The 72089-nt window shown below is 38.3% G+C and overlaps 1 protein-coding gene and 1 pseudogene across 1 annotated transcript; one reads left to right on the forward strand and one right to left on the reverse strand.

Moving 5' to 3' along the window:
* The first annotated feature begins 26014 nt into the window (after positions 1 to 26014).
* On the forward strand, positions 26015 to 27052 carry LOC149165845 (uncharacterized). The gene has a single exon (XM_089429951.1). The coding sequence runs from the start codon at positions 26015 to 26017 to the stop codon at positions 27050 to 27052; it is 1038 nt and encodes a 345-aa protein (XP_089286077.1).
* A 9375-nt stretch (positions 27053 to 36427) lies between these two features.
* LOC149165846 (plant cysteine oxidase 3 pseudogene) lies at positions 36428 to 38805 on the reverse strand (annotated as a pseudogene).
* Between the last annotated feature and the right edge of the window lie 33284 nt (positions 38806 to 72089).

A 72089-nucleotide genomic window follows, 5' to 3' on the forward strand; every position in this document is an offset into this window, starting at 1 on the left:
TTTGGACGAGCCAAATCCAATTTCAAAAGTGAATCTAATGGTGGGAATCTGTTGATTAGGCCTACAAGCACTTGTGTGTCCATCCCTTGCCTTCATTCATCATTTTTTCACCTCCTTGTGCTTCTACAGGATCTTCCTGTAGAAATTATGGGAAACTAGGCATGCATTTCAAAAAATGGTTTGGCGAGCATGGTAGCTTTCTCAAAGGTTCAGAAGTCCTCCTGCAATCTCCCAACTCCTCCTCCATCATCTCCATACCTGCATCACAACCAAAATTCATTTTGTCATCCCATGCAAGCACATGCAAAATGCCTTGAAGCCAAAAACACATAGAGCAGAATTTGTTTTTGCCATAACTTGAGAACCATGCATCCATTTGAAAAACCTTTCTATGGGGGATTGTACAAGGTCGGTGACAACATGCCTGAGCAGTTTCATGCAATTCCGGTGCACGGTTTCCAAGAAATCAACCTCCATCGCCATCAGCCATTTTTGCATTTCCTCCATAACCGTGCATCCGTTTCAAAACTTGTTTCATGGGGAGATGCACGTGGGTGATAGTAGCCTACCCAAGCAGTTTTAGCCAATTCCGATGCACGGTTTCCGAGAAATCGACCTCTGAATTCTTCAGCCATTTTCCATTTTTCTCGAAATCCGTGCATCCATTGATCACGAATTTGATATGGGAGATGCATAATGATGGTAGAAACATGCTCAGCAAGTTTCAGCTCGATCCGCTTTGGCGTTTGGGAGAAATGTCGAAAACAAGTTCTGGTTTGGTGAAGATGCAGCAACAGCAGCTTGGACGTGCAGGTTTGAACATGGAAACGATTGTCTGGAGCTCAGATCCGGCCAGAGGACACCTGCACACGGAACAACAATCAAAAATCATCAGCCACGCCCTCATGCAACCAAGGAATCCAAGCATGCATCAGCAAAGAGCTTCACAGCAGCCAGTCGACTTGCAGGTACGTGACTAAACTAATTCCTCTGTTGCATGAATGTAATTCGAAATCTGCGTGAACAATGAGATGGTTGGATTTAGACAAATCGGTGGCCAGCTAACTGGCCACCCTCATCCAGTTCAACAGCACTTGGTGGGTGAATGAGACACGTGCACTCAGCCATCTCAGGGAGGAAATTAAGAACGGGCAGTAATGAACAGTTAAACTTCAGCGTGTTTGATGGTAAGAGATTAACAGCAGAGAACCAATAGTTAAAACTGCAGTGGAGACAACAGTTGCATGGGCCAGCACACGTCTCTGCCACCTCACTCCAAAAATCACGCAGACATCACTGAGCGCTCGGCTGAAATCCAAAGACCGTTAGTCAACTTGCACTTGCATCGTGTTCACTCAAAGAATACATCCTCTGCTTCCACCATCGGCTTAATCTATCTTCCTCCGCTGAGTTTCCTACCTCTTTTCAAAATTCTCTAGTGCAGCGGGCTCACTCAAAAGCCGAATCACACTCTACAGGCGTTTTTCTACAGGAAGCTGTTTTACAAGAAACCCAGCCTACGAAGAGCTTGCACTATTCATGTCAGGGGTGGCGATTCTTAATGAGGTAGGCCTGAACATAATTCTCCCACGCAATTGATTAAAAAGCCGGTGGAGTTGACGTGTTGAAGGGGTAGGAAATTGTGAATAAAAGTCTGTTCATGAAATTACAAGTCATTTTCTTATCGCTGCATGAGAATTATTGTTGTATGCGGGATTTTCTCCAGGGGTTGATTCATAATTGAGCCACTGTTAAGGCTCACTTGCAGAAAATCGTGAATTTTATATACTGTGTGCCACAGAGGCCGGATTGATCTCTGCACTCTCATTCACTCAACCTAAACTTCCAGGGTTCATCTCAGTTTTTGTGCATCAAAGAACATACTGATTACATGTATTGGTGGCTGTCTTTCTGATTAGAAAAAGGGTTGTTCTGTTCTGCATCTCAGACTTATTTATGTGCCAAGGACATGCTGGTTATTTGGAATGATGGCAAATTATTATTTAAATGGTGGTGACACCCGTGGTGACACCCGTGTCTACAGGAAGACAGAAAAAGCCACTACAGGACTTTCCTGTAGAAGCCAGCGAACAGTTTCTACAGGAAAGTTTGAAAAAAGGGCAGCAAAAGGAGAAATCGGCCGAGATTTTAGCTAAGGAGGTAGCACCTGTGTTGGCCACCCCAAGCACATCCATCCCCTCTATGAACACTCATTTCTTTCAAGGTTCGGGCACAATTTAGTCACGGTTCAACCTTCTACAGGAAGCTACAGGACTTTCCTGTAGAAGCCTTTTGGCAGGCCAGAGTCAATTTTGGAGAGGGATTCGAAGCATGAAGTCTGTTGAGGAGGCATGCAACCACTCTTTTCTTCCATCCTCCACTGGTTTCATCTCCTTTCGCCACCCTTGCTACCATCAGATTGAATATGCTTGCACACTCATACCAAGGCTGAGAATTCACTAGGAAAAGGAGCAAGTAGTGGGAAGAAGCAAAGAAGCATGGTTTCATGACAGAGAAGAGGACATCACTTCAGAAGCTTGGCATGACAAGGAGTCCATCAGGGCCATCAGATGAGGAGAGAGATTGGTTGCTCAGAGGATGAGCAACACTTTCAGTAGGGGGGTGATGATGAGCCCCAAAAATGTACAATTATTTGGGCTCATTCAACTTCCTAATTTGGCTTAGTCCACCATTCTCATTTGTTTATTGCATGTTTTTGATTATTTTTATGTTAATAGAGTGAATTTGGTTAGTCATTATGCCAACAAGTCTAATGGGTGCTTTGTGTAGCCTTGTTGGTCAACTTGGAGACAAATTTGAAGGTCTTAATGAGCACTTGGCAGCCAAATTCGTGGGAGAACAAGCTAGAGGATTTGTAGGAAGGTTTCCCCCTCATTTATGGGCCCTTACCTCGAATTCTCCACCATCAGCTCGGAGTTCAAGAGCCACCGAATCAATCAGCTCAAGGGCAGCCAAGCAAGTCAAGTTGGACTGCTGTTAACTCCAAGTCTTGGGCAGCCAAGTCCCTAACTTTTAGGAGGACTATTGGGTCCTCAAATTGTATAAATAAGAGGGCTTGGGGCCTCATTTTGGTTAGCTAGTTGGTTGGTCATTTTTTGGTAGCTAGTTGGTAGTCAATTCGTTTAGCTAGTTAGTCATTTTGTTTTAGCCATTAGTTAGCTAGCTTGTAGTTCGATTTTTAGGCCATGGATTAGCTTTGCTTTCAGCTCATTCTCAAGCTCTCCTTATGGACAATTTTGATGTACTTTTCATTTCTTGATTAATAAAGATGGATCCAGCTTTGCACCAGCTCTAAATATTTCTTGGGAGGCTGTAGTTCTTGGGGTTGGGCCCATCTCAAGCGCCCAGTACCTCCCTTGTTCATCCTTATGTGACTTTGCTGCATTCTCATAATAAAATCTGCTCTTTAGATCTTGCTTTGTTATGGTAGTTGGTTTTGATGGGTAACATAGTTTTTATGCTTAGAATCGATTGGTAGGAGTTTGTTATGCATTTAGATCTTTTGGAATGCTCTTTCTCACGTGAAGTACATGGTTCTCTTTCCAAACAAAGCTGCTGTTCATTTATTTCATTGACAATTAGATTAAGTTAGCTAGGACTTGGTTTGTTTGCAAGAATTCATTGATTCGTTTAAATGAGCATTGTGCAGGGCATCTCTATCATCTTCATCACCTCCTCAAGTTCTATTTAACCTCTGTCTCACTCATTTACCCTCCAGCTCTCTCATTTCCCACATAGCTCCATCTCCTTCAACTTTCGTTGGTTCCATCCTTCCAATCATCAAACCATTGCATACACTCTTCCCTCATCTGATTTTCCAGCTTCTACAGCCATCACCAGCCTCATTCCTACCTTACACATCTCCCCCTACCATTCCATTACTCCTCCATCACTCCAAACAGTCACGGTAGGTCATCCTGTAGCCATTTGTAGACATCCTGTAGAAAACAGAGTATCCTGTAGGATCCTCTGCAGGCTTCCTGTAGGAGGCCACTCACTCGGTTGCTGAGCTTCTGAATGTGAGGGACCTCTGTGGATGGATGCTAAGGATCCCTAGGAACCTCTCCTAGCCTCCCTAACCTGTCCCACGCTTTCCTTCCTTCTCCATCCCATCCGCACAACCAAACCCTAGTTAGCACAAGATCACAATCATTCCACACACTTAAAGGAAAAATACAAAAACATAACTTTCATGATGCAAGTAGTTTAGATCCATGCATTTTCATTTATTAGAGGTAATGACAGCATTGGTAGAAGTTGCATTTACATTCCTTGCATTGTAGAGGTCGGACTAGTTAAATTAGGGTTTCCTAGGTTTACATGCTTTGATTTGCTTTCAGTTCATTTTTGTCAAGTAAAGTAGCTTTCCTTTGAGATTAGCTTTCATCCATCAATTAGCAAGCTTCTTCTGAGAGCCTATAGAAGTTGGCTTGAGCCCTAGCGGACTTGTGCCAGCTGACCAAGTGACAACTGCGACAAGAGCTAGTACTTGTGCATATAGCACCGCCGCTTCCAAGTTTGTACGAACTACCGGGTTGATAAAATTGAGAGACAGGAAGCCCCAGGAGTTGTAGCATTATTGCTACAATACTGGAGCTCACCAATTATAAGGAGGTGATCCCCTCCAATCTCAAAAACCAAAAATATTATTTTGCCTTGACTAGTGTTGGAGGGGCTAGTTGACTATCCCAGTCAAATCGACTTAGAAGAATTGTATTATCAGTCGATCGACTCCCAAGTCGAGTTGATTGACCATGTTGATAAATGCTTGTACTTGATTATATGTATTAGTCATGATTGGATATTGAGGATATCTAATATAAGTATTGATTTGTTTGTTCTCCGCTACTTTGTGTCTCTTCTCTTTTCCTTATATTGCATATGATTATGTAGTTTCTTGATGTTCCTTCCTACTGGAAACTAATGCATACTTTCTGCTAGATTACAACATTGGTTCCATTGCTAATAGTGTTGGACTTGAATACTCACAATATGCATGCATAAATGCTAACTTTGGAAGAGATACAAGCATGGTGGTAGACGAAAATTAATAATTACCTAAAGAATTATGCCAGAATAAATAGATTGTTTGTTGTAGAAGCTAGAGCACACTTCTTCACGGAAGCGCACGAAAGATTTATCTAAACAACCCCTCTGAGATCAATAAATTCCTTGACCATGTAACTAATGCAACATATAGAACCTGACGGTCGAATAACGCTAAAGTTAACAAATAGAGGAAGAACAAACTTGCATGAGTGGGTTGAAAATATCTTAGATGACTTCTACAAGGAGTAGACAATAGAAGAGAGAAATTATATTGAAAGAATCAAAGCATAGTCTTTCGACGATTTCCACGATAATTTCTTTTGCAACTACTTTGTTACACAAGTTTCTCCTAAAAAAAGGAGCTGGACACATAGTTGAATATCGACCACCCATGAAAGCACCAATAAAATCTGATCAAACTAAGAGGTAGGCTAACTAGGAGAATTTCTTGAAGCTCAATGTAAAAGCACAAAGGAAGTGTGGGACTGCCTTTTAAGCAAATAAAAATGTTTGTCAGATTCACCCTCGTCGACCGATAGAGTAACATCCCTGGGTTAAAAATTCATTTAATAAAGGATAATAAAGGAAAAATAAGACCAAGGTAAAGGGACACATATTCCAAGCTGAATTTTGGGGAAAACATCCTAATGGGTGTCACTTTCAATTTATTATGGCTAAGGAAATTGGCAAAGGAATTGGAAAAGGTAAAGAGGCATTATTTGGAATTTTATTTATGAAAATAAAGAAAAATAGGAGAAAAGGGATATGAAGGGTCACAGATTTTCATGTGAGGGAAATTGAAGGAAAGCTTAAAGAAAATGAAGAAATTAGAGGCATCAATAATAAAAAGGCATCAGAGGATCACTTGGGGGCCTTTTGTTAGTTTTTCTTTGGAAGTAGTTTCAGAGAGAGAGAGAGAGAAGAGCATCAATAGGAGAACACAAGTAAGCAAAGGAAAGACAAGGAAAGGAAAGGAAGGAAAAGGACAAGCAAGGAAAAGCAAAGGAAAGCAAAGAGAAAGTTGGATTAGTAGCTTTAGAAGGAATATTTTGCAGGTAACAGGTTGCATGTGTGATTTCCTAGCTGATGTATGAACGCATGGTACATTCATTTGTTTATTTAGTTCATTTGTTGTCATTGTCATGGGTTTTGTTGGGTTTGACAATGGTTTCAACCTTGCCTTGCCATTTGTTGGATAGCCATGGTGTGATGGGATTCTTTTGTGTTTGAGCTTTGGATTTCCAAAAGTTTTTGGAACTAGGTGAGGTGGTCTTAGGAAAATTCCCAAGGCTTGGGGGTGGAGGTGGTTTAATCTATGGGAAGCCCTCAATAGGTTGGTGGTGTCAGGAAAATTCCTCAAGGTAATGATTAAGAAACTTTGAGGCATCTAAGCTTGTTCAAGCTTCGTGATCTCTTGACCGATTTTGTGAGATCACAGTAGCTTGAGGGTGGAGGTGGCTTAATCTTTGGATCCCTAGTTGTTTATGTCTTGAGATCCCACATTCATGATTAGAATATGGCACGGGGAATATTGGTTGAAAGAAAGATTTGGTTCAACCTAATCTATGGTTGGGTGGTATGTGGAAGTCCCTGACTTGGTTGGTTTTTGCATAAGTTAATAAGAGCTATTTGCCTATTGTGTTTTAAGAGAATTTATATATGTTATTATGGTGATTTGATGGTTGTTTTTTCATGGTTAATAATCTGGTTTTATGTTGGTTATAAACATGGATTTGTAATGTGCTCTGGCTATGACTTGTTTAGGATTTGATAAGTAATTGTTGGTTAATGAATGCATGGGATAACGAGTGTTATTGTAGCTATTATGAGAGGGCATTAGAGCTTCTTGGGGATTCTCAGATAAGTTTCAGACTTCTATGATCAAATATGCATTCATGACCTGTAGTTTACATGTCCACCATATGCTTGATAGAATGACTGTCATGGTTAGGCCTGGTTAGGTCAAGTTCTTGTTCAATTTTTGTATGTTTAGCATCATACTTATGTAATTCATCATTCTGAGAAGTACCAAGCAGTTCTGGGAAGGGCTCTAGAGGCTGGCCTATAATTGTGGCTCAGATCTCAGGACCATAGGCACTGAACTGATCAATTTAGGTCACAACCACATGGAGAAAGGCTTGCGAGAGCGATTGGAGGCCTTCAACCACATGTAGGTAGTGTCAAGGGTGTGGCTGGGAGTCTACATCACTGAAACAAAATTCCATCTTAGGGATTGACCACCTGGGGTGTTTCTTCAGCTCTTAGGTGGTCTGTAGTTCTTGTAGGAAGTTAAGTTGCGGTCAGTAAGTATTAGTTGTAGGCCCCACTTCCTTAACTGGAGCTAGTAGGTCGGGTCATGTCACAGTGGCACTCTATTTCACATTTACATAGAGGGCTTGTAAAAGTGGTGAAATGTGGGAGGGGGCTTTACAAGGTGGTATCAGATTTTCCAGGTTCAAACACTTGGATTGGATGGGCTAGATGCATGTTGTTATACACGCATTGTTTTGGCTATGGTTATGCATGCATAGTAGGTCAAACATGCATCGTGGTGGTTATTATGTAGTTTGTGTCATCATGATGCTATTGGTAAGTTATGATGTTGATGTGTTGGCTAAGATGGAACAGGAGATGCATATCATCAGAGCGAGGTTGCAACACTAGACCTCGGGGCAGGAGAAAATCATCATACAAGTTTGTATGTTGGGCATGCAGGTATGATGGTTAATAGTCATTATATGCATTATGGTTATATGCATTCTGTTCATTCTATTATTGTTATGGTTACATTCATGATAGATGTTAGTTAATCAATGTGGTCATATACACATGCGTCGTATAGTCATGAATGATAATAATTTGTTTTTATATGCATTGCGGTTATACACATGATGAGTATGGTCATTGTAGCTAGGATATTGATGATCGTGCTAATCTATATTGGCCTATGCAGATGTTATGGTTATGATATTTAGGTATGAGTTGATATACTTGTGATATTGTGTCGCACTAGTCTGGATTGACTTGGGTAGATGTGATAACCTCTCATGAGATACATTGAGGTATGATTTTTGTCTATTTGGTTTATCTAACATGGTATTTTTATAGGTTTTTTAAATGTTTGATCAATTGCATGATATGAGTGTGTGTCTATAAGATTGAATGAAGGAATGATCTTGTTTTAAGATAGTTGTACTAACACAATATGTGCTGAGACAATCGAAATGCATTTGAGTACAAGTGGCGATAGTTGTAGTATTACGACTGATTATTGTGATTTGATTATGATATGGTTTTAGTCTTGGTAAAGGTTGATTTCAAGTTAATAGACAGTCTTGATCTTTGGAACATGTGACTGACATGTGTGAACATTTGCATGGCAACATGCTTGGTATTAGCATGACAAGGTAACAATTGATTTGTTTATAGAACTAATAGTTGGGTGGTGTTATAACACATAACAAGACTCAATTGTAACAAGGTAAAACGTAAAATACAGGATTTGGGTGAGAATTCCTTTGGCTATGTTTGGAAACCACAATTCCAAACGAATGAGTACTTTGCATGAATTACATGAAGTGTTCTTAACCTTCATTTTGTCTGATGTTATGTGGATATGTGCTATATTCATGAATATGTATTTGATAGGTATAATAGTTGGTTTCTAGTTATGGTAGGATCCGTCAAGGAATTAGAGTCCCTTGAGAGATGATATATGTATGTGTTCAGTTACAAGGAAGTGTGCTTTGCACAACAAGGTAAGGTAACTAGTATATTCTTATGTTTATTTATGCACTGAAAATTGTGTGTTTATGGAAAGATGATGCAGGGCATTACATGGTAAAAGAGACTCCCATGAAATGTTGAAGAAGGCCCAGGTTGATCTTTCCCTTGGAAGTATTGGGAACCTGTTAGAGCCTAGATTTGTCTCAGGCTGAAAAGACAAGGTTCTAGGTCCACATCAAACCACGCTCAGCCTCGTAGCTAGCCCTACGAGGACAGGAGAGGGCTCTCTCTAGGTCGATCTCGGCAAAGATAATTGATGGGGCTAGAGATGACTGTAATAAAAGCTAATTTTAGGCTAGGTATGAAGTACAAATGTTTGATTTGATTTTTTGGGGGTTTTGTGTTGGAAACAGGGAAAGGCAAATTGGGCTCAGGGATGAGGCACAGTTTCTGCAGAGTTCTGATTGGGGCAAGGAAGGCAATCGTTTTGATGCTTTCAAGTGAGTGAATGGATAGATCAGACTGGTGAGGAGCTAAGAAGAGCAAGAGAGTCTCAAGAATTCTCCTTAAACAGATGAAAACATGGAAATTTAAACAAATTCAAAGGCAGAGCATAACAGTTAATGGATTCTACCTTAATCACTCATTTGTTCAAATTCAGAAGAAGAGAGAGGAAAATGATACACATAACACTAATGAACTTACAATTAATTAGAGAAGAACACCATCAAAACATAAAGCCACATGGATCCCAAACAGTGCTGCAAAACCCTGGTCTTTCCTTAGCCAAAAATGTAGAGATAGAATGTACAATGATATGCCAAAGCAATCCCTAGTGTCCAACCCTGAAAATGACTTAGGAATTACATGATATAGACTAGCGCAACCCATTCCCTTGCCTCTAGGGGTTGAGCTCATCATTCTAGGAGCTGTTTGAACTAATTCTAAATAAGGAACTGAAAACTAGGTAGTCAAACAACTTACCCCTATATGCTAGGAAACTGATTCATTCACTCACATTTCACCTTTTGGTGAATGAATCTTCTAGAACAAGTAAAAATGTGCCAATATTACATCATGGTTGTCAAATTACATCATGAAAAGTCAATAATAACTTCAAGAAGCAAAACTGGTCAAAACTGGGCGAATTGCTGAGCTGAACAGTGAAAAACAAGCCAAAATTCTCTATGCGTCGCGCCAAAATCTATATGTGTCACGCCACTTTGGAGCTGATTTTGAGGCACTTCCTGAAGTCCCAATTGAGCCCAAGATAGCTCATTATAAAGCCCCGCCTGTCTACTTTCCAACCCAAGTGGAATATTTCAATTTGGATGTCATTTTCCCCTCCAAAACTGCAATCTCCCAGGACTGCGTCCTGTGTGTCAAAATAAGGGAAGAGAGGTCATTTTGTGAGTGTTTTTGACCTCTTGAGGACTCAAAACTTGCCCAAACTTCTTGGCCATGCACCAACAGTCATGATTTTTCATGCAAAATCCAGAAATGCAAAATTTTTGTAATTTGGAGCTCCCTAGCAAAAGCGTGCGCCACGTGGCACGGCGCATAGGGAGAAAAACCCTGTTTTTGTGCCAAAATTTGTCAAAATGCCAAAAATGCCCCAAATTTCTTGAAATTTGGGCTGGAGCTTCTCTATAAAATGTCATGCTAGGCTAAAGAGGCTTTGGCCAATATCCAAAGACAATCATGCTCCTTTTTGCCTCTTTTGTCTTAATCCTGGACCTGTGGTGCTGATGTGTCAAAGTGTGTTGGACTGTCTTTAATGATTGTGAAACCTCTGCCATCAAGGAAAAATAATGAAATAAGTAAGGGGAGGGAAAAATAGTGAGGGATTAGGGACTGTTGGGATAGATTTAGTTAGGGAAATGTAGGAGGGTTTTGAGGGATTTGATGTAGGATTTGATGTATAGGGTTAGGAATTGTTGTGTAGGGTTTGAGGTGTGAGATTGGAGAATTTGGGACAGAGCATTTAGGAGAAGGAATTAATGAGCTTAGGGGGGTAGGAAATTATGGAATGATGAAAAAAAGGGAGGAATGGGAAGGAGGAGTGACTTTGGTAGCAAAACACTGATTTTGAAACCCACAACAATTTTCCTTTGAGGTACGTTGAAGTAGGGTTTGGATTTTTGTTTCAATTATTAGCATTCATAAACCACCATCACTCAACACAAAAATGGATGAAAGATTAAGATGTCGACCCTACCTGGCAAATCCACACAAATAAATGGAAATTTGGAAAAATTTCAAACATTTTCGGGCTTTCAGGTGTATGCGCCGCGCCGCATACGCAACGCGCCGCGCCTGAGGAAATTTACACTGGGTTTCTCCTCCCAGTGCGCCGCGCCAGCCAGGCTTCTTCTAAATTCACCTAAATTGCGCACTAACTCACCAAAATCGTTTTTTCTTGCTTCTCTTTGCTCTTGGAATATGCATGAGCCTCAAACACTTGGATAGATGTTTTATACATGAAGCCTTTAAATTCATTTTGCCTAAACCCACTTTCATAATGTTGTAGACTTTGGCACTTTCACATCACTTTGTTTTTTACTTCCACTTTGATTTCTAGCTGAATGATGAACCTCTGTCTATTTTTGCAGGGATAGCTGGCATTGGACTTGGCAAAGGCGACCAGGGTTGTGCCTGAAGGACTTTACAACTGAAACAACTTTGAAAATCACATGATATTTATTACAAAAGACGAAATTTGACGATTTTTCTTCAAAACAGAGTTTTGAAGAAAAGTCATGATCGAGCATCATTACGATGAAAATTCTGAAATGAAAACTTTTGGAGACATCCTCATGGCCTGCTGGCATTATTTGACATTCTGAAGACCAAACCCTAGACCTAATGACTGAAATGACTCTTTGCTAACCACGAGACCAAACAAGACTGTACATGACTTTAAAATTGACTTTGATGAGCAGACACGGACCAGCAGGTACATGACATGAGGGAGATGAGTGACAAGACCCTTCCATCAGAAGATCGATGCTCCTAATGGAATGCAAATGATCGAGCTGAATGAGACACCTAAAATGAAACGCAACAAAATAGGTTTTGATCTCTGATGGAGGGCTGAACAGACCGACTCTAACATTGGCTCCAATGGGGATGGTAGCTCCTAGGAGGTGCCAAGAACTACAAATCTTTGGGTGAGCAGACAGTGCCTTCGTCCATTGGGCTATGGAGTCAAAACACAAAAACTGACATTATGCAGACTGACCCTGACTCAAGACTAAAACTGAAATAAAACCAAACATGGCTAAATCATAACTAACAAACTTGAAAGATGCTCGTTTGAGCTTATTTATCAAACCTACTCTAATTGTTCGTTCACCACCTGATCAAGTGAAATGGAACAACCAATGCAACCATGTAAGCATCCTGGCTGGTATTTGATTTCTTCCCAAATGCTTTCTGATGCACAGGAAAAGGGAAGAATCGAAAGGCAACTCCCATGGAAACTCATAATCAAGTTGACTGCTGATAAACTTGCAAAGCATGAATTGACTGGATGACTTCAAGAATACTGCAAAAGTATCTTCATAATTGATTTCCATTAACACATTACCGCTCTGGTCCAAGTAATCTTCATAGCTGAATATTGAGATTTTCCTCACATCTGTGCTGTCTTTCTTTGGTGATAGCAACAGACTGTCAAAAGGATCCCGAATTTCGTGAATAACCAAACTCTGTTGCTGATTCCAAACAGAACAAAAGTCTCCTTTATCAATCTCCTCATCTGACTGCAAACCTTGGTATGGGGTATGCAATGAACAATCTGTTAAACAAGACAATGAAGGCGACTTTTGAATCAGATTATTATCAACATTCTCTTCTGTCACATGGTTAGCCGATGGGGAAGAACTTTTACAACAAACACCATCCAACACACGAGTAATAGGATCATCAAAAATTTGTGAAGACTTCTGCGATGTATCTATTGAAACTGTATGACATCCTACTGGCTGTTCATTTGAAGATTTACTATGCAATTTATCCTTCAAAAACTGAAATGATTCAAAACAGAAAGGTAGGCACCCTTCTTGTATCATTTGATCGTATGTGCCAGCTTCCATGTCTTCATCTGCAACTTGAAAATCAATGGAATTTGGGGACCGCAAATCTGAATATGAGAAGTCTTGAACAAGGTTTTCATTTCCCGCAAGATGGTCCAGATCAAGACTTGTCAACAGCTGATTTCTGATTGCATGAATGTTGTCTCTGATGAACTGAAATGAATCAAAGCAAAAAGGTAAAGATCCTTCACTTACTTCCCAATTTGTTGTACTTTCCTTGTCACTGTCATAGCTGATATGCATCGGCTGATCACTGTACTCAAGTTGTTGAAAGTGTACTTCTTCCTCCCACAAACTAGCTGCTGATTTGTCTGCAAGATTAGCCTCTGTTTGGAGAACATAATCATCATCATCCTGATCAAACTAAGGCAACTCATAAGTATTAAACACATCATCAAGCATACATGTCAAATCAACAAATCTCTCTTCTCCAAGATGATCTATAAAACAATCACTATGACAACTGGGATAAGAAACAAAATGTTTTGGATCAACAACTTTTTCTTCTTCAATCAGTGAGCCATGGGCTTGAACATTATTCTCATTCCTTGCGGTGATCTTTTGCATCATCTCTTCCACTGCACTTACCAAAAGGTCAAGCTTTACTTCTAGAGGTGTCGATTTCTCCAGATCTACGTTTTTATTTCTTCTTCTTTCAACCTTGCCCTTCGGATCAACAAGTGAGCCTCTACATTTACTACATTTTTCTGCATCTCTTCAAGTGTTGCAAGATTCCTTTCTCTCAGCTGAAACTCCATTTCCGGATCAAAGGCACCCAGATAGTGCAAGAGAGCAGATCTAGGAGGAGGTCTTATATCAACTTGCATCAAATAATAAACTTGGTTAAATTTGGCTGAAAACTGTTGTACTGTCTCCCTTGGCAATCTTTTCAGTTGGTTATACTCTTCTACAATAAGGAAAAGGTTTTGTCCGATCATCCACCTGTCGAGAAAAATTTGATGAACTACTGGAAATACGAGATGCTTGCATCAGGTAGGGTTTTGAACCAACTCTTGACTTTGCCTTGCAAAGAAAGAGCAAAAAGCCTTATACTGACATCTTCATTATCAACTTCAAAAAGGTCTAGAAAAGCCTCAAAATTCTGCACATGTTGCTCAACATTGACATTGTTACATTGGAGTAGCATGATCCGGATTATCCACAGTGTCATGTTCATTCTGTCGACGTTTCAAACCCCAAAGTGGGTCCATCATCAGGACTAATCTTTAGAATATGATTGATAGTTCTTTGAGAGAAGAATCATGTGACCAGAGTATAAATAAACCTAAATCTTGATAAATTTTATAAAGAAGCCGACCCTCATATATACCGCTGAATATTATAATAATTTTAGTTTAATTAATAAATTTTATAAAGAAGCCGACCCTCATATATACCTATGAATATTATAATAATTTTAGTTTGATTAATTTAATTTTTATTTTTATTTTAATTGTTTTACTTAATTGATTTTAATATGTAGATTAATAATCCTTTTAATTCTCTTGATTATAGGTTAATTTTATTGTCCTTTCTATTAATTTTCTTATTTTTATTTTTATTTTTGTTTTATTTAACCTAAGAATCTAAAAATATCTTTTAATTAATATAATTAATTCATAAATTATTTTAATCAACTAATTAATTATACTTTATTTACATTCACCATCAAACCTTGGCAAGTATAGATCATAGTTTTTGGGGAAGCATGAAGAACAGAAGGTAAAACAAGAGGTTTATACCTATCTGGGATTATAAAAAGTGTAGGAGTACATACAAGAGCGACGGGATCAGGTTTGTGTTCTTTAGGCTTATCACGCTGAAGAGAGTCATCATGAGATGTGGGAAAAGTAAGGAGGCCAGGATCAAAGTGAAACTCAGTATTTACACTTTTTGAATAGATCGAGTGAAGATTTTGATCACCTTTATCATACAAAAAGTTCTGAAAAACTTTCAGGACAGCTTCAAGAACATCAAAGATGTAATTTACAAGAAAGCAGACTAGATCCAGAATCCCATTCCACTTTGGATACCCGAACTTTGAGTAAGATCCTTCCATTTTCTCAGAGAAAGAGTTAGTCCTCCAGTGGAGTCTTTACAGGAGTCACCAGGTGAATGATTTCAGCCTTCTTATGTCTGATCGTTTTCCACCATCAACCATCAGATTTGAACTTGATACATGTACTGGGGTGATCGTTTTGATCAGATGTTCAGTTTATAAACTAGACCGACGATTGACTGAAGCAACTTTTATCTACTTGCGCTAATGCAAAGCAAAAGCGTTTCGAAGGCTACCTGGCTAACTTCAGGCTCTGTCTGTAGTCTACAAAGCCAAACAATGAAAATAAACTTTCTTCCCCAGTATGGTCGCCACTATGTTAGAGCCTAGATTTGTCTCAGGCTGAAAAGACAAGGTTCTAGGTCCACATCAAACCACGCTCAGCCTCGTAGCTAGCCCTACGAGGACAGGAGAGGGCTCTCTTCGGGTCGATCTCGGCAAAGATAATCGATGGGGCTCGAGATGACTGTAATAAAAGCTAATTTTAGGCTAGGTATGAAGTACAAAGGTTTGATTTGATTTTTTGGGGGTTTTGTGTTGGAAACAGGGAAAGGCAAATTGGGCTCGGGGATGAGGCACAGTTTCTGCAGAGTTCTGATTGGGGCAAGGAAGGCAATCGTTTTGATGCTTTCAAGCGAGTGAATGGATATATCAAACTGGTGAGGAGCTAAGGAGAGCAAGAGAGTCTCAAGAATTCTCCTTAAACAGATGAAAACATGGAAATTTAAACAAATTCAAAGGCAGAGCATAGTAGTTAATGGATTCTACCTTAATCACTCATTTGTTCAAATTCAGAAGAAGAGAGAGGAAAATGATACATATAACACTAATGAACTTACAATTACTTAGAGAATAACACCATAAAAACATAAAGCCACATGGATCCCAAACAGTGCTGCAAAACCCTGGTCTTTCCTTAGCCAAAAATGCAGAGATAGAATGTACAATGATATGCCAAAGCAATCCCTAGTGTCCAACCCTGAAAATGACTTAGGAATTACATGATATAGACTAGCCCAACCCATTCCCTTGCCTCTAGGGGTCGAGCTCATCATTCTAGGAGCTGTTTGAACTAATTCTAAACAAGGAACTGAAATATAGGTAGTCAAACAACTTACCTCTATATGCTAGGAAACTGATTCATTCACTCACATTTCACCTTTTGGTGAATGAGTCTTCTAGAACAAGTAAAAATGTGTCAATATTACATCATGGTTGTCAAATTACATCATGAAAAGTCAATAATAACTTCAAGAAGCAAAACTGGTCAAAACTGGGCGAATTGTTGAGCTGAACAGTGAAAAACAAGCCAAAATTCTCTATGCGCCGCGCCAAAATCTGTGTGCGTCGTGCCACTTTGGAGCTGATTTTGAGGCACTTCCTGAAGTCCAAATTGAGCCCAAGATAGCTCATTGGAAAGCCCTGCCTATCTACTTTCCAACCCAAGTGGAATTTTTCAATTTGGATGTCATTTACCCCTCCAAAACTGCAATCTCCCAGGACTGCTTCCTGTGTGTCAAAATAAGGGCAGAGAGGTCATTTTGTGAGTGTTTTTGACCTCTTGAGGACTCAAAACTTGCCCAAACTTCTTGGCCATGCACTAGTAGTCATGATTTTTCATGCCAAATCTAGAAATGCAAAGTTTTTGTAATTTGGAGCTCCCTAGCAAAAGCGCGCGCCACGTGGCGCGGCGCATAGGGAGAAAAACCCTATTTTTTGTGCCAAAATTTGTCAAAATGCCAAAAATGCCCCAAATTTCTTGAAATTTGGGATGGAGCTTCTCTATCAAATGTCATGCTGGGCTAAATAGGCTTCGACCAATATCCAAAGACAATCATACTCCTTTTTGCCTCTTTTTTCTTAATCCTGGACCTGTGGTGCTGATGTGTCAAAGTGTGTTGGACTGTCTTTAATGATTGTGCAACCTCTGCCACCAAGGAAAAATAATGAAATAAGGAAGGGGAGGGAAAAATAGTGAGGGTTAGGGACTGTTGGGATAGATTTAGTTAGGGAAATGTAGGAGGGTTTTGATGTAGGATTTGATGTATAGGGTTAGGAATTGTTGTGTAGGGTTTGAGGTGTGAGACTGGAGAATTTGGGACAGAGCATTTAGGAGAACGAATTAATGAGCTTAGGGGGGTAGGAAATTAGGGAATGATGAAAAAAAGGGAGGAATGGGAAGGAGGAGTGACTTTGGTAGCAAAACACTGATTTTGAAACCCGCAGCAATTTTCCTTTGAGGTATGTTGAAGTAGGGTTTGGATTTTTGTTTCAATTATTAGCATCCATAAACCACCATCACTCAGCACAAAAATGGATGAAACATTAAGATGTCGACCCTACTTGGCAAATCCACGCAAATACATGGCAATTTGGAGAAATTTCAAACATTTTCGGGCTTTCAGGTGTATGCGCCGCGCCGCATACCCAACGCGCTGCGTCGTCCCAGTGCGCCGCGCCTGGTGGGTGCGTCGCGTCGGCCAGGCTTCTTCTAAATTCACCTAAATTGCGCACTAACTCACCAAAATCATTTTTTCTTGCTTCTCTTTGCTCTTGGAATATGAATGAACCTCAAACACTTGGATAGATGTTTTATACATGAAGCCTTTAAATTCATTTTGCCTAAACCCACTTTCATAATGTTGTAGACTTTGGCACTTTCACATCACTTTGTTTTTTACTTCCACTTTGATTTCTAGCCGAATGATGAACCTCTGTCTATTTTTGCAGGGATAGCTGGCATTGGAGCTGGCAAAGGCGACCAGGGTTGTGCCTGAAGGACGTTACAACTGAAACAACTTTGAAAATCACACAATATTTATTACAAAAGACAAAATTTGACAATTTTTCTTCAAAACAGAGTTTTTGAAGAAAAGTCATGATCGGGCATCATTACGATGAAAATTCCGAAATGAAAACTTTTGGAGACATCCTCATGGCTTGCTGGCATTATTTGACATTCTCAAGACCAAACCCTAGACCTAATGACTGAAATGACTCTTTGCTGACCACGAGACCAAACAAGACTGTACATGACTTTAAAATTGACTTTGATGAGTAGACACGGACCAACAGGCACATGACATGAGGGAGATGAGTGAAAAGACCCTTCCCTCAGAAGATCGATGCTCCTAATGGAATGCAAATGATCGAGCTGAATGAGACACCTAAAATGAAACGCAGCAAAAGAGGTTTTGATGTCTGACGGAGGGCTGAACAGACCGACTCTAACAGAACCCATGGGGATTAAGTCATGGTGTATGTTGAAATTTTTGTGCTTTCACTGTTTTATGATTTTTTTTCACTTTATTTGTAGTTTTGTTTATTTCTAGTGCATGGCCATGCCACTTTGGTGTGGTGTAGTATTGCTATTGTTTTCTCCTTGTTTGTTTCTTGTTCTTACCGTTTATGTTTTAAGGGTCTTGGGAATTGGTTGGGGGAAGAGGAAAGTTAATGGAGCTTGGAGAGCTCTGAATGAAACCCAACAGGTAAAGTGGTAAGACCCGGATGAAGCTTGGTGCATGTATAAGGGTAGTTGAAGGTAATAATATGACATCCAGATGGATTGGTTGGGTTCATTGGGATAAATTGATGGTGGCAGGATAGTCATGAGAAAGGACGTAGGAAAGGTAGAGTAAGTGGATTTGAGGTTTCAGATGCCTTGTCTATGTTGGGAATTGTTGTTCTCAATGTTATGCATGTTGTGCATGGATAAAGAGAGTTTTCTTAACCTTGACCTCATGATATCTTGTAATTGTGTTGTGATTATGATTATACTGATGTTTATATATGTATATATGTATGTATGTATGTCGTTGTATGACAAGGTCATCAGAGATCATGATTGCTTTATGCTAATGTTTATATGTATATATGTATGTATGCATGTATGTTGTTGTATGACAAGATCATCAGGGATCATTCTTGTGGAGGAATGATTGCTTATGCAGGTGAATGGCATGAAGAGGTTTGTAAAACCCTCCTCCCACACTTATCCAAGTTCACCGGTCCACTAGGGTAAATATGTGACAAAGAGTTACTGTGATATGACTCAACCTCCTAGGTACAATTAAGGACATGGAATTGATGAACCCAAACCAAACTGACTTTCCACAGGAGCTACATGACCCCCAGGAGCTAACCAGCCACTCCAAGTGCCCAACCCTTGAATAAATTACTTTTTCATTGACCTAGGCTCTCACTCGCTCCCATGACAAGGAAAAAAAATGACTGTAAGCCTCCAATCTCTCCCATAAGCATGCTTCCCGGTGACTGTAGACTAATTGACTCAGTTTTGTGCCAGAAACACTGAGATCTAAGCCACTTTTCAGGGCTAGTCCCCAGATCATTACCCAAAACTTAATGAAACTCTCAGAAATGATAAATAACATAGAGACAAATCCTTTAATTCAAAACTTAATCAAGGACTTAACCTAACCCATGCTAACCATGACAAAAAAAAATCAAACACATCATGAAAATGTAATGTACAGGACATAATTACACATTTGAACATAAGTGTCTCATACTTATGTGACAATCATCAAGAAGGTCTAATGCCCTCTCACAATAGTTGCAATATCATCTATTAGGTCTTGCATTCATTAACCATTACTCAATCAATCGAAACACATCAAGAGCCATATCCATTATACATCTCATGACTAGCATATAACTAGTAAATGAACAACATATACATCATGATAAACGAGTCATCTAAGCCACATAATAACAAATACAATTACTCATGAAATACAAGAGGAAATAACTCTTATTGACATATGCAAAATCCAACCAAGTCGGGGACTTCCATGTACCACCCGACCATAGATTTAGCTTAACAAAGTCTCTCTTTCATCCAATCACCCCCATGCCATATTCCAAGCATGAACGTGGGATCTCATGGAATAACCAAAACAAAACCAAACTAGGGCTTCTAGAGGCTAAACCACCTCAACCCTCAACCAAGGATTCCACCTCACAGTCGTACATCACTAACATCATAGATAGGTCTCTACCTAAGTTGTCTAGGGCTCCAGAGTGTTTCTTCCAACCCAACTCCAGGACTAGTAACTCAACCCACAACTGTTGCAGGGTTTCAGAGCGTTTGTCCAACCAAGGTTTCCAGGACTAGTAACTCAACCCAAGTTGTTCTAGGGCTTCTAAAATGTTTGTCCAACCAAGGCTCCAAGAACTAATAACTCAACCTACAACCACAAGGAACATGAGCACCAATCAGAAAACAAATAGGAAACCCACAACACCATGACTATCCAGGAAATGGAAAGGCTAGGCAAAACCACTGTCAATCCAGGCAATCCTCCATGCCAATGATAGATCATAACCAAACAACCACATGCATGCCAAAACTAGAAAGGAAATCATACGTGCAACTCGGTATTTGCAAAGAGAACTCATTGTAGTTGTTGATCATGTTGTCCTCTTGCACTTTCATTCTTTTCCTTTTCCTTCTTTCTCCAAATCCAAAGTATGCCACAATCCTCCAAGAGTGCTCCAAACAAAACTCTAGGTGTGCAAGAGTATGAGAGAGAGAATGGAAGAGAGCTCCAAGCTAAAATTGACAAAATGTTGTGAACTGATCCTCAAAAGCCTTTTTATCATTGAGGCCTCTATTTTCTTCGTTTCCTCAATTTTTCCTTCAATTTTCCTCACATGCAATTTTGTGACCTTTCACCTTCATTTTCTATTATTTTCATAAATAAAATTCCAATTAATGCCTCTTTGCCTTTACCATTTCCTTTTTCAATTTCCATAGCCATTTATTAATTACCAGTGATCTCCATCACCATGTGTTTGCCCAACATTCAACTTGGAATACATGTCCCATGACCTTGGACTTATTTTTCCTTTATTAACTTTATTACATGGATTTTTAATCGGGGTTGTTAAAAGGTTCTTGGTTTATGAGGAATCAAGTGGGCAGAGTAGCCATGACAAATCTATGAGGTTAGTATCATGTGGATATGATTTGATATTATGTGTTTATACTATTCCTATGTTTATGTCATGGAAAGTTATGTTGAGGGATACATCAGTGGAATGAAAGCAATGTGATCTGCAACATGCTAGGATAAACATGGATAATGGAGGCAGTGTGGTGTCCAGATGTATATATGGTATTGTGTACATGTTGCATATACGATGTTGTGTATATATGGTGTTGTGTACATGTTGTATATGCAGTGTTGTGTACAGATCGTATTGTATACATGCATATGTGGTGTTGTGTACATGTTGTATATGTGATGTTGTGTACAGATGGTGCTATGTATATGGATATGCGGTGTTGTGTACATGTGGTGTGGTGTACACATTGTACATATGATGTTGTTTACATGTGGTGTTGTGTACATGTTGTAAACATGGTGTTGTGTACATGTTTTACATGTGGTGTTGTGTGAATGTGGTGTTGTGTACATGTTGTACATGTGGTGTAGTGTACACATTGTGCATGTAGTGTTGTGTACACGTTGTTTAGTTGGTGATGTGCACATGTGGTGTTGTGTACACATTGTGAAAGTGGTGTTTTGTACATGTTGTACATGTGGTATTGTTGTACATGTGGTATTGTTGTACATGTGGTATTGTGTACATGTCGTACATGTTGTGTTGTGTACATGTCATACTTGCGGCCATGTTTGTATTGTTATATATATAATCACCGGTAATTTCTTTGCTAGTCATGGTGAACATAAGCGTTTAGTTTCTTCATATCTTGTTTAGAACATAGTATAGAAATGAGATTATGTTTCTTTTGGATAACTAAGTTTAATATGAAATGTTGAATGAATTTCCTTCAGGGTTCCTATTTAATTCAAAATTTTGTTTACAAGTTTCAAACTATTTTAAAATAGTACTCAATTCTTTGGCGTTAAACTGTGTAAATGTAGAGTTTTGTTATCACTTTCATATATGAAGCTTTTAACATAATTTGAGCCTGGGTTGGTCTAAGTTGTCTGGCTTCATTATCGGTCTGGTTCATTCCCAAGACTATTCCCCGGTGGTTGGTTAAGTTTGGCCTTTCCAGGGAACTAACCTGGGCTATAACCCTCGACCAGTGTCTTTTGTTCCTTAAATCCTTCCCAATTCTGGTTACTTTTCTGGAACGATATTCACCATTTTACATTATTTATACAAGTTCTTCATATCACGCATTTGATTCAACCTTTAGCTAGTTAACCAACAATTTTCTTGTCGCACATAAGCTACCTACTAGGGCCTTTAGTTCCCATTTTATCCTTAACGCATTTTAGAAAAAGAAACAAAATACACAGATTATTTACTTCGACATTATCACAATCTTCGTGCTTGTCCTAACTTTATTTATTCTCCACAAAATATTAGTTATATATGTGTGTGTGTGTGTGTGTGTGTATGTTTTTTTACTCACAGTCTATTAATTTCCATCACACAAATGCATTTCATATCCTTTTAAACATAGTGACTTCATTCACAAAAAGAATTACAATGGTTCACAAAACTTTCAATGCTAATACTAAAATTACTATGAGTACTTATCTGTTGTGTCAGGTTGTCTATGAATCGACTCAATAACCACACCACCCAACCTTGAGAAAGGAAATTACTTCATTTTCTCTCCCCCAAACATCTTTATACCAGAATAATTCTTAGTTAGTAACCCTAACAAGGTTAATTCACAGGCAACAAAACCCTCCAAGGTTCAACCTGGAACTTATATTAATCTTGAGGCTTCCACTGGCTCCAGCTAGAGAATACCTCAGGTGTCGTCCTACCTTACCCTCACAACGTCTTGCCTTACCCCTTTTTTCTTTACCTGAATCATTCCCTTTCCTTCTGTTGCCTCCAGCTTCCTTTTTTCCCCTTCCCTTCCCTTTATTTCTATTGCCTCTAACTTCCTTCCCCTTGGTTGCCTTCCTTGGCTCCTTTCTTTGTTATCATCTTTTATCTCAAAGGAAAGAAAGGTAAATGACTCATAATTGTCTAGTAAAGGAGTTTTATCTAAGGTTCCCTTGGGTAAATTCTAAGATTTTCGTTGGTTATTATTATTTTTTAAGATAAACACAACAATTAATTAATCAAAATTCTCATTAGGCTTCCACTCACAAATAAAAATCTTAAATAATAAAAGTAAATGTAAGTAACTCACAAATATTTACAATTATTAGAGAGGTGTTACACAAATAGTTCAACCTTTAAAAATATGGAAAATAATGAGACATAAGAATCATCTCTACAATTACATAATTTTGTTTCAAAAAATTCTACATGTTAATGTAAATATATACATTATATTTTAAATTGAAAAAAAATAACATTCAATATAAAAATTTAAAATAGTATGAAATTGTTTAAGTTATGCATATTTTTCATAAATAAAAATTATATATTTGAAAATCCTATTCATTTCTTAAATTTTAGCTTGTTAATATCATACTCTAATAAATTGTATAGGTATATTTTTAATAATTTCTCTTAGTCATAAATTATTATTTTTAAATTTTTTTGTTATAACTTAAATAAAAATTTATATTTAAAAATTTTATTAATTTCTTAAATTTTATTTTTTTAATATAAAATTTAATTTTAATAAATTTTTAAAAATAATTTTTTTCACTTAAACTATAAAGCATAAAATTAAAGATTCACAATTATCAATTACCCTATTATACCATAAACTTGAAGATTCACATATTAGATAAATCAACCAAAAAAATTATCACACCATCATAAAATTGAAGATTCACATATTAAATAAGTCAACCAAAAAATATCACACCATCATGCTACTACAATATCTTTGTTCCTCATAAAATTGAAGATTCACATTCCTAATAAGTAGATAAGTTAAACCAAAATAAAGTATCAAACCGCTGCAATATATCTATGTTCCTCATATTTTGAGATAAAAGTATTAGAATATATTTCTTTCAAATTCGGTGATTTAAAGATTATAAAGGTTTGTGAATCAAACTGATTTTTGGAAATTTCATAAGGTTTAATTCATTTAAAACTTTGGATTAAGATTTAATAAAAAAAAATATCGTTTGATTTTGACTTTTGAAAATATTTTTAGATTTTAATACTTTTATTAAATTCAAGTAAATAAACGTAAATTTTAAAAACTTTTTTATAATTTTTATTTTATTTTTTTAATTAAATTTAATTAATCTTTAAGTTTAAAGAAAATATTTGTATTGAATTCAAATAAATAAACGTACAATTAAAAAAAATATATAATTTTATTTTATTTTTTACCAAATTTAATTAATCTTTAAAATTAAAGAAAATATTTTTATTAAATTAAAGTAAATAAATGTACAATTTTTAAAACTTTTTTTATAATTTTTATTTTATTTTTTTTACCAAATTTAATTAATCTTTAAATTTGAAGATTAATTATTTTATTTTATCCCCGCAGGCTCGACCTAGCCACCCCCTTCCCCTGTGCTACCCCCTGTGGCCCCCCCACTTGGCAGCGTCCTGCTGCTAGGCCTTCTCATCCTCACTCTCGGCCCCCTCGCCCTGGGCCGCCTCCAACTCCATCTTCCCTCTCGGCAGCCCTCTTCTACTGAGCGGAGCGACCTCTCCTGCTGAACGCTTGTGCTAGGGTTGGCCTAGGCTCTAGCTCTGCTACGCCTAGCCATGCCGTTCTCTGGGGGTCCGAATCCCTTGGACCCTCCCCTGCCCCCTCCCCCGGAGGTTATTGCTTTCAAAGCTATGATTGCCTCGTGTAGCAAGCGCCCGCCTTCAGCCAGTCAACAGAAGTTCGTCAAGAAGATGGAAACCATTCCCTCGGTAGCCCTTCCTGAAGAAGAAACCTGCAAAGCAACTTTGAATCTTGCTGAGAGAGATCTCATAGGCCAGTTCACGGGCCTCTTGCCCTCTCCCAAGTCGGTGGAGGATTGGACTCAAAGGAATTGGACGCCATTAACTAAAGAAGGAATAAAAAGCTACTTCGTAGGCAAAGGTTTTTTTGTTTTCATCTTCGAAAGCGCAGAGGATAAAAGCTTAATCTTCAGAAACGGACCTTATTTTATGGGCCTCCAAGGTCTATATCTCAACAAATGGTCGCCAGACTTCGACCCAGCTCAGGATGTCCCATCTGCTGTACCGCTGTGGGTGCGGCTTCCCCATCTCCCCCTCCACTGCTGGAATCAAAAGTCTCTTCAGATCATTGGAAACGACTTATGAAAATACATAGATCAAGCTGCAAGAAAAGATCAATACTCATGTGCCCACATCTGTGTTGAAGTAGATCTCGAGGAGGGTTTGTCAGAAGCCATTAAACTTACAGTTGCAGGATGGACACATGTCCAAGAGCTGGACTATGAAAAACTCCCTTTCAAATGTAGACACTGCCATGGCTACGGGCACCTCGCCAAACATTGCAAGAAAAAGGCAGAAGAACAACCAGACAAACAAAATGGCGAGCAATGGACTCTAATACAAAAAACCACCAATCACAAAAAAGGCAACGGGAAAGGCACTCGGAAAGAGGCACCAAGTAGCTCCAACCCCACCCAAGAAAAGAACTCAAATGGTACAGAAAACAGTCAAAGCAAGTCAGCTACAATAGTCTCGGAAAATTTGGACTTGACTGTTCCTCCTATCACTAACAAAGAAGATGGGGAAACGGCTCATCTGGAAACCTCCCAAGGAAGCCCTTCCAATCCCTCATACACAGATGTCACAAGGAAAAAACCAGCTGATAGCTCCGGCTCCTCGGAGGATGAAACCTACGAGCAGCCCACAAGAAAAGTCGGTAGGAGATCCCGCAGAGAAGTAAGGGAAGAGGAGGCGGAAAGGCTCAAAACCCAAGGAAGCCAGCCCACAATAAAGATGTTTATTGGGAGAAACTCCAGGATCAGGCCCCCTAAGGGAGGCTCCCACCCCACCCCTGGTAAATAATGCGCCTCGTCTCTTGGAACTGTAGAGGTCCGGGTAACCCCTCGAAAGCAGAAGCGGTCAAGGATCTTCTCAAAATAGAACCCTCAGGCATTCTCATGCTCCAAGAGACTAAGATAGAGGGGAAAGCCCTTCTAGACATCAGCAAGAAAAAATGGAAGAAAAGTACAGGAAGAGAAGTCATCTCAAGAGGCTCATTCGGAGGGCTCGCAACTCTTTGGACATAAGATCTCTTGCAGCTGAACAAATCCCACGAGACCCACACTGGATCTACACGGAACTAACGCATTGCACAAGTAAGTTGACCATCTCCCTCTTCAATCTTTATGTACCTGTTCTGTACTCTGAAAAGAGAGACTGTTGGAATTCCCTCTTCGAATTCCTAGAGCAGCATTCCCCAAGCAATATCATCCTTGCCGGGGATTTAAACATTGTTTTAAAATCCAAAGAAAAAAGGGGAGGAATCAACAACAGAGATCCCATGCTTCCCCTGGTGGAAGACCTCATACAGCAGTGGGATCTTCTTGATTTCATACCGGTCAAAGGGCTCTACACATGGTCCAACAACAAAGTGGGAGAGGATCATATTTATGCCCGACTAGACCGATTTCTAGTCCAAGGCACTCTGATGATGAACAAGAAGATAATCACCACCAAAATTCTACCCAAATTGACCTCAGATCACAAACCAGTTCAGCTCATTCTGGAAGATGAAGAAGATCTGGGTTCAATCCCCTTTCGATTCAACCCTCTCTGGACCGAAAGGGATGGTTTCATAGATATAGTGAAAACAGCATGGGCCAAATCCTTCACAGGGTCCACTAGTTATTTGTGGGAACAAAAGCTCAAAGCCACAAAACAAGCCCTAAAGGATTGGATAAGGAAACCTGCCCCAAATCCAACCAGCCAAAGAAAAGAAATAGTGCAGTCTTTAGAGGCACTACAAGTCGAAATGGAAAATAGAGATATCACACCAACGCTGCTTGACAAAGAATTAAAAATTCAATGTTCATCATTTCGGTCTTTCCAAATGGAGGAAGAGTACTGGAGAATCAAATCTCGAAGTTTGTGGCTGAAGGCTGGTGACCGGAAAACCTCCTTCTTCCATTGCCAATATCGAGCAAGACTCTCCAGAAATCATATCTCTGAAATAACAACAGTAGAGGGGCAGATCTGTAAAGGGTTCAGCTAGATAAAAGAGGCAGCTGAAAGTCATTTCAGACAACTCTACACCGCAGGTAATCAAGGCAATGAGGAGGAAACTGCTGATCTCCTCTCCAACATTCCTCTCCTGGTCAGCCCTGAAGACAATTCCGCTCTCATTAATCCTATCACTAAAGAAGAAATCATTAAAGTTATCTGGTCTATGGATTCAGATAAGGCCCCTGTGCCCAATGGATTCACCATACACTTCTATAAGACTTGCTAGGACATCATCAAAGCAGATCTATTAAAGATGATAAAAGGATTCATGAAAAAAGCCAAGGTAGGAGGAGGAACTAATTCCACCTACCTCGCCCTTATTCCTAAAGAAGCCAACCCCGAAACCTTCGCTAGATTCAGGCCTATATCGCTTTGTCACACCTCCTACAAAATTCTGGCAAAGCTTCTAGCAAACAAGATCAAGCCCCTGCTAAACAGGCTGATCTCTAGCAATCAAGGTGGCTTCGTAGAACGCAGGCACATCTTGGATAATGTAATCCAAGTTCAGGAGACAATTCACTCAAGCAATCAGCGAAAAGAAAAAGGAATGCTGATAAAACTTGACATGGCCAATGCTTTTGACCGAGTCAATCGCTCCTTCCTTTACAAAGTCCTCCATTCCTTTGGCTTCTCCTCCCATTTTGTCAATCTCATCATTGCCTATACTGACAACCCCTGGATTTCCCCTCTTGTCAACGGTCGCCCTTCTCCTTTTTTCCAAACCCAGAGAGGCCTCAGGCAGGGATGACCACTCTTGCCCTTCCTGTACATCCTGATGGCTGATTCCCTTAGTAGAAAGCTATCAGCCGAAAAAGTTACAGGCTCCCTTCCTGGCCTCAAACCTTCCAATAGCTCTCCAGCTCAGAACCACGCTCTATTTGCGGATGACTCTCTCCTCCTTGGAGGTGCCTCTGTTAGAATTGCCAAAGCCTTTGATACTGTCCTTAAATGATATTGCAGGGTTTCGGGAGCTTCAATCAATGAAAGAAAAAGTGAAGTCTATGGCTGGAACATTGGGCAGCAAGAGCTCACAAGTATCTCTAACCTTCTCGGCTTCAATGGCCATGCCCATTGGGAGAAGATAAGATACCTCGACTTCCCATCACAAATGGTTTCAATAAGAGGTCGTTGTGGTCTGAAATTATCAGCAAAATTAAATCAAAAATTACAGCCTAGGGAGGATACTGGCTCACAAAAGGAGGCAAGGTCATCCTGATCAAGTCTGTGTTATCTGCACTCCCAATTTACCAAGCAGCCTTCCTATTCGCCCCAAAAAGTGTGACGGACCAAATCTCCAAAATTCTTCGTGACTTCCTTTGGCAGGGGGGGAAGGAAAATCAACATAAAATTCACTTAGTGAAATGGGACTTGGTCAAACGTTTAATCCCTGAGGGAGGCCTGCAAATCCGCGACCCTGCTCTAGTCAATCTGGCGATGGGAGGCAAAATCCTATGGAACCTATTCAAAGACTCCAAGAAACCTGTCTATGAAACGCTGAAATCGAAGTACGCCCATAAGGTGTCACTCAGAAATCTGCAAACAAGTCAAACAATCAACAACACACAGGTTTGGAAACTTTGCAACAAAAGTCTGAATTTCTTCAAAGGCAAGGCGTAGAAGATTCCAGGTAACGTAAATCAAACAAACCTGTGCGAATAATGGACCGAGACCCTCTCTTGGAAGTTGAAGAAATCGCAGAATTAAAAAATTGGTTGGAACGCGCAGGGATTAACAGCGTTCACGATCTATCCAAATGGGATTGCCATGATGATTGGCAAGGATGGGACTTTTTTGGAGTCCCTGATCGTTTAAACCAGCAGAAGCTCACTCTCGAAGAATTGCTGGAAGAAGCGTCTCCAGTGAACAGAAAAATGAAGGACAGTTGGGGATGGGGGCAATCCTGAAGCTACACAACAGCAGCAGCTTATAACGCCCTCCAGCCCATTAGGAATAGCAGTAAAACTCCGGATTTTTGGAAGAAAGTATGGGAACCGCTTGCTCTTCCTAAAGTAAATTTCTTCTTTTGGACATTGGTCCACAACAAGCTGTTAACTGGAGACAACCTGATGAAAAAAAGCATAGCTGGGCCGCATAGATGTGAGCTGTGCAGAAGCAGCTTAGAAACAACCAAGCACCTCTTCATGGAATGCAAGTTCGCTAAAGAAGTGTGGGGACTCATACTCCATGAGCTACAAATCATAGTCCCCCCATTTAACTCTGTTGCTGATCTATTTGACTCATGGAATCAATGTTATCCCAATAAAATCCCCAGCAAATCCTTTTGGAGAAAATTCTGGAACGCTATCCCCAAATTTGTGTGCTGGCAGATTTGGTTGACTCGGAATGATTTGATATTCAACGAAAAGGTGCAATCTCCCTTCTCGGCAGCGGTAGAGGCCAAATCCTTCCTCCTCGAAGCAGCCCAACAACAATATTTTTCAGATGATTCTTTGCTTCTCTCTGAAGAAGAGAGGTGGATGGGCCCCCTTTCCCCCCACCCTCGAAAGCAGCTATCAACCCCTCATGCAGTGAATCCGGAATGGCGCAAAAGATATTCCGAAGCTATCATTCAAGAATGGTGGCGAAAACAAAAAATAACTACGATATTCTTCGATGGTGCCTCCAAAGGCAATCCTGGGGCAGCAGGAGCTGGAGGGGTCATCTATGCCCCGAACGGATCAAGAAGGGACAGCTTTTGCTGGGGCATCGGGCAGAAAACCAACAATCAAGCAGAGATCCTAGGCCTCCTCAAAGCTTGTCAAATAGCCAGAGACAGAGGAGACAAAGAATTCCAAGCTTTTGGAGACTCGGAGATCTTAATAAAAAAATTAAATACGGAAAAATTGTTCACCAATGCAAGCCTCAACAAAACTCTGAACAGATTAAAGAGAGTCCTGCTCGACTTCGACTCCTACAAATTCCTCCATATCCTCAAAACTTGAACAATGAAGTAGATCTGATGGGGAACAAAGGCTGCACTCTTGGGAAAGGACAACTTCTCATAAATGACAAAAGCTCATTCCATCCCTGTAACCCATGAGGAAGCTGCATCTTGTAATAGCACAAGAAACAGAAACAGAAGTAATGTAATGATGGCTACCATGGCGTAAGTCCAATCTTTTCTCCAAATAAATAAAATCATACCCGTTTCAGTTAAAAAAAAATAAATTTAAAGATTAATTAAATTTAAAGAATATTTTATAATAAAATAAAAAGAAACAAAACTAATTATTTAATTTCATCTATTATATAATATTTTTAAAATTTAAAATTGATTGATTTAATTCTTATATATTAAATTGTAAAATATTTTTAAAATATATTTGAGGATGTACTTAGTCAGCAAGGCGATCTAAGATCAAACCTCACAAAGGGTGGTTGTGCCCTGTACTAGGCGAAGGAGACATGCTAAAAATCTAGTGAACTGAAAGCTACTATTGCACATACCTACCTCACACAAAAATGTAAACATACTCGAATTAAAGAAAGAATATATTTGATAACGAACTATGCACCTTCGGCTCCATTACTGAAATCCTAGATTTCCAGGATTATTTATAAAAATCGTATTGATTGTATTTGATAAACATGTTGTGTAGTTGCGAGTAGATAAATCTCTGGTGAAATGGACCAGATTGTAAATGAGTTGAAAAAAACCGAAAGCAGAAACTGACATTCTGGTCGCGGATACAGCCTTGATATCACACTTTGCTCATGAATAGTGCCTATTTTTTAGAGTTTAGGGTAGAATTTATGAGTGAGGTTGTTAAGAAGAGTACACATTGGTTATATGTTGAAAAGGTGGTCCATATGAGAAGAATACCTAAAACAATTATTAAATAATAAAATTAATTATAGTAGATAAATAAATAAAAATTGTAAGCTTGTTTGGACTACATTTTCATCATTTCCAACTTCTCACCTTGATTAAGGGGATAGCACAAGATTTCAACCCAAGACTTGGTGAGACGGACTTCATTTCACAACCATGGTCACTTGAGTTATCCTAAATGGATAATAGATAAATAAATTTAAATATTAATAAAATTCAATTTATAACGTTAAACTATGGAGAAATTGCATTTTTTTTGTTGATAAAAACAAAATAATACTAAAAAATAAACTCATAGTAAATATCATGTCTATGTAGGCAATAACTCCTGTCATAGCATAAATATTGCAACTTTATCCAGAGATTATGGCATTAAAGTCCTATCTTGATAAAGACTAATAAATTATATATATATATATATATATATATATATATATAAATATATATATATATATATATATATATATATATATATATATATATATATTAATTCTTCTTGATTATTAATTTTTTTTTCCATAACTTATACTTCTCGAGAAAGAAACATTAATTTACACTAACCTTTTAGTTTTAAAATTATATATATGAAATGTTAATTATTTTATCATATTTTTATAACAAAATAATAAGTAAAATGTTTAATGTTTTGAAATATAAAATATAAAAATTAAGTAAAAAAAAATCCTTTAAAAAGTGGTTACTTTATTTTATTTATCCGGTTACTTTATTTTCTTTATCTAAGATAAAGAAGTTGTCTTTAAATTAGGGGGATAAGTTAATTTATTCTCTTTGCATAATATAGATACAAATAGGGAATAGGGATAGAAGTAGGGAATAATTAGTAAAACGTAAAAAGACTTTATATAAAATATTAAAACAAATAAATCCAACATTAAAAAACTAGTGAAAATAAGAATTATCTTTATAATTATATAACTTTATTATTTTGATATTAAACTTATGTTTATGTTTTAATATGCATTATATTTTAGATACAAATAATATATTAATATGGAAATAATATATTTTAAAAATTTATTGATTTTTTAGTTTTTTTTTTAACCGTGGCCATTATATTTCTAATAATTTTTTTTATTAGCAACTTTTTTGTAAGTTATACTATAACTTATATTTTTATAAGAAAGAAACATTTTGGTATAAAATATTAAAAAATATATTATTTTGGAAAATATAAATTGGATGATCAAAAATGAAAGAAAAAACAAGTTAGGACATAAGAAATGAAGATGGATTTTTAAGACATAAAGTGTTCAGAAAGAAAGCACATATTGATAACTACTTTCATGCGGACTCACACCATCACTCGACGCAAAAGATGGGGGTTCTTAAGACTCTTTTCACAAGAGCTTTCATAATATCAAATTCCTCTCACACTAAAGAAGAAATATAATATTTAAAGAAAGTCTTTACTCGCATTGGATATAAAAACACAGACATCATCAAGAGAATTAGAAGAGCTAGATCCTGAAGCAAAGGGAGACAACCTGAAACAAATTCCCAAGTTTCTAACAGAAGGGCTTATCTACCATACATTCAAGGGGTCATAGACAAGTTGGCTAAGGTTCTAAAAAGGAAATATATTGAAACCTCTTTCAAGCCCATGACGACAATAAAACAAAAGATGAGATCCGTGAAAGATACTCTTGATCAACTCCAGCAAAAGAGTGTTTATAAAGTCATATGTTCTTGCAGAAATTGTTATATTGGTGAAACATGAAGGACATTTAGGATCAGACTTAAAGAACATGGCACTGACATAAAAAATGGTAGAACACGATCTTCAGCACTGGTTGAAAATTCAACCAAGACTTGTCATCACATCTGCTTGGAAGACACTAAAGTTATCGCTAATGAAAACCATAAGTATAAAAGAAAAATTTGTGAGGCCCTTGAAATCATTAAGCACCCTCACAATCTCAATAGGAATGGGGGATTGGAAATAAGCAGAAATTGGATTCCCTTACTCTCTCGCACAACTATAACATAATCCTCTTGCATTGAGCCCCTCCCACCTTGTTTTCTCCATTGATCCCCCTCCCCCTCACAGGTTAATCCCTCTCCATTTTTAGATCATTTCACCCTCATCTTGCCTTTATCCCTTATGTCTATAATGTCGCACTCAATTTTAATCTCACCTTTTAGCTCCCTCCCTTATAATCTCCTTCTCATGTGCCCTCCTCTTAATGTTTCCCTTTATTTGAGATTATTCCTACATTAATTATTATTATAGTTATTATTTTATTAGGTATAATTAATATTAAACCATAAAACTATTATTAATAAACTTTATCATTAGTATCATAATGCATTTTATTAGTAATATGGAAATTATTACTCATAACTTTGTTATGAATACTGACAATAAGATAATTTTTGAAATTGTTCCTAATCTAATTATTGTTATGGTTATTACTTTATAAATAATATTATACCATACAATTATTAATAATGAACTTTATTATTAGTATCATACTACATTTTTTTGTAATATGATTACTAATAACTTTGTTATGTATACTAACAATAATAATATTATTATTAACTTTATTTTAATATTTCTCTTATTTTAAAGACTATAGTATTTTTGGATTATTTTATTCAAAAATTAAAATTTTATAAAAATAACATATTAAAGAATTATTTGAATATAAATTAAAATCAATTATAGAAAGAAAAAAAAATTGAAATTAATTAAAATTGAAATTAATTAATTAAATATTTAATTTCTCATTAAATATTGCGTTAATTCTATTTAGGGTTTTCTTCATCCTTTGGATCTGTTGGTCGGCTCTCCTCCTCTTTGTTGGCATCTCGCCCATATTTATTACCTCGATACTTTCTCTTCTTTGCACATTAGTCCTAAAGATAAGTCTTGTTATAGACTCAAAATGTAGACTGAAAAATGGAGACTGTGGACAATCCGAATAAAATTTTTCAAAAAAACAAGTTTTATATTATGATGAGATGTTACTATTTTATTATTTTCTTATGATTTTTTTAATTAAAATGTTTTCTGTTAAAATGTAGAGATTAAGTTAAAAGAAAAAAGTGATTGCTTTATTCTCTTTGCTTAAGATAGACATTGGTAAAAGGAGGTTGCTCATAAATTAGGGAAAAAATATTTGCTCTTTTTTTTTTTTCTTTTTTTTTTTTAAATGAAAACTTGACTAAACTAGGATGGGGGTGAATCAATTTAGTATAATCATGGACATTAATATTCTTTTCCTAAAACTCATTAATTGAAACATTACATGAGAAGCTTAACCAATAATAACCAACATATTGAATATGTGATCAACAAATAATAAGCAAACCAAACCATCACATGAACACATAATAAGATCACACGTTGACACCAAATATATGTGGAAACCCATAAAGGGAGAAAACCACGGTTTTATTATTGTTGTGATGTAAAGGCAAGCTCCTACTCCATATTACATATGATTTTCTGTAGGCCCCAACCTACATGAGGTTGCTACCTCAATTTTCTGCAAGATGCAACATGTAAGGAAGCTCCAACTCCCATATGATTTTTGTAGTCTACAACTCACAAGAGGCTCCTACCTCAACCAGCTCTAACTGGATAGTTATCAAGCTTCAACTTGAAAGGAGACTACCATCTCCTTATGCAAACACAGAATAACAATGTGTTGGTTTACCTGGTCATAAATTATGCATGTCTCCCTCTTCATTTATTCATGTTCTTCCCTTCAAATTTGCATCACATCAGCTCCATATGTGCCATGTATCTAATGCATAATGGTTCTATTATCTCTCTCACATTCTCCCATTCAACAACCTCACATGCCCTCCAAAATCACATATTAGTTTTCTGGTTGTTGGATTCCACATAGGAATATGAAGTGAATAGGCTTGACTCTTTGCCTTCCACTCATTCGTTTCCAAACTCATCAGATCTTGAATATTGGAACACAAAAATAAATAATCCATCCAATATTAATTTCAACCACATGTAATGATTAAATGAATCAACCTAATGCCAACGTCAAATGACAACATTTATCATTAATGCATCACAACAATCTTTGCAACATTTTCCTTTGCATTGGAGTATTGCCTTTGCATCACAACAATTAAGCTTAATCAACAATTTCACGTCATACATTTTTTAATATAGAAATATCTGCAACATTATGAAAACATTTTAATGTATCACAACTCCTCCTCCTTCTATTCCGTTGCCTTCTTTTGTTTCTTGATGCTCCTTGTATTGTTGCTTCTCCTTGCCTTGTTGCTCCTCCTTTCATTGATGCTACTTTGTTGTTTGTTGCTCTTTGTATTGTTGCTTCTCCTTGCCTTGTTGCTACTCCTTGCATTGTTGCTACTTCGTTATTGCTACTTTTCTCCTTTGCCATCAATGACAATAATGGCAACAATCTCTCCCTTTGGCATTGATGGAAAAACACTAATCCTCCCCCTTTTGTCTTGAGAAGTGTCTTCCTTCCTCTGATTACCTCCCCCTTTGACATCAATGGCAAGGGGATTACAGGTGTTGAGATGACTTAATAGGGCTTCTCCACTCCATATGGATTATTAGGGCTGCTCTATATTAAATGAATGTTGCTCCAAATACTCTTCAGAAATTTTAACATTGCAAAATATTGTTGTGAGAACACTCTGTTAAATATTGAAAGAATATTGTTGAGAGAACACTTTGTAAGGAATGCATCATTGAATGAATTGCGCCCTTGAAATAAATTGACCAGCATAAGCAATAAACTTTGTGCGATGTGTTCCAATATCATGAATCATTGTCATTTGTTATATTAAGAATAATAGTCTGCCAACTTAATAATCAGCCCGTAATAACTTTGTGACCGGCCTCCACAATATTGTTTCTTGTTAATAAGCTCCTTCATGTCATTTCATTACACGCACATCCAACATTCACTTTGCCAAATATATATATATATATACGTTGTGCCATGATATAACACCGTTGTGCCACCATATAATATCTCAATGGTTTTTTTTATTTGTTGTCGATGATTGTTGCTACATGTCTCTTGAGCGTTAAGTGCTGATAGTGTTACAGGGATGAAATGTTATAATGTGCATTTGAGGATATCTTCATAGATGTGCCTATATTATGTATATAATATGCTACATTCAAGATTCTGTTACTGAAATGTAAGGTGGTTATTTGATATGAAGAACATATCCCTTCATATTTCAAATGCACAACAAATGCATACATGTGAACTGATATTCTCGGAGACAATGCGTATTCTGGAAATGATATAATATAACGTTGTTCACCTTATATCGACCAGTAATTTTGAATGAGAGGGTATATAAACAATATTATTAATATGCCAACCATTCACTGCACCATGAATTAATCCCTCCTCACACATGCGATAATCAATGTGATTAGCCACAAAGAAAAAAAACTAGCTAACTTCATATACTTAAACATGCCATCCACTTCTTTGACACTCTAAGAACATTGGATATCTCAACAAGAGTTGATATTTACAAATATCATCAAACCTCAACTTTAGGGCCCATTTATTGTCTGCCTCTAACAAAAAAGTCACTGGGATAATCTACCTCCAACCATGCATAACCTTGATCTTCATCAGTCTTCTTGATAAAATTTCCCTGAAAAATTGCACATGGGTAATCACGATAAATGTGCAATTCCTTCTAGCTTTGTCCAAGTAAGGTGGTGCAAGGACCTCAAGTATTGCACAAGATGTCACTGCTGTGAAATAATGTAAATTGCCTCTAATTGTCGGATATAACACTGATGTCTCACAGGGAGCTGAGATAACAGTGTATGCCTTCAGTTTGGCTAATATTAGTTGTGATTTATCGATGGATTTTGGTATGTTAAATGGGTCAACCCAATCATAGGATTTAACATGCAATGAGCCATAAAGGATCTTGCTCAAGACAATCAGTCCAGGGTGATCATGGAGTGGGATAATAGCTGATGTTGGAAAACAAAATATACCAATCCTAAAGCTATCACATTCATAAATGTGCAAGTATGTAACAAGTTGTGACCAACGATCCACCATAGTTGAGTGTCGAATTCTTTTCATATTTTGTCCCAAAAAAAACATACCCACGATCTTGTTCCAATGCATCCTCATTAAGCCCCACAATCAGATATAAAATCTATCGTCCTCTCAAGCAGAAGTAAAATAGCTTTGATGATAGCAGGCGACGACTTTTGCTATGCAGAAAGAACCTCAAAGGGCTCTTAATCTTCAATCATGGCATTCACATGCTCTTTATGAGCCTCATCATTGATGTCCCCCTTAGTCCATTCAAACAATTCCATATCGTAGCATTCATCCATAACAAACTTGGGACTTTTTGGGCCATGGATGAGCCATAATCCCTTGACATTAATAATCGAGTATAGGAACAGTGATTCCATGCTGGACATAATAATATCATATCAATATATATATATATATATATATATAACACCATATTAATATATCGTCCACTCAAGCAATTATGTGGTCGAATTGAAATCATAACCGAAAATAAAACACACCATCACATGCCATTTCACAACATTCATAATAATACACAACCCTTTTAATACTCCCAGTACATTGTTTAATACCCTGCTGTCAACGCCAACAATAAATTCTTTACGTTGTTGATGGAGCTATATTGTTTGTTCTTCGAAATAATCCCATTGGTATGTGAAATAATTCCATTCCTTTCCCATATGGAAGTTACGGAGAGATGGCAGTGATCTAACAACGACTGAACATCAATTGTCATGTACATATTTAAAAGAACAGTTTTAAATGCCTATTATTAAATGGTATACTGAGAACTCGATTGGAAGGGAGTGACCTTGAGGTGGCTTCTGGAACAAGCACCAAACCCTAGTCCTTGAAAAACCATGGACAAAATGAGCCGACCAGGAGGGAGTGATGGAATTGAAAATGTATCAAGCTTTGATGTTGAAGAGGCACTACATTTCCTCGCACAGGGCCTCATTCAAGAGTTGAGGCTCTCTGGACACCTCTTCACATTCATAATCTTACGTTATTCCAGCAAGTTCCCTATGAGCTTCAACTGAGTACCCTGATGGGATTTTTTTAGAGCACTTTGACGATCCGAGTGATTGGAGGGATGACTCAGTCTCACAAGTTGCATGATGTTTTCTAAATCTATCTGTCGTCAAATTAAAAATATATCAGCTCTAATGCGCTTATATGTGTTTGATATTGTCAAATCCCATTACATTGCAACCATTTAAGTGTCATTCAGTGTAGTACTTCAACCACTTGAAGGCGCCAAAGATTTGATATTATGTGCCAAACATGTACAATAGAATATTAACATAATAGAGAAAAGGAAATCAAGATAGCTTAGAGTTCACATCCATTTTTTATTTCAAGGTTTTGCATATAAAGACATCTATATATATTATCTCTGAGCACATTAATTAAGTCTATGAAAATTAATATTACATGCCAAAACTAAGTTCAAAAAGTTCTGACATATTTCCAAATTCAAACTGTCTTTCAAGTGACAAGAGGTTGTCATCCAGTTTGCAGCACACTTTAACACCTGCCTCCTATTTGATGAATCATGGCATCAATCTCATCCCCATCTTCCATTTCAATTTATTCATGAGTTTGTTCCCCTCGTAAACACCTCCCATCAAACAGAAAAAATATGGAGTTAAAATCAACGGATTGCCTATCACAATAAGCATTCATTAACTTCCTCAGTTGAGTGCTACATTTGATCTTGCAGAATACTTCATTTCCATCCCGTCCCTTGACCTTGAGATTAATGTGGGCACCTTGGTCCATGAGCTTCTTCTCTTCCTCCACACTCGTCGCACCAACACCCGAGGTTCTGCCATTTCGAATGCCAGACATGGATGATTCTTCTGCTACGAATTTTTTTTACAGAAAAGGACTAAAAATTCACTTTGAGTTGCTAAAACTGGCATCTAGGATTCAAGTTCATATCTCCATTTACATATGATATATAATGCCACCAACTGTGTAACGAATTCCCTGGGCCTACAATTATAGCGCTTTCTTCCACAGTATAATATTGTCAATCATAATATAATGCTGCCTCATAGCTGGAAATGATGCAACACTGCTAGAAGGTGTCCCAAAAGTTGTGTGAGGTGCCAGAAAATAATAATAACGCTAATGTATATAATGTAACATCTACTGCCACCATATGGTCCCTGTTGTGTACACCAACGTATCCAATGTTTGAGAATGTCATATTATGCGATTATGTGACTGACACAAAAAAAACCATCCATTAAGAATAATATCAGGCATATCGCTAGGCAATAATGCACTGGCTCTGTAGGTGGCACTTGCTATGTAGCTGTTTTGAATTTGTTGAATTTTCCAGTAATTGAATGCTACCAATGCCAACAAGAACTGTGCATTAACATATTCTATTCCTCAATGTATCAATAATGTATTTTCCAAATATATATCAATGGCATCATATCATTGAGTGTTTCTCTATCGACTTGGTCACATGGCCATTACACAATTAAATATCCTTTGAATCACAGACTTATGCACCAATCCCTATCATTTCTCTGTCCCTACATGTCATTAATATAATGCATCTAAATATAAGGCTTTACTGATTGGAATAATATGTAACACATCCATATATATTCATAAGAAACACCGTTCATTAAAAAAAATACTTGCACGCGTATAGAAGGCCGCACTCCATACTTTCACTAATTGTTTATGTAGTAGAATGAGTATTTCCTTCATAAAATTGGAGTGATATTAAATCCTATCAAAAAATCAAGACTACGACGAACAAGATATGCATTCATAAGATCCATGTTGGTTTCTCTTGGTGTTTTCATAGAATTCCTTATGGCAGATTCTATTATTTCATGAAAAATTACTCTCTTCATTGTCATTCTTTGGTGTGAAACATATTTGAGTTTCCCCTGAATATGTAAATCACCATCCGATGCAACGGTGAGAATGACTGGGTCCCTTCGATATGGTTCCCAGATAACTTGAGGTTTCCATTGTGTGGACTGTATTAACTAGGAATTCAATTGAAGGTCCACTTGACCACTTTGCCAGCCTGAGCAGTTCCTATTCTCCATGGATTTGTTCAAAGTTGCACCTTTGATTTCCTTGGAATCAGTTTTGTATTTTATTTATTATTATTTTTTATTCAACTCCTTCCCTTTATTAAAAAAATTTCCTATATGGAACTCTCGTAATTTATACATCCATTTTCTTGATATTTGGTTCCTTTTGACTCACAATTTTTCTAGTGTAATCAGATGCATGAGAATGTCTCGTTCTTGTAGATTTGTATCCACAATTGCAATCAAGGCCATTTAGAGTCGATTGGTCTGAGTTTGAGATTAATGTACTCAAGATGGATCTGAATCTGTTAAGTTTTAAGGTTTTGTCTTGATTCTCCATTTTTATTTGTAGCATTTGGCATGTGTGCAGTTGTTCAATTGTTGAATGAATTGATGTTGTAGATGCCCCATTTTTCTTTTGCATATTTTGCAGAAGCCTTAAAAAAAATCTCTTATTATCTTTCAACTTTTCTTCGAATTGCTTCACATATCTCTTATTATTTCAGGTTATCAAATAGGTGACATATTCCCTTTTGTAACTTGCTTCTTTCCAATATTTTATTCAATATATTTTCCTCAGTATAAATGTATTTCACACCTACATATTCAAAGATTCATTGTCAATAATGGAGCTACTCTCCCCCTCAGGTGCTATTGGTTCAACATTAATAGATTCTTCTTTTGTTTCTTGAGTAACTCCCATTGAGACAAAGCTAGGTCACTGGTTGTTCTTTATTCTTTCTCTTCCACACTTTAGTAGGTTGTATTCTCTTATTTGAATTTCTTGCATTGTTTAATCTATTTGGAATTGCTTGCATCCTTTGTTTATTGCTCATTAGAATATAAGGAAGCTTACAATCCTTTGATTTGTGGCCAATATTATTACACAAAAAACATCTTGTATGGCCAAGAAATAGAGAAAATTATGTTTTTCTTTATGCTTTCATGTTTTTCTTCATATACACTTTGCATTCAAATTCCTTATGTCCAAATTCATGACACATATACCAATAACCATATAAATAGTTTATGTACCTGGTGGCTAATGTTCTCCTTTGATTGCTTGTTGGATAACACCTTCCTGTTTGTTGCATGTTTTTCTGAATAGTCTTGATCCTCTTGTTCTTACAATCTGTTGTTATGTGTCCAGGTTCATGACAATGGAAGCATGAGATATGTTCTCTTCTTTGAATTCTTGCAGGCTTCTTAACCTCATATCTAGGAGTAGATTTCATTTTCTTCACTTCATACTTTTAATTTTGATTCTGCTACTTGGACGAATAGCTAGGGTTTCAGGTTTCTGAGCTCCATGGAGGCGCGCAAAGGGGGGAGCTCCACTCCCTCCTACAGGCAGGCAGTGGCCAGTCGCGGTAAGAAACCTTTAGAATCTGTCAGAGGGTCTGCTGAAGAAAGGAAAACGAATCTGGAAGAGGATCAGGAGTTTACCAAACCAAGGGAGGTCAGTAGCATGAAAGACAATGAGGAAGAAGACAAAAAATAGGGAGCAGAAAACAAGGCACAGAAGGGGCCATGTAAACCCAAGACTGTGGTCACTCCTAGAGTAGTTTTAAATGATCCTGCTCTGCAGGCACATAGGGACCACATGCGGACCTATGCTATCATTTGTAAATTCATGGGATTATGGCCCACTGAAAAGGCATTACAAACGTGGATTAAATACCATTGGAAACCGAAAGGAAGTATAGACCTACACCTTGGGTCAAAGGGATTCTTCACTATGGTCTTTACAAATATTGAAGACAAAGATAGGGTGTTTGAAGGAGGACCCTATTTCTATGCGGCAGCAGGCCTCTACATGCGGCCGTGGATGATGAATTTTGTCCTGGAGCGAGAAAATTTTACTTCAATCCCGGTCTGGGTAAGACTCTACTCCTTACCTCTTGATTATTGGCAAACAAAATCGTTATCTGCCATAGGTAATAAACTAGGGCGTTTTGTTAAAGCCTCTGAGGCCACCAGAAGGGGAAAATATACTTCCTTTGCAAGAATATGTGTAGAGGTGGACCTATGGGGAGCCCTACAAGATGAGGTTATCTTGGAAGTTTTTGATGAAGAATGGGTGCAAACAGTAGATTATGAACATATTCCTTTTAGATGTTGCAGATGCCATGAGTATGGACACCTATTAAGAGAATGCCCTCTCGGCAAGATAGAGAACAGAAGCAAAACAACCACAATGAAAGACACTGCAATCTTTCACAAAGTGGGTCATAGAGGAAAAGGGGGCAAAAGGGGGCCAAAGCAACAACAAACAGAAGGGCAACAGGCCAGTCTGAACAGGTTCCAAGTTCTCGAAGAAGAGGAAGAAATACCAAAAGAAGATCAGGTAATGGAAGGAAGCTCAGGGGAGAAGGAGAAAGAAGAAGACAGGGAACTAGCACAAGATGTTACTAAATAGAAGGAAACAATGATGAGCGATGGGGAACTTGAGATGGATCAAGAAATGACTCAGAGTGAGATGGAAACAGAGGATAATGAACTGCAGGAGATTCTGGAAAGAGAAAACCTAGACCTGGAAGGATTCTTGAAACAGGGCACCATTGGAGGGGTAGACTCAGTACCTCAAGAAGAGTTCAACCGAGTACAACAACTGTTTCTATGGAAAACTCAGGCCAAAGAACAGGAAAGGCAAAATACCAATGAAAGGCAGGGCAATGAAGGAGTGAAAACTATGAAAACCACACCAAGATTAGCTCCCAGAAACCTAGGAAAGAAACAAGGCAGGAAAAAGCAGAATGAGCTACTAATGGAATGTGGAAAGCTAATGATAGATTCAGGTAAGATGAAAGATCTATCCAGTTACTCTTTCACAAATATTTAATAATGAAGTTCACAACTTGGAATATTAGAGGTTTAGGTAGTAAAAGAAAACAAAGAATACTTAGCAATAGAATGAAACAAGAGGCTCCGATATGATCTTTATCCAGGAAACTAAATGTTCCATTCAAAAAATCAAATAAATTCATAGTAAATGGCTCAATATATTTGAGTTTCTAGAAGTTAAAGCAGATAACACAGCAGGAGGCATACTCACTCTTTGGAATCCCCAAAAGATTGGCATAATAGATGTTGAGGCAACTAGGAATTATTTATCAGTGATTATTCAGCATGTAGGAGATAGAAAGACTTATCTGGTCACGAATGTTTATGGCCCACAAAGAATGGATGACAAACTCAGATTTCTAGATTCTCTTGTAGAACTAAGAGATAGGCATGTAGGAGTTCCATGGATCATGGGTGGGGACTTCAACATGATCAAATCACTAACGAAAAAAAAGGGGGCACAAGAACTTTAAGCAAAGATTCTACAGCTTTTCAAACTTTCATAGATAATATGAAGCTAGTTGACACTAAAATTAATAATGGCCTCTTTACTTGGAACAACAAGAGAGGAGGGGAGTCTCAGGTAGCTTCAAAGTTAGACAGATTCATTATTTCAGAGGACCTTATGCTCACAAACAAGGAAATGATAGTGAGAATTCTCCCCTTTGGAGGCTCGAACCATTGGCCTGTTCAAATGGAGGTACAGGGTATTGGAACCCCAAAGAATAGACCTTTCAGATTTGAGAATATATGGCTTACCCACCCAGATTTTATCAGCAACATAGCAAGATGGTGGAAAGAAGATCTGAATATTCAGGGAACAAGAATGTTTCTGCTCCACAAAAGACTAAAATACATCAAGCTTAGACTCAAAGACTGGAACAAGAATGAATTTGGCAACATTTTTGCAGCAAAAAAAGAGGTTGAAGATAAAATGCAGACACTCAATCAAACTCTTATTACAGAGGGTTTTGATAGAGGCAGAGATGAACAAGTCACCAAACTTCATCAAGACTGGGAGAACTTATGTAAACAAGAGGAAATATATTGGAGACAAAAATCTAGAGTGCAATGGCTAAAAGAAGGGGAACAAAACACCATTTTTTTCCACAGATCCACCATGGAAAACAGATCCCACAATAGGATCTCTTCAATCAAGGACGAGGAAGGTCATCTTCGCAATTCCCATGAAGAGGTTGAAGCTGTGTTAGTACAACACTTTCAAGGTATAACGAAGGAAACCAATGCAGATAGAGAACATTTTATCAGAGACTTAACTAGGCATATAACTAGACTAGTTTCAAGAGAGGACAATTTCAATCTCAACAAGCCAGTGACTGAAGAGGAGGTAAGTGAAGAAGTTAAGGAAATGAAGAATGGCAAAGCGCCAGGCCCTGATGGTTTTAATGTGGATTTCTTTAAAGCCTGTTGGAGCATTGTTAAACAAGATATTGTGAAAGTAGTGGAGGATTCTAGATTGGATAAAACCATTTTGAAGGCGCTCAATACTTCTTTCATCTCCTTGATCCCCAAACAGGATAATGCTCTGACTCCAGACAGATTCAGACCCATAGCTTTGTGCAATGTGGTGTATAAAATAATATCCAAAGTGGTTGCCAATAGACTAAAACCCCTTCTTCCTACACTAGTTTCTATGGAGCAGTTAGGTTATGTGGAGGGTAGACAAATTCTCAACAACATCATTCAAGCGCATGAAGTGGTCCATTCATTGTTAAGCAATAGGAAGGCGGGAATGATCATGCAATTGGACCTTGCCAAAGCGTATGATAAATTGAATTGGACCTATATTAGGAAGGTCCTTCTAGCCTTTGGCTTTGATCATAACTAGGTGAGATGGGTCATGGCATTGATCACTTCCTCTAGCTTTTCAATTTTGGTCAATGGTTCTCCTTCCAAGAACTTTACTCCTTGAAGAAGTCTCAGACAGGGAGAACCACTCTCTCCCTTTCTCTTTATCCTCATGATGGAAGGACTTGGGTGATCCATCAAGCATGCTAAAGAAGGGGGTAACATCAAGGGTATCCAACTTTATGAAACTGGAAAAGCTTTGTCCCATCAACAATTTGTTGATGACACTATGCTACAGGGAATCCCCACAGTAAAAGAAGCTCTGGCTTATAAACAAATCCTGTGAGACTTTGCCATGGCCACAGGTATGGAGGTAAATCTATCCAAATCTAAATTTTTTTTCTTTAATACTAATGTCGCTATTCAGAGAAATATCTCCAGAATTCTAGGTTTTCAAAGGGAGGTCCTTCCTTCCAAGTACCTGGGAATCCCTCTAACTAATAAATCCTTGCACAAAAGCATCTGGGAGCTGGTAATTAATAAGCTGCAGGAAAAAATCAGGAAATAGACAATCAGATCTTTAAACTTGGTGGGTCGGTTGGTGCTTACAAAAGCAGTTTTGCAATCAATCCCCATCTTTATGCTTTCAGCTCTTCCAACTCCAAAGGGAGTGTTACATCAATTCAGAACCATTCAAAGAGACTTTCTTTGGGGTAAGGGGGAGGAGAGGAAGAAATGGGCCTTAGTAACTTGGGATAAGATTTGCAAACTGAAAACCCACGGCGGTCTTGGACTGGATGATCCAGATGTTCTCAGCAAGGCTCTAGGAGCAAAATTATGGTGGCATTGGGTGAAAGAACCAAAGGCTTAGTGGGCTAGTGTTTGGAAGGAGAAATATGCCAGCTCTTGGCAAGATAATGATCACATAAGGATGACGGCTAGCATAAAAGGATCCCGCATTTGGAATAAGGCATGGGAGAATAGAGAATTAGTGCAGAAAAAAAGTTTCTAGGAGATCAGAGAAGAAGATCTGGCTTTTTTTTGGGAAGATAAATGGAAACAAGAACCTACACTGTTAAGAGAGGAATTTCTGGACCTTAAGAGAGAAACTGACACCAAAGGGCTTTTAAGGGTTAGAAATTTTTGGGAACAAACTAGTATATAAGATAAATGGAGAACCTGGAAGAATTTAGAATCTGGGAATTATAACCCCTTGAAAGCAAAATTAGATGCACTACTGACTATTTTGGAACAAAGGAAGATTCTTGTTTCAGAAGGGCATGACCAACTCAGATGGGGCAACAACAAAGAAGGCACCTTCAATATTAAGGAGGCCAAAAAGATATTGCTTGAGCGGGATTCCAATGTACAGGACAAAGTGTGGCAGAACCTATGGAGACAGCAAGGTTGGATGAAAATCAAACTCTTCATGTGGTTGGTACATCATAAAAAAATTCTGACTTGGGACAATATTAGAAAGAGGGGTGTTCTGGGACCTTCTAGATGCCAGCTCTGTGAAGCTCAAGAGGAGACAATGGAGCACCTTCTCAATGATTGCATCTTTACCTCTAGGTTGTGGGACACCTTTGCCACAATTTTTCAACAGACGGACAGGGACAGAGCAAGCATTAGCAATACCCTAAATAACTGGAGACGAAACTTCTCTGAGTATGAGTTTCTTCGCCTGGCTTGGGTTTTAATTCCAGGCTTCATAATTTGGAATGTTTGGAAAGAAAGGAACAATAGAATTTTCAAAAATGTTCACAACACCACCCATCTCATTTTTGAGAGGATCTTAAGACAGCTCAAAGAGACGGTGGGCACTATTATGAAAAACTCCCCAAAAAACCCTCCTTCTGAAACAGAGATGCAGATTCTGTGTCGGCTGGGGATGCAGGGGCTTATTCCACAGGGGATGGTCAAGAAGGTTATGAATCCTACTAATAAGCTAGATTATTGGCATCCTCCCCCTCAGGGTTTTCTGAAATTCAACATTGATGGGGCCTCAAAGGGCAACCCAGGTCTTGCTGGTTTTGGAGGTGTGCTACGAGATGAGAATGGATGTATTCTCTTTATCTTCCATTGCCATCTGGGAAGAGCTACAAATAATATGGCTGAATTAATGGCTCTTGAACAGAGTTTAGATTTCCTGAAGCAAGATAATCTCCAAAACACTATTATTGAAGCCGATTCTGAGTTGATCATTAACTCGGTTAAAAGAATATGTTGTGGAACAGAGCTGGAAAAAGTCTCAAGTCATTGGAGGCTAATCCAGGTCATTCAAAGGATACAAATTCACCTCCAAGATCTACGCACAGTGAGTTTCACTCATGTCCAAAGGACGACAAATAAATTGGCAGACATGATGGCCAATCAAGGAGTAGTATGCACTAAAAACAGGGTCAAGTTGATATGGCGAGAGATGTCTCAGAACAGATTAAAGGAGCATTTTTGTGCTCAGGCGGAAGAGGACAATAAGATTTTTTGAAACAGGGCCACAAAAACGGGACTTGATTGACTTTTTTGCAGTGTTATGACACTTGTAAGAATGCTTTTGGAGTGCAGGTATCTAAATGGCAACAACGTACCAGAAATGTCAGGGAGATGGCCAGAAAAAGGGAGCTTCATCTTCCTTTGGTCGGGCACCAGAATCCAGTCTTTCGCGGCAGCCGCAAAACCACATTTTATTTCGGCGGTGACTTTACCACCCTTGAAGCGGTTTCCGATGTATCGCACCGCTTTCAGGCTGGAAGCAGTTTTTCTCATTTTGGTGTGATTCCACTCACCACGCAACACGTGGCTGAGAGTGGGAAGGAAATACCACCACTCATCGCGCAGTAAACTTCGGTGGGTTATGGCAGCGCGATATGATTTGCAACCGTTGGATCAATCGCGATCAACCTATGGCTAGGATTTATCGAGCTAGTTGGTGGGTCCGTTTTGGGGGTTATTGCTCAAGCTGTTTGCGCGTTCCATCTGGAATTGCGCGCATTCGACGGATTTCGGAAGGAAAAACTAAACGTTGGTTATGTGAAAAATGGACCCGATGTATTTATCAATTAAGATCTATTGACTCCATCGAGTCCGTTTTACCTGGTAAACGGTGTGCTTGTTAGCCACCCGATTTGTTTGTCAGCCGCTGGATCTTTCGATCCAGATCTAATGGCTAGTTGTGGGCTTAAGCCTTTTGTATACTATTTCTTTTTTATATGATTGAATAGAAGGATCTGTTATTGCCTTAGCAAAAAAAAAAAAAAAAAGAGGACATGCAACAGTTTCTCCATTAATTGAGGAATTTATCCATCAGTTAAAGAGATAAGGATGAGTTCTATATTGAGTAGTAATTAGTTGGCTTAGTTAACTGAGTCAAGTCCAGTTATATTTGATTTAAACAGTTTGTTTAAATTAAGTAAGTTCAGTTAGTTAATGCATGCTTGCATATAACTGTTGTTCTTCAGATAACTGAATATTCTCTCATGGATAACTCATGCATGTCAGTTCAGATAGAGACCCAGTTGAGTTCAGATAGTGGGACAGTGTACTATCAGTTGCTAGGATATTTCTAGATGAATATTCCTTGCATGGAGAAGGATTTCTTTCCAAGAGAATTGTGTTTTTATTTCTTCTTGTACAATGAGTGTGATGAGGCCAAATCACACATGTGGCTTCACTAGACCCCAAGAAAAATTTCACAAAGAAATAGGGGCTTGGAGGACCTGATGAGGATATATACTTGTCTATGTAGTCCATGAGCTTCATTATCTGATTACAGAGAGAGCAGGAAAGCTTTTGAGTTGATTCTTTTTGTAACTTGGAAAGGATTTCCACTTGTATGATAATACAGAGTTGGGGTTTTATGCTTTGGCTTTCCCCTGGTTATATCTTCTGTGTTATGTGTGATTGAATTCTTCTTATCAGTTATATGTGTTCTTATTGATGTTGCTCAATTCGATTAAGCTTTCCCTAAATTGTTTGTAGAAGTAGATCAAGTGTTTTTCTTTAGTATATTGCATTACCAAGTGATCTACAGGTGAGAATTTCTACAAAGAGGAGGGCCCTTCCTCCCTAGCAAGGACGCAGGAAAAAACATGAGATTAGTTAACAAATCAGACGAGGAGCAGTAACAACATCACTGTATTGACTTCAATATTAAAAATAATTCAAAGTTACAAGATCAGAGTAACAATGCTTCTCTATGTGTCATCCCTATACATGAGAAATCAAGTTCCTTTTATAATGATTACATACCCGAAATCAGGAAGAGATCAGTCATGAGAATCTCACGATTCTCATGTTGATCATAAAATACAAGTAGTTATAACCTATTTATAAATACAAATGCTTCTCAGATACATTGGTTAAGATCACAACTGCTTGGATATGTTGCTTCTGAATAAACAATTCATAACCCCCGACAGTCGTTGTGTGGAATAGTACCCATGACTTTGTTAGCTATGGTGCAACAACATCCTTCGGTTAAATGACGGTTCGAGATGTAACAACAATCACTGGGTAACAACATCCTAGGTGTAACAATGGTCATCTGTATCAACACGTGGTGTAACAGCAGCCTGTAATAGCAACCTGTAACAATGTACAGGGTGTAACAACAATCTTCTCTACCCTACTCTGAAACTGATCAACGTGGCCTGTTCACTCCATAACCTCATCCCCGCAAGCAACACCTAACAAAGAGAAGAGGTTCCAAAATACTTATCCAATGCTCACACCATTTAGCCACAAAAAAGGAATATAGTATCGTAATATTCAACAACACATGGAAAAATAACATGACGGTGAAATACGCTATATAAATGAGTAAAAGGGTGATTAACATGTGAATTTTCATGGGCCTGGAGGAAAAGAGGATCAAAACTGGGAAAGAAAGTGTAGAAAACAGGTATAAAAGTCACACCCAACATCTCCCCCCAATTGAAGCAACTGCATGTCCCCATGCAGAACCTCAACTTCTCCTGCTATACCCCTGATGCAAGTCTGTAAAATTATAGGCACCAACAGTGTCTTCACCCGGAGCCTTGTACCCTTGAGTAGCCATCAACTGTCGTGGCCAGGATTCTTCTTCATAGTCGCACAGGTGGTAGTCCAACTGATATTCTTCTACTGGTAACCAAATCAAAGGAAATTTAAATCTAAGTCCGATCCAGAATGCCCCCAATGTCTGCACTACCTAAGCATATTCGGGTACTCATGTAACAACAACCATGAAATTTCTGTATTCAAAAGGATCTCCTTCTTTGAACTTAGCACTACAGGCTTCGGTGTGCTTAAGGCACCCTGTTAGCACTCGAATTTTCATCTGTGCATGCAAATTGAGGCAAATCCTTACAATCCTTTTTCTATAAATGGTTGGTTTTTCCTAACCCCTAGGGTGCTCAGGAAAAGCTTAAACTCATGTATTACTTCATAAAATATTCTTGGTTCTGCTATGACCCATAATATTTCCCTTTCTTCATTAGTTTCAGTTGATTTCATGGCCAAATTCCATTCGATTTGGTTTCTCATAAACGAAAGGAAAGCCCGCAACTGAAAATCTCCCATAGAGGAGAAGACACTTGCTAGCATATTTGTACTGACATACTCACACATTATGTTATGAAAAAATAGCTCACAAAGTAAGCTCTGTTCATCAAAATCGCAAGTACCTAAAATTTGAAGAAAAGTATGGGTAGAAGAACCCAAATAAGGCATGTTCTCAAAGACTGCTTTTAACTGAAATAAATAATAACGTTCCCAGAGGAACATTAGATATGATGGGGAAGGCCGCCTGCATCCTAGCAGGTTCAAGGAAAGCTCACGAAGCTTTGTCTTGTCATTTTTCAGATCCAGAACCTACCGTTGTAACAACTGCAGTTGTTCGTCCTTTTTCTTCATGGTTTCCTTATGTCTCTGCACTTCCCATTCTCTCTCCACTCTTCCTTTAACCATTTCTCCCTGAGTGAATCCATCATCCTTTTGTGTGCCTTGAGTGAGATCATTCCCTCTTGTAGAGAGAGCGCATGCTGCTTCCATTTCTGTAACTCTGGTATCAACAACATTCTTTCAGAACACCATCCTTTGTCAGGACCCGGTGTTCTCCCACATGCACTAACAATCAAGGGTGTAACAACCTCCCGAGGGTGAAACTGCTCCATTTCAGCTACTGGTTCTTGTGTAACAACAACGTCATCAATGGATTTTTGTGTAACAGTTTCTTTCTCTCCCTAATAAGCTTCCACTTCCACTGTCGGTTCTTATGTAACAACAGTGTCATCCACATGTTTTTGTGTGTCATTTTCCCCTAGGTAAGCTTCTGTTTACACTGTTAGTTCTTATGTAACAGCGGTGTCAACCACAGGTTCATGGATATCAGCTTCTTCTTATTTCCCTTGGTTGGCTTCTGTCTCCACTGCTGGTTCTTTTATAACAATAGTGTCAACCAAGGGTTCCTGTGTATCAGCTACCAAATTAATTTTTGTGCGCTGCTCTGTCTCAGCTGCTGGTTCTTGTGTAATAGCAGCATCCTCAACACATTTTTGTGTTTCAGCATTCGAGGATTCGGTTTGTGTTTCCCTCGAGATGGTGTCCATTGCACAGACTCTATACCTCGTTGCCACTAGATTCTTAGCATAGGTCATGCACATAGCACCCAGAACATTTCCCTTCCTGGCCCTGTCTACAGCCTCAGCCAAAGTGTCTAACCCTAGGGCCCTTGCCTCTACCTTCTCCTCTACTAACTACTTCCTTAGCTTTTCATTCTATTTTTCTAAATTTTCAATTTTGAACAACAAGGATTGAGTCTCATTCTTACCTGGTGAGGAAGGTTCCTCCGGCTGAGCCTGCTCTTCATCCTTCTGCTCTGCTACCTCCTTGTTATTCTTAGACATGGATGGGGACTCTGGGTGCCCACTAACCCTTATTCTCTGTTTTGGCCACCTATCACCAATTGGCTTGTCAACTGGCCTCTTTCCAACCCTTACTTTTGAGGGTTGGGGTTGCTCCTTGGTTTTCGTCGGAGCTTCCTCAGACGTCCCAATTTGTTTCCTGTGGGTAGTTCTGGCCTTATTTCTCATGAATTCCTCCCAACTCCTGCCCTGGTGACTTAGGGCATCCAACACAATAATCTTAATGAGGCCATGGTTTGTGACACATGTCTCTGGATGTGCAACTGTTTTTACGACCACGGCCATATGCTTGATGTTTTCTAGCAAAAAGTAGGGAAGATTTATCAGCTTTCGATGCTGAAGGTGGTTTAGCAATGGAAAGTGGTAATTGAATACGATTGTTTCCCTTCCCTCACAAGTGATATACTTGATGAGGTAAAGGGTGACATCGTCCCATGGCTGGGGAAGTGACAACCTGTCAATCCCCCTTCCTTTCTTCACTAGTTGTTCCTCCCCTTGGAGAAAATCCTCCTTCAAGGAGGGGTCATTCACTTTCCTATTAAACCACCTTTTTCCTTCTATTGGTAATGTCGTCACTCGGGAAATTACCCCTTCTGTAACCTCCATCTTTAATCCCTTGACCTCTATCTGATTCCTCTCTAAATTATTCGTGAAATCCATGGCAACTCTCCCATATGATCCTTCCAGCCTCTGGAAAAAATCAAACTAGCCTGCGTCTTTAAAAATTTGACATGCTTCGTGGCAGTTTTCCAAAGCCTCTGTTGACCTTGGTTCATGCCGAATTTTTTCTCCACCTATCACTACACAAATTCAATGTTATTCTCCTCTCTTTTTCCCCCCTTTAGAAGTTCTGGAGCAGTCGACACACTACTCAGTTGTTTCAGCCTTGCAACTGTTCTTCTCCACTTCTCTGAGCACTCTGAATGGGGATGCAATGCTCTAGCAGGGGGTAAATGGTAGGGTGATGCAGGCAATAATTTCAAATTAGGATTTGCGATCATGATTCGTACTGTGCAGTAATGTTTCCTTATTAATGCTAGGTTATGGGAGGTCTAGTCGGAGGTACAATTCCCTTTTTTGGCATGATCAATCATTAAGTGACAATGATTACCAGATCATCATGCTTTGGTTGTGGTTTTTAAATACTCACAGGTCATGCAAAGGTCATGTCACCATATAATCCCCCCCCCCCAGCTTAAATGTGACAGTTGACCTCGGCCGTCAAAAGGGATATCATGTTAGATTTCCATAATTACTGAATAAAAGCGAATAACGATATTACCTTTGTATGACGTATTTGGTGTGACGTGGGGAGAAGACGTTGGTGGCAAGGCACATGAATTTAATTCTGGCAGTCAAGGCAACTTCTTTCCGAACCACGATGATGCATGTTGTGTGTTACAATAAATAATTTACTCGAATTATTTTGAGAAGTCGTCGGCTGTTACAGATGTAACAACCAAGATGACTGTTATATATTATTGATTTTCACAAAAGATAAAAACAAAGTAAAAAAGGTCATGTAACAACATTATTGTAGAATATGCTTGAAATAACAAATGATGTTACAGAGTGTGTAACAGCCGCCACAGAGTGGTTTTCAACTTCTACAGAAGTTGTCTGTCTGCCCGGAAAAGGTTTTCACAGCTAGATTGTTTTATTCTGTGTGTTTTTTTTTAGGAAGGTGTAATAACCACCAATAGTGGTTGGTTTTTAGTTGTTACACTTATTGAAAAATTAGAATTTTGGCAACACAGGGGGGCTTTCCCCTATTCCTGTAATCTGAAGATCCGAATTCGTGACAATGTTGACAAATGAATCCCTTGAAGCAGGTTTATGATATAACCAAATATGGTGCCCATTTGCAAGAAATGGTGTCCTCGCACTATCAATGGTAACCAAATTTACAGTCCCATTGTCAAAGACTGCATCTACCTCATAGGGACCTAGCCATCTGGTGCAGAGCTTACCCTTGAAGTCCTTGAATCTTGAATCATATAAGAGAGCCCAATCTCCTTTCTGAAACTTCTTCTTCTTGATGAACCTGTCATGCCACTTAGCTCTCTATTGTTGGATAATCTTTGTTTGCTGGATAGCAGCTAGCCGTTTCTCCTCCAATTCATTGAGCTGGTTCAACCTTTGATTTTGTGTTGTAGCTAGATCCAAATTTACCTACAATGTTGTTCTCAATGTCTTGATTTCGAATTCAATATGGAATAAGGGAGTTTTACCATACATGAGTTCATATGGTGAGAATCTCGTGGTATTCCTCCATGTAGTCCTGTATGCCCACAACACTTCTGGAATTTTATCGGCCCAATTCCTTCAGTGACTAGCCATAGTCTTGGTAAGAATCCCCTCAATGACTTTGTTGTTGCTTTCCACTTGGTCATTCGCTTGTGGATGATAAGGTGTTGTGATTCTATGATCGATTTTTTATTTTTCAACCAACTTCTAGATCATATGGGATGTAAACTGGGGCCCTCCATCTATGACTATCTCCCTGGGTATACCAAAATGGACAAATATGTCTTCAAACAAGAAGTCTGAAGCAGCCTGCTTCGTGGCTCTAGTTAGTGCTTTTGCCTCAACCCATTTTGTGACATAGTCAGTGCAGACCAAGATGTAGGATTTATGTCTAGATGAAGGATTAATTGGTCCCACAAAATCCAAGGCCCATTTCTCAAAAGGTTCTAAGATGATTTGAGGTTGTAATGACATCTCATCTAATTGCAGTGGTTGGCCCATTCTTTGGAAACTATCACATCCTTTCACGAACTTCTTAGCATCCTGAAATATTGTTGGCCAATAATACCCTATTGAAAGGACTTTGTATCCTGTTCACTTGTCTGCGAAGTGCCCTCCACAAGGTTCCTCGTGACAAGCCTTAAGGATGTCAAAGATCTCATCTTCCCTAACACAACGTCTAATCTGGAAATCTGGTCCAGTGTGATAGAGATTCCCATCTATCTAGGTATAGGTAGCACTCTACTGTATGATCTTTCTCTTCTCCTTGGAGGACAAATATTGTGGAAACTTCCCTGCAGCAAGATAATTGGCTATATCTGCATACCAGGGTGAGTAAGTAGAAATAGCAAAGAGATATTCATCAAGGAAAGAATCCTCAGTAGGAATGCAATTGTCATCAATGGTTAACCTAGAAAGGAAATCAACTACTACATTATCTTTTCCAGGTTTATTGACAATTGTGATATCAAATTCCTGTAACAGCAATAACCAACGTGTAATTCTACCATTGGTAATTGGATTATTCATTAAAAAATGAATGGTAGAGTGGTCAGTGTGTACAAATACTTGATACCTAGTGATATAATGTCGAAATTTATTGATGGTGTGCACTACTACTAAGAATTCCTTCTTGGTCACTGTGTAATTGAGCTCAGTCGAAGTCAAATTCTTGTTTATGTAATAAATAACATAACGTTTCCTGTCCTCCAGTTGGCCCAAAACAACACCTACAACAATATCAGATGCATCTATAGTTATGTGAAACGACAATTCCCAATTAGGTCCACATAAAATCGGAGCTGCTGATACACATCATTTCAGCTTCAAAATTGCCTACTCACACTTTCCTGTCCACAAAAAGTTGACATATTTCATGAGCAAAGAAAATGATGGCAATGTAATTTTTTGAAATTTTTTCTATAAATCTTTTGTAATACCTTGCATGCCCCAAGAAACTACGTACCTCTTTTTGCATCTTGGGAGTTAGAATTTTCAGAATTACCTCCATTTTAGCAGGGTCTACCTTGATCCTGTCAGGAGAAATGTAGTGTCCTAGAATGATCCCTTCAGTCATCATCATGTGACATTTTTAGTGCTCAAAGAAACATTAGTCTGTACACAACGTTCAAACACTTTTTGTAAATTAGCTAATGCTATTTCAAAAGCATCACCATAAGGTGTAAAATTGTCCATGAAGATTTCAAGGTAGTCATTCAACAAATCGGAGAAAATTCCCAGTATTTCCCTCTGAAAAGTTGTTAGTTTATTGCAGAGTCCAAAACGGAGTACTCTATATGTGAAGGTTCCCCAAGGGCAAGTAAAGGTTGTTTTATCCTAATCCTTTGGGGCAATCTGTATCTGGTTATAGCCACTAAACCCATTTAGAAATGGAAAAAAAAAATTCCAGAAAGGGTGTCAAGGACTTGATCTATGAATGGTAAAGGAAAATGGTCCTTTTGAGTGGCCTTATTGAGTTCTCTGTAATCCACACAGGCTCTCCACTTTCCATTCTTCTTAGGGACAATGAAAAGTGGAGACACCCACTGACTGTCAGATATTGGATAAATAAAGTTAGCACTCAGGATTTTTTGTAATTCTTCCTTCACTACCTCCTTCAGTGCAGGGTTCATGCGGCGCTACAGTTGTCTAACTGGTTTGCAACCATCTTTTAAATAAATGCAGTGAGTGCATAGGTTGGGATGAATTCCTTTTATATCCGTATAGTCCCATGCAAATGCCTTTTTGTATTTTTGTAACAGAAGTTGGTTTTTCTCAGCAGTCAAGTTGGGTTTAATGTTCAGAAAATTTCCTGGTTCTATTTTAATTGGACTGCTATTAGTATTTGGAGTGGTTCTCTTTTGTTCAAAATCTATATCTTCTACCTCCTCTTCCTCCTTTGAGTTTTCAATGGAAGCGAAAAAAATGAGTTACTAATAAAACCATTAATGACATCATCTTATGTCTCATCCTTGAAATATTGGGCTTTCCCTAGAGTGAGGAGCAATAGGGAAAGATCTGATTCGGGCTCAAACTCATCCCACCAGGGGTTATACAAATCCACATTTGGTTTTGGGGGGTAAAGATTAAGATTCTTTGTAGCCTGGCCATCTGAGATCACCATAGATCCAGATCTGCATCCTATAAATGCATCTACAGTGGCCAGCCAAGGTCTCCCTAAGATCAAAGGATGTCCCCCCAAGTTGGATTTGGGTTGTAAGATAAGAAAGTCAGTTGGATACCTCCAGGAGGCTATTGTGATTACTATGTCCTCTAACACCCCCTCGGGTTTGACACGAGACTTGTTTGCTAATTCAATTATAGTAGGAGTATGTCTACGCCCATGTAGCCCCAGTGTGGTAAAGAGGTCCTTTGTCATCACATTAATGGCAGCCCCAATATCGATCAATGTGTTAGTTATGGGTTGGTCATTAATGTAGACAGTAACCATAGGGTTCCCGAGATCATTATACTTGGTTAGAAGAGGCTAAGTAGACATTAGTTCAGACAATTTTTCCATCATGTGTATGGTAGTAGGGTCTTTAGGCTTCCTTCTAGGTTTCTTAATGCACAAATCTCACATTGTTTTAGCATAAATAGGTACTTCCTTAAGAGCTTGTAGCAGAGGGATTCATACATGAAAATTTTGCAACTCCCTAAGATAGTCGGATTCCGGCTGTGAGGCCATTCTGAGCTCAGTTAACCTCTAAGGATATGGAGGATTCTGAGTTATAGCAGTCGAGTCAGCTGCTACAGGTGCATCAGCCTTACCTGAGTTGGTTGTTACAGGTGTAACAGTCCTTCTCGGGTTGGCTACTACAAACGTAACAGTTTGCTCTGTATCGATTGTTATAGGTGTAACATCCACCTTAGGATCTACTGTACCTCCTCTGGAAGGTTCACATTCCTCCTCGGTAATGATAGGGGAGTGATTTGGTTTAATTACCTTACCCGACCGCAATTGAATTTCATTAATCCCCACAAGGGTAATAAGGTCAATCTAGAAGGTAGTCAGAGCCTCTATGCCCTGGGCTGCTTTATTGTTCGGGTTAGGGTTAGGTTGCACAGGTAGTTGGGGTCGCACAGGTGGTGTAGGAGCAAGAGTTTGGAAAGGAGGCAATTGTAGCTGTTACTACATTGGTAATCCAAGTGGAGCTGTATTCTGAGCATTCCCCCTCTAGTTCTGGTTCCAAGGGTATGGTTGATATGGAGGATATTGGATAGAGGGAGAGGGGGACCACTAGTTCTAGGGCGAAGGAAACTGTGCTAGAGAAGGAGCAGAATATTGCCATGGATATTGTTGAGTATTATATGCATTGTTCCACGAATTGAAAGAAGAAAAATCTTGGGACATACCTGGAGGTCGTGGCTACCATGGTCTCCTAGGTGCGATGAAATAAGAGGACTACACTTCTTCACTCGATTCTCTAAGTACTGCTTTCAGTCTAGGAAGCTCCAAACATTGACCTGTCGAATGTTCTAGCTCACAAATATTGCACAAGCTGATGTTGTTCATTTCACACTCCCTCAAGGGATGTTTCTTCTGGCAATTCAAGCAGAACACAGCCAGAGGTGTATCAGCTTTTGCTTGTGTTTTCTTGATCTATGTTGTTGTTATCTAGGCAGATAGAGTACTAAGGATGTCGATCTTGAAATTTTTGAATAAATTCCCGATCTCTGCTCTGGTTACTCCTCCGCCTGCATATTTTTGTATTCGGGCAGAGGCATCTCAAATTGTGCTTCTTCCCTTAGACGATCCTCTAGAGCATCTTAGACAGAGCTTTACAATTTCAGCGAATGGTTCTTGCGATATGTCCCCTTTTCCTAGTAGGTTCAGGGTATCAAGGCAGTCGTCCCTCATTCCTCTTATAAATATGGTCTTCAAGATCTCATGGTCTAAATCACTGTGTTTATACCTCTGCAAATTATAGTGGAACTGCTCTACATAGTCCTCTAGGCTCTCATCCTCCTTCTATGTCATTCTGAATACTTCCTCCGTTAAGTCCCTGGTTCTGCAATAGTCTTGGTACTTTGATAAGAATGTCTCCTTCATATCGCTCCATGTTCGAATAGAAGTGGAGCCTAACCCCATGAACCATCTCAAGGCTGCTCCTTTTAAAGTAGTAGGAAATAATTTCAGTTTCTGAGCATCTAAGACATAGTCATAACTCCTGCATAAGACATCAAATTCAAATAAGAAGGTGTTTGGGTCTTCCACATTCATCCCTTAAAAGGATGGTAAGGATGATAAAGGAATATTTTTCATGGGAGCCTCGCCTTTGATATCCCCAATTGGGAACTCAAAGGTGGTGACAGTAGCATTTGTTTTAGCGTTGTTGTCATTTTTTTCCCCCATTTCTAACCCTTCTAATCCTTGTTGTAACAGACATTCTTCAAACTGTTCTTGTGATTGTCTTGTAGGTGGATTTGATGGCTTAGGCGACTTCAGGGCTGGCTATTTCACCGCACTACCTGAATCTGGATATTGATAAACCAATAGGTGCTCTCCTGTCTCAAGTTTTTGATGTCCCCCTTCACTTTCCCCTTGTCCCTCGGTCCTAAAGTTCTGGCTACTAGCTTCCCCCTATTGTTCCTGAATTGGATGCTTAATCTTGCGAGTATGTTCGTTAGCTTTAGAATGATATGGCCCGGAGATAGAGGAATCGAAGGTTTCTATCCTTGTTATGGCAGTAACAGCTCTTTGTGGCCCTATTTTCCTTGCATCCCTTTTAGAACTTGATTGATTTTTTTCTTCGTTGGAGATCAATTCCTAGATAAATGTTTTCCTTCCCAAATCTATACTCTTCCTTTCCTTTTTACAACCTGTTTTTCCTATGACTAATTAAAGTGGGGGTAATTTTGGTGTTTCTATAATTCCTACAGTTGCACACATGGGCCCTATCTCTATTGATTCACACCCTAAGTGTCTTAGTCTTGGACAGTGGTGAGCCCGCTCAGGTATGTTAGAGTGATGCGCAGGTTCTTACCTCTCGTCTTACCGCCCAACAAATTAAGAGCTGAAGACACGCTAAAAAAACACCAAAATGCCACCCTAAGTGCCCTCCTGATCAAAATAGTGAGCCTGCCCAAGTGTGTTAGAGCGATGTGCAGGTTCTTACCTCTCGTATTGCTGCCAAGTGATTGTGGACTAGGACCACTCTATCATCAAACAAACGAATTGGTTGATTGTATCGTCAACTGCCATCCCCGACAATGGCGCCAAAATGTAGTGTTGTTTTAATCAATCCTAATTGACCGAGACTGCAACATTTAATTGTCAACCCAGGTTAGGTCTTGATGTTTCAATGGAGTTCGCATTGTCTGTGCCGATACACTATAGCCAAGAATGGAAAAAAAGATAGAAAGAAACAGTAAAGGATGCCACTGAATCAATTGTAGAAATTAAATCATTCATGTAGAAATTAAAAAATCCACGTAAATGAAATCGCAGTTCACAATTACTAGAGGAAGGGCGCTCCACACAATAAACTAATGACTACACCAGCTGGTCACTATCATTCTGTTTAATCAAATCAGTGTAACAACATAATATAATTTGGAACTGAAGCGGATGTATTTTACAATTTATACAACAACAGCGGAAAACTATACGACAACAAAAGAAATGATAATATACAACTACTTCTATCACTGCAGTCCCTGCTAAAGAGGATGGTCCTTCCTTCCTAGTAGGGGCATAGGAATAAAAACGAGGTTAGTCAACGAATAAGATGAGGAGTAGTAACAACATCACCGTAGTGACTTCAATATTAAAAAAATTCAAAGTTACAAGATCAGAGTAATCGTGCTTTTCTATCTGCCATCCCTATACATGAGAAATCAAGTTCCTTTTATAGTTATTACATACCCGAAATCAGGAATAGATCAGTTATGAGAATCTCACGATTCTCAAGTTGAACATAAAATATAAGTAGTTACTAGTTATAACCTATTTCTAAATACAAATGCTTCTTAGATACATTGGTTAAGATCACAACCGCTTGGATCTGTTGCTTCTAAATAAACAATTCATAACCCCTGACAGCTGTTGTGTGGAATAGTACCCACGACTTTGCCAGCTACAGTGCAACAACATCCTGCGGTCAAATGATGGTTCGGGATGTAACAAAAATCACTGGGTAACAACATCCTTGGTGTAACAATGGTCATCTGTATCAGCACGTGGTGTAACAACAGCTTGTAATAGCATATAGTGTGTAACAACAACCTGTAACAGTGTAAAAGGTGTAGCAGCAATTTTCTCTACCCTGCTCTGAAACCGATCAACGCGTCCTGTTCACTCCATAACCTCGTCCTCATAAGCAACACCTGAAAAAGAGAAGAGGTTCCAAAATACTTCTCCAATGCTCACCCTAGTTAGCCACAAAAAGGAATATAGTATCGTAATATTCAGCAAAACATGGCAAAATAACATGACGGTGAAATAGGCTGTATAAATGAGAAAAAGGGTGATTAACATGTGAAGTTTCATGGGCGTGGAGGAAAAGAGGATCAAAACTGGGGAAAGAAAGTGTAGAAAACAGGTATAAAAGTCACACCCAACACATATGTGCCAGGTAACTAATGCATAATGGTTCTATAAGCTCTCTCACATTCTCCCATTGACCAAACTCACATGCCTTCCAAAATCACATCTTTTATAGAGATAGTTTTTTGGTTGTTTGTATTCCACATAGGAATATGAAGTGAACAGGCTTGACTCTTTGCCTTCCACTCATTCGTTTCCAAACTCATCAGAACTTGAATATTGGAATACAGAAATAAATAATTCATCCAATATTAATTTCAGCCACATGTAATGATTAAATGAATCAACCTAATGCCAACATCAAATGAAAACATTTATCATTAATGCATCACAACAATTTTTGCAACATATTTTCCTTTGCCTTGGAGTCTTGCCTTTGCATCACAATAATTAAGCTTAATCAATAATTTCACATCATACATTCTTCAATATAGAAATCTCTGCAACATTATCAAAACATTTTAATATATCATAACTCCTCCTCCTTCTTCTGTTCCTTTGCCTTCTTTTGCAGCTTGCTTCTCCTTGTATTGTTGTTGCTCCTTGCCTTGCTATTGCTCATTGCATTGCTGCTACTTTGTTGCTTGCTTCTCCTTGTGTTGTTGTTGCTCCTTGCATTATTGCTACTTTTTTCTTTATATTGTATTTATCATTTCTTTCATTTTCATCTTTATATAAACAATAATAATTTTTCATATATATGTATAATTAAAATTATTTTCAAATTTTCAAAAAATAATATATTAAATTATTATATTAAAATTATATACCAATAAATTATATGCAATCTTAAACTATTTTTTAAAAACAAATATAATGCAATATGAATAATTCATTTTAGGACATTTCCAAATTTTATTGATCTAACGCTAGCTTGGGAATCATGTACACTAACATGCAATACTAAATGTAGGAATTTACAGGGTAAGTTCCTCAGACAGAACACCAAAGGACACCGCTCACAAACATATCACATATCAATACATCAGTATTGTTGACGTGGTTAAAACCCTCAAAGAGGGAAACAGTCCATGGCCTAAGCCAACATGACCACTTTAGGAAATTTATTAATAAATGAATGAAAATTTACATAAGCTTCTCTCATGAACGGTTACTCTACAAATGACCCTCCATGCTCTTTAAATAGAGATCATAGACCAATTGGGTGTTAAGCCACGGAACAAGTGTTGGTAATACCGAGGAGAGAATGAACCGTTGGATCACTACATATTGTGACTGCTGGATTCTAAGTTACAAAAGTACATAGTAAAGAAACACACTTTTCCTAACTTTACACTAGACCAAGTTATACTTAGCTATTTCCTATGTGTCGGAATATCCTAGCATCCCCCCTTAAGAACAACTTGGGATAGGATTGAAGGATGTACAAATATGACACAATAGGAGAAGGAAGGAGTCATTACAGCCTATCCCCCCTTAATGACAACTTCCTGAACTCCAACCATAAATCGAAGTTTAGTAAACTTCACCTCTGTGAGAGCCTTTGTAAATATGTCTTCAACTTGATCATCTGTTGAACAATATTACACTTCAAGAACATGGTCGTGAATGAGATTTCTGATGAAGTGCATGTGCAGTTCAATGTGTTTGCTACACTGATGTTGGACTGGACCTTTGCATAGTTGAATGGCACTTTGATTATCACACCAAAGTGTAGTCGGATGCTACTGTTGAAAGCCAAACTCTGACAGGATCTGACGAAGTCACAGGGCTTCCTTACTAGATTTTACGGCACCATGATACTCTGCTTCTGCTGAAGAAAGAGAAACAACACTTTGTTTCTTGCAAGCCCATGTAATAGGTCCTGAACCAAGAGTGAACACATAACCTGCAATAGACTTTCGATCATCAGGGTCACTAGCCCAATCAGAATCAGTGAAACCAACCAATAGAGGAGATGCTTCTGCACTATAATGAATCCCAAACTGAATTATACCTCGAACATAACAAAGTATTCTTTTAGCTTCTTTCCAATGACTTTCATGTGGGTTTTGCATAAATTGAGAAATAAGGCCAACAACAAAGGAAAGGTCAGGACGAGTATGGGTCAAATACAAAAGTTTTCCTACAAGTTGACGGTATAAGGTAGCATCAACTTCAGGGGAAGTACAAGTGACTGAAAGTTTGTCTCCAGATTGAAAGGGAGAAGGGGCTGGCTTACAGTCTTCCATGTGAAAATGGCATAGAAGATCACATGCATATTTGGACTAGGAAAGGGAAATACCTTCCTTGGATTGCAAGACTTGAAGACCAAGAAAATAATGCAAGTATCCTAAGTCTGTCATTTCAAACTTCATTTTAAGGCTGGAATTCACATGGTTTATAAGGTTGGGATCACTACCAGTAAGGATAAGATCATCAACATCAAGAGAAAGAATGATAAGAGACTTTCCCACTTTCTTGGTGTAGACAGTATTGTCAGAATGACACCTAGAAAACCCAGTTTCTAAAAGAAAGCTATCCATTTTGGCATACCAAGCCCGAGGGGCTTGCTTGAGACCATAAAGGGATTTCTTAAGCTGACATACAAGGCTGGAGTCTGTTTGTATAAAGCTAGTAGGTTGTTCCATATAGATTTCTTCATGTAAGTTCCCATGTAAGAAGGTAGAATTAACATCCATCTGATGGACTTCCCATTTGAAAGAGGTAGCAAGGGAAAGAACAAGGTGGATAGAGTTCATTTTGGCAACAGGGGAGAAGGTTTCAGTATAGTCAATGCCTTCAACTTGTGAAAACCCTTAGCAACAAGACGGGCTTTATGTTTATCAACTTTTCCATCTAGTCCATACTTGGTTCTGTAAACCCATTTGCATCTAACAATTTTTCATCCCTTTGGAAGGGGAACAAGATCCCATGTATCATTTGCCAATAATGAACGATATTCTTCATTCATAACTATGTCCCAATCTGGATGGCCTGAAGCTTCTGCAAAGGTGTCAGGATCATAATTAGCTGAAGCTTGAGCTAGTAAAGAAGAGGCTCTATCGAACTGAGAACGTGTACGTCACTGATCTGTAGGATCATCGACAAGAGCACCTGCTGCATCCCTAGTAGCACGGACCCATTTTGGAAGCTGAGGAGATGAAGGAGGATCCTGAGAAGGTGGGGGAGGATTGTCATCCTCGCTGTCATCATATGAAGAAGAAATATTTTCAGAAGTAGAAGGGAAAGAGAGAGGTGGCACATCCGTCGAACTAGGCTTGTAGGCCGATATATTTTCAGCAAAATTTACATCTCTTCTAATGATAACATTTTTGGACTTAAGTGGAATAAGTTTGTATCCTTTGACATCTTCAGAATATCCAACAAAAATAATTTTTTCACTCTTAGGTTCTAAAGCTTTATGTTTCTCATCTGGAATATGGGCCCATGCTTCATTCCAAAAACACGAAAGTGACTTACATTTGGTTTAATTGATCTCCATGCTTCTTCTGGAGTTATATTCTTTAAAACCTTAGTAGGAGTGCGATTTATTATGTAATTTGCACAGTTAATTGCTTCTGCCCAAAAATTAAGACTAAGTCCTTTAGGTTGAAGCATATAATTAGCCATTTCCTTTAAGGTGTGATTCTTCCTTTCAGCTACACCATTTTGTTGTGGAGTATATGGAACAGTATGTTGCATTTGAATTCCATTCCCAGTGCAAAAGTTTATGAATTTGTTGTTAACATATTCTCCACCATTATCAGATATTAGCTTAAGAATTTGATGTCCAGATTATTTTTCAACAAAGGCCTTAAAGGCCAAGAACATGTTAAATACTTCATTCTTGAGTTTTAATAAGTATACCCAAGTGTGTCTGGAGAAATCATCAATGAAAGTTAAGAAATACTTGTAGCCAGAGAATGAAACAATTGGAAGTGGACCACATAAATCACTATGCATACACTGTAAAGCGGTTGAGGTGGGCCAAGAGGCACGTTTTTCAAAACTATCCCCATGATGTTTTCCGAGTACACATCCGAAACAAAAACCATCTCTAGAAGATACCATTGGAAGACCTATCACCATATTTTCTTTACATAGATTCTGAAGGGAGTGATAGTTTAAGTGACCAAATTGCTCATGCCAAAGTTTGCTCATTTCATCATTATGAGCAACAAATATCGAGGGAATATTTGATGACCCAAAGTTGTTAAACTTATACAACCTTGTAGAATCATTAGCAATGCCAGTAGCTAAAATTTGTCAAGGATCTCTTAGGTCCTTAATTACAACATTGTGAGGTGAAAATTCAACAATTTTACCTTCACCTGAATGAGTTATCTGATATACAGATAGAAGGTTGCAGGATAAGGTTGGAACACATAATACATCATTGAATTGACCATTGTCTATATGAACAGTTCCAGTCCCTACAGCACTAAGAGATCTATCATAACCAACATATATATTTTTGGTGTCACAATCATTTAAAGAAGAAAACATGGCTTTGTTTTTGGCCATGTGATAAGAACCTCTAGAATCAATGAGCCACTCATGAGAATGAGAAGAAGAAGATACATTTAGTGCATATCCAGACCGAGATGCTTGACAACCACATGCAGAAAGTGCTATTCCTGAAGATGAAGATGAAGTTGTTGAGTGCTCCAAATGGATGTTATGCTTCTTCATTGCTACTTCCAAGGCATCCATCTTCTTAAAGCATTTGTATTCTAAGTGGCTATCTCGATTACAAAAGTGGAAATGTCTATCAATATTCTTCTCTTTGCTTTTATTTGCCTTACCATTTTGTTGAAATGACTTTTCATTTTGGGACTGAAATGACTTAGGACCCTTGTTTGGTTTAGGACCATTCTTTTTAGGATACGGTTTCTTAGGATTCTTTGGATTTGGTCGCTACTGGGCGGCTAAGGCTTTCTTAGAAGAGTTTCCAAGATTAAGAAGACCAAGATGTAAGAGTTTTTCTTATTCTCTTATTAAAGAATCACAAAAGGCATCAAAGGAAGGGGACTTGTAGTCTTGTCCTTGAGAAATGAAGGCTTCTCTTGTAGAATGGAAGGTGGAAACAAACACAGAGTAGGTTGGTCCCAACTTAGTAAGAATGGAATAGATAAGGTTACCATCTTCTTTCTTAACCATAACACCTTCCAAGAGAAGTCTAAGGGTCTTGAACTTGGACAAAAAATCTTCAATGGAAGAAAAATTATTGGGGTCCAATGTAAGCAACTCATTTTCGAGTTGATAAGCTCTAAGTTCATTTTTAATTCCAAAAACTTTAGTGATCTGTTTCCTTGTTTCATTAGGAGTATCAAGTTCTGCGATATGGAATCTAAGGTCTGGAGAAATAGACATCCCTATCAACCCACGTGTTTGATCTTGCCTATTTTCCCATTTGGCTGCCTTATCTTCATCTTTTGGTTTGGTTTCTTGGCCTGAGGCTATTTTGTAAAGTCCTTTACTTCTAAGTAAATCCACAATGTAGGACCACCATTGGAAGTAGTTGGTGTTGTCAAGAATAACTTGGCATGGAATTTCCATTTTAATAGAAACTAGAGCTATAGATGCTGAAACTAAGTGTTCCAACGGAAATATCTTGAGAAATTAGGCTGATTAAAAAAAAACAGCTCTGAAAACGGCTTCCGAATGAAGAAGTTATGGATTTTTGAAGAAAAGTTGTTGAAGATGCCGACGAAGTACAAGAATTTGTGGAAATGAATGATAATGTTATATTAAAAAAAATCCCCCCCCTTTTCAAACTTAATCTAATTAGCTCAACGAAAAGAAAGACTTGAACTCAAGACCTATATTCTCATAGAGTAGCTTTGGACCAAGTGAGCTAGATTAAAAGGTTAGTAATTTTTGGAAAAGAGGAAGGGTTTTTTTTCTTTTTTTACCAGTAACTGAAGCTTTGGGGTGTGTTCTTACTTGAGAAAGCTCTTTTTTGCCTACAAAACAAAAAACACAAAACCCAACATGGACATACAAAAAAAACAAACCTTGCGGCTTGAAGTTAGCTTTAGCCGGAAACTAAATATTTCCCTCAATGTTTCTGATTTTCCGAGATCACACTAAGGCGTGGCGGAAAAGAGCATACGCATGATAAATATCCTTCCTTTCTGTTTCTGATTTGAACAGATCGCACAGAGTCACGGGGCAAAGAGCATACACATAAATGAAAGGTATAGATCCCGTAATAAAAAAAAACAAAGAGCTAAATAAACAGAGAGAAAATAACTAAAAACTGCAAATACACACTGTATACCTCCAGATCTTAAAAATGATGTAGCTAGGGCTACCAGAAACCTTTTCGCGTCAAACGAAAGGGGTTCCTCACTGGAACAAATGCTCCTAACACAATAGAGCAGTCCTCTGGGTCTGAAAGCAGTCAGTAACAGTAGATATAGGAAACGACAGTCGGATGCAGTTCTACCGGCTTCAGATTTGGATCACTAACGGATGCAACCCTCAAATAGCTTTGATACCATGTAGGAATTTACAGGGTAAGTTCCTCAGACAGAACACCAAAGGACACTGCTCACAAACAGATTACAGATCAATACACCAGTATTTTTGACGTGGTTAAAACCCTCAAAGAGGGAAACAGTCCACGACCTGAGGCAACGCGGCCACTTCAGGCAATTTATTAATAAAAGAATGAAAATATACATAAGCTTCTCTCATGAACGGTTACTCTACAAATGACCCTCCATGCTCTTTAAACAGAGATAATGCACCAATCGGGTGTTAAGCCATGGATCAAGTGTCAGTATGGACCAATCGGGTGTTAGGCCACGGATCAAGTGTCAATAATACCGAGGAGAGAATGAACTGTCGAATCACTACATATCGTGACCGTCGGATTGTAAGTTACAAAAGTACATAGTAAAGAAACACACTTTACATAACTCTACACTAGACCAAGTTATACTTAACTATTTCTTATGTGTCGGAATATCCTAACACTAAAGCAATGGCAAAGCAAATTTTTTTAATTAGTCAAACAAATTTTTTCTCAATAAATTTATATCAATTTTTATATTTATACTAATTATTTAATTTTATATAATATAAATTATTATTTAATTTTAAATTATTATTATTATTATAATTTTAAGTTATTATTATAATTTTAAATAAAATATTAATTATAAATCTTTTTATTTATTATTTTATTTTAAATATTTCATTTTTATATTTAATTACATTATAGTTAATTTAAAAAACAAACATACATATATATATAATCCATTTTTCTAATAAACAATTTATATTCTTCTTCATTATTAACAAAGTATATATTTTATATTGTTTATTAAATTATTATTTTCAATATATTTAAAATTTTAAACTCATGAATCAAAGGTTCCAAACATTCCAAACCCTTGTCGTAAGTAAGTTTATAATTTTTTATAAAATCAAATTTCACATATTAAAAATTAAAATTTAATTTTAAATCATAAATATTATCTTTTGTTTTTTTTCAGGGACGGTAGGGCCTTGCTGAAGACGCTGAATATATCATCATATATTTACAAATTGTACAAATCATCACCGAGAAAAACCCCAAATACACTGCAACACAACTCACAGGATTCAAAACCGATCGGAGAACATGTAAACCGACCGCTTCTCACAAAATAACATACCGGTCGGAGGGCGTGCAAACCGACCGCATCTCACAAAATAACAGATAGAAATACTTTTTTACCTTGGAACCTGACCTCCAATCCATAAAATTCGAGACGAAAGATTTTGTTTCATTAATTTTTAAATTCTTTTTTTAATATTCCGATACTTAATCATGCCAATAAAAGTGTGTGTGTTTTTTTGTGGTTCACGGTAATTCAATCTAACATGTTTTGACACTTAATCATGCCCATAAAAATTATTAACATGTTTTAGACACTTTAATCAGGTTAATAAAAATTATGAATATGTTAAAGTGAAATTTTTTTAGATGGTTTATTGTATTAATTTGGTACAATTAATTTGTACTATATTTATATTTATAAATAATCTACGAAATTAAAGTAGATAATTACATTACAGACAAATATGTCATAATATAAGATTCAAATTCGAGAAAGAAAACGATTGTCTTCACTACACACCCTTTCACAAAAATGAAAATATTATCAAATTTTGTAAGTTTTAGCTTTTTAATACCACGCTCTAAGAAATTGTATGTATTTTTAATAACCCCCAATCAATAAATTATTATTTTTTTAAAAAGTTGTTATGTCTTTATACTTCTTGAGAAGGAAATATTAACTCACACTAACTTTTTAGTTTTAAAATTATTAGTTTTAAAATTATAGTTTTAAAATTATATATAGTTGTAGGAAGAGATTATGATGTCTTTTGATTTTTTAGTTTATCAATGAAATATATAAATATATATATATATATATATAAATTAGAAGTATATATAGTTGGTTCTTTGTTAATGGCAGTGTAGAAGATCAACGCTTTTTGTGTATTTCCTGGCATGTGCTTAAATTTAGTGATGTCTCTATTTATTAACACCTGCGGGTTTTGGTGTAACGACAATAGTGACTCCAACAAGTGGTATTAGAGTCAGAGGTCTCAAGTTCGAAACACACTGGGCTCATGTTGGGGGGAGATTGTTGGCTCCCCATTAATGGCGGTGTAGAAGGTCAACGCTCCCCGTGTGTTTCGTGGCATGTGCTTAAATCTAACAATGTATATATTTACTAACACCTGTGGTTTTTGGTGTAACGGCGATCGTGACTCCAATAACTCCAATATATATATATAAACTAGAGATCAAAGCACATTATAACAACTTCCTGTAATTGTCTACCACTGGAGAAATTAAACTAGCCGAAAAAGAAAGAAAAAAATTGTGGATTTTGATGTAATGGCGATTGTGACTCCAATAACTCCAACATATATATAAACTAGAGATCAAAGCACATTATAACAGCTTCCTGTAATTGTCTACCACTGAAGAAATTAAACTAGCCAAAAAAGAAAGAAAAAAATTGAGCCAAAATAAACCACATAACAGAACCTCCCCGTAAGAAGTGAGAGAAGCCACCCTTCGCATCTAAGAAAATTCTAGTAAATCTAAGTTCAATTCGACATATAGAGAGGCCTAACTCGATAACATATTTGGAGGCAAGACCATCCTCTCGGCCTTCAAATGAGAAAGTATTATCTCGGAGATAAAATTAAATGCCATAGTGGTGATTCAAATGGCATGAGTTGGCCTTATGCCCTTCCTTATGTGATTGAGGTGGGGGAGCGGTCATACCTTTGTCCTTTCGTTGACATTTTCCAACAACCACGGGGTTTTATATATACGTAGGAAAAAAAATCCAGATGCTAATTATTGTATTATATTTTTAAATTTTTAAATAATAATTAAAATGTTTTAGGTTTTGAAATATGAAAGGTAAAAATTAAGTGGAAAAAACAGTGATTACTTTATTTTATTTTTTCTATGTATTTAAAATATAGAGGCTATCTATAAATTAGGAGAAAATATAGTCACTTTATTCTCTTTGTTTAAGTGCTTAAGATAAATATAATATAGATACGAGGATAAGAGTAAACATAGGGGAATAATAAATAAAATATAAAAATATTTTACCTATAGTAATTTATTGAAATAAATAAATTTAATATTAAAAAATGTGAAAAAAAAATGAGAAATAAAAAAATAAATTATAATTATATAATTTTATTATTTTGATATTAAATATAAAACATATGGAGCACGAGCAGGAGCGTGAGCAGGGGTCCAGCGCAGGAGGGCAAGTAGGAGCGGCGAGCAGGGGAGGAGTGTAGAAGCGGAAGGGGCGGAGTGCAGGAGCACGACCCTTGTCAACGGGCTTTGTTTGGTGCAGGAGCAAGAGCAGGAACAGGAGCAGGGGGTTGAGCGCAGGAGCAGAAGGGGAGGGCGAGCAGGATTTGAGCAGGAGCGAGTAGGAGCGTGAGCAGGATCTGAGCAGGAGCGAGCAGGAGAGTGAGCAGGAGGGCGAGCAAGATTTGAGCAAGAGGGCGAGCAGGATCTGAGCAGGAGTGAGCAGGAGGGCGATCAAGCGCGTGAGCAAGAGCGCGAGCAGGAGCGTGAGCAGGAGGGCGATCAGGAGCAGTGAGCAGGGGTTGAGTGCAGGAGGGCGAGTAGGAGCTGCAAGCAGGGGAGGACCGCAGAAGCGGAAGGGACGGAGTGTAGGAGCACGACCCTTGTCAACGGGCTTTGTTTGGTGCAGGAGCAGGAGCAGGGGGTTGAGCGCAGGGGCAGAAGGGGAGGGCGAGCTGGAGCAGAAACGTCGAGCAGGGGGTTGAGCGCAGGAGGGCGAGCAGGAGCGGCGGAGGAGCGCAGAAGCGGAACGACCCTCGACTACGGGCTTTGTTTGGTGCAAGAGCAGGAGCAGGAGCAGGGGTTTGAGCGCAGGAGCAGAAGAGGAGGTCGAGCTGGAGCGGCGAGCAGGGGTTTGAGCGCAGGAGGGCGAGCAGGAGCAGGAGTGGGAACGCGGCGATCAACGAGGGTTCTCCTCAGGCAACGAGGGCATCAACAGAGGCGAGCGGGGATCTGAGTGGGCTTCACCGGCGACTCCGCGGGTTTTCTCCTGAGTCGAGCGGCGTGAGGCAACAGAGAGGTTTTCGTCCTGCTCGCTTCATCTTCTGGTCTTTTAGTTTTCTCTAAGCGGGGGCGAGGTGGCTCCCCTTGCCGCCTCTGCCCCCGGTGACGCCTCTGCTCCGGTGGGTCTTCTCCTTCTCGGCGACAGTTAGGTTTGTTTTGGCCACGGCATATCCTTTGGAGCGTTGAGGGAATAGCGGTGCTTCTGCCCTATTTCGTGCCGCTTCTATGGATGTCTCCATTGGTCTTTTCTGCAGGCAGATGCAGATGATTGTGGCAGCGTTCTTCCTCTGTTTCTCGTCTGATTCGGGTGGAGAGTTTGAGGGGGCGGGGAAGGAGTGGCTTCTTTTGCTGCTCTCTTCCTCATTTCGTGCCTCTCCTTCCATATTGGGCGGACAGATCTTGTTGCTCTTTCTTCAGATGCTTGTCTGCTTGGTTTTTTGGTGCCTCTTCTGCACCTTATAGATGGGTTGCCTTGTCTGGGGGGCAATATTGGCCTTTCGGGGCTTTATTTGGGATCTGTTTTAGCAGATTTGCATGTGGCTCGGTCCACGTTTCTGCATATGCTTCATGCATTTGCTCTATGTAATCTTCTTATATGAATGTTTCTGCATATGCTTCTTGCATTTGCTCTATGTAAT

This window comes from Pinus tabuliformis, chromosome 5_1 (assembly GCF_031772625.1).
Source record: "Pinus tabuliformis cultivar Carrire ecotype Pingquan chromosome 5_1, CPIR1, whole genome shotgun sequence".
Lineage (NCBI taxonomy): Eukaryota > Viridiplantae > Streptophyta > Pinopsida > Pinales > Pinaceae > Pinus > Pinus tabuliformis.

Excerpts from the sequence above, each read along its gene's own strand:
- LOC149165845 (XM_089429951.1), top strand. The coding sequence starts at position 26,015 with ATGGAAGAAAAGTACAGGAAGAGAAGTCATCTCAAGAGGCTCATTCGG.